The 72,089-nt window shown below is 35.6% G+C and overlaps 4 protein-coding genes across 6 annotated transcripts; 2 read left to right on the top strand and 2 right to left on the bottom strand.

Moving 5' to 3' along the window:
- Positions 1-2,531: 2,531 nt before the first annotated feature.
- Positions 2,532-15,793, bottom strand: LOC128231989 (vacuole membrane protein 1-like). Of its 2 annotated transcripts, none has more exons than XM_052945306.1 (11): positions 15,699-15,793; positions 10,219-10,472; positions 9,965-10,055; positions 9,492-9,602; positions 9,157-9,236; positions 8,235-8,460; positions 7,405-7,485; positions 6,915-7,031; positions 6,591-6,652; positions 6,239-6,341; positions 2,532-5,697 (listed from the first exon to the last, which is right to left on the bottom strand). In XM_052945306.1, exons 2-11 carry the CDS (start codon positions 10,458-10,460, stop codon positions 5,557-5,559), a joined length of 1,254 nt encoding a protein of 417 aa, XP_052801266.1. In that variant the 5' UTR covers positions 10,461-10,472; positions 15,699-15,793; the 3' UTR covers positions 2,532-5,556. The 2 variants fall into 2 exon arrangements, with proteins under 2 accessions (XP_052801266.1, XP_052801265.1); XM_052945305.1 differs by having other exon boundaries at positions 15,447-15,766.
- A 2,340-nt stretch (positions 15,794-18,133) lies between these two features.
- On the bottom strand, positions 18,134-28,681 carry LOC128230324 (tectonic-2-like). Its single transcript, XM_052942505.1, has 9 exons — positions 28,538-28,681; positions 23,768-23,871; positions 23,246-23,496; positions 22,141-23,060; positions 21,754-21,871; positions 20,444-20,548; positions 19,927-20,106; positions 19,544-19,684; positions 18,134-19,195 (listed from the first exon to the last, which is right to left on the bottom strand). Exons 1-9 carry the CDS (start codon positions 28,599-28,601, stop codon positions 19,012-19,014), a joined length of 2,067 nt encoding a protein of 688 aa, XP_052798465.1. The 5' UTR covers positions 28,602-28,681; the 3' UTR covers positions 18,134-19,011.
- Positions 28,682-28,969: 288 nt separating this feature from the next.
- LOC128232063 (poly(A)-specific ribonuclease PNLDC1-like) lies at positions 28,970-55,052 on the top strand. 2 transcript variants are annotated; one of them, XM_052945403.1, is made up of 20 exons: positions 28,970-29,132; positions 32,935-32,986; positions 38,085-38,158; positions 38,797-38,833; positions 38,979-39,057; positions 39,511-39,558; positions 39,737-39,831; positions 41,231-41,328; positions 44,693-44,784; positions 45,015-45,158; positions 46,360-46,515; positions 47,569-47,633; positions 50,327-50,394; positions 50,870-50,923; positions 51,334-51,376; positions 52,028-52,127; positions 52,758-52,847; positions 53,086-53,174; positions 53,666-53,764; positions 54,319-55,052. In XM_052945403.1, exons 1-20 carry the CDS (start codon positions 29,054-29,056, stop codon positions 54,389-54,391), a joined length of 1,635 nt encoding a protein of 544 aa, XP_052801363.1. In that variant the 5' UTR covers positions 28,970-29,053; the 3' UTR covers positions 54,392-55,052. The 2 variants fall into 2 exon arrangements, with proteins under 2 accessions (XP_052801363.1, XP_052801364.1); XM_052945404.1 differs by lacking the exon at positions 28,970-29,132 and adding an exon at positions 29,146-29,184.
- Positions 55,053-57,440: 2,388 nt separating this feature from the next.
- LOC128232142 (notchless protein homolog 1-like) lies at positions 57,441-68,805 on the top strand. Its single transcript, XM_052945529.1, has 13 exons — positions 57,441-57,466; positions 61,480-61,633; positions 61,846-62,066; positions 62,345-62,501; positions 62,878-62,975; positions 63,240-63,276; positions 64,270-64,425; positions 65,321-65,456; positions 65,654-65,700; positions 67,349-67,551; positions 67,899-68,058; positions 68,383-68,453; positions 68,725-68,805. The coding sequence occupies exons 1-13, from the start codon at positions 57,462-57,464 to the stop codon at positions 68,735-68,737; spliced, it is 1,458 nt and encodes a 485-aa protein (XP_052801489.1). The 5' UTR covers positions 57,441-57,461; the 3' UTR covers positions 68,738-68,805.
- The last annotated feature ends 3,284 nt before the right edge of the window (positions 68,806-72,089 follow it).

Raw genomic sequence — 72,089 nt, 5'->3', positions numbered from 1 at the left:
AACCGTTTTTCTATGTTGAGTAAAAGTGAACTTGACCCTAGGGGTCCTAAACGCAATCCCATGAAAAGTATCCATATAATTATTTTTATATACCAAGTCTGGACACAATATGCCAACCCAAACTTAAGATTTTCAGTTTTAGCCGGGGTTTTCTACTTCTAGTAACAACGACATTGACTTTACCCTGAAGGTCCAAAACGAAATCACATTATAGGCATCCATACACTCTTTCTATATACCAAGTTTGGTCACAATATGTCAACCCAGACTAAATATATTCAGTTTCAACCGTTTTTCTATTTAAAGGTACAGTGACAGTGACCTTGACGCAAAGGACCCACAACGACTTCCAATGAAAGGTCTCCATGAAAAGTTTGGTCAACCTTATGTACGTATGTAAGTAACTTGGCATGCAAATGTCATAATGATCGAAAAACACCGTCATTTCCATTTAGTATAATTAGTTACCAAAAAGTTGTGAAAACAAGATTTCATCGAGGCAAATATTCTGATAGGTTCCGGACATGATATTAATAGACTTCACTATGTGAACTTGTTTCTGTTATCCCAGTTCCAAACTATTTAATAACTTCATCAAGAAAAACATTCTGACTAAGTTTCATAAAAATTGGACCGGATTAACTGCGTCAAGTATGTTCCCAATACAAGATCAGATTTGACCTAAAGACCTAGGTTCAACCCATGTGACCCTCTTTAGATGTGCGGTGAGATTTCATCAAGGGTAACATTCTGTCTACGTGAAATCATTCTGACCAATCACAACAATGATATGGTTCCAGACAAAAAATCTAAGATTTGACCTAGTGACCCACATGTGCCCCAGTTTTAATTTCATCCAATATTTCATTAAGAGGAACATTCTAATCATGTTTGATGAACATTGGACCAGATATAATGCCCCTAGTGTTCCAAAGATTTTTCTAAGATTTGACCTTGTGACCTAGTTTTTGATCCTATGTGACCCACTTTTACAAGCGGTGAGAACTTGAACGAGGGAAGCATTCTGACCAAATTAGAACATTATAAAATCCTTTCAAGAACTTGTTCCAATGTTTTGATTCCAGACCTAGTTACCAAATTGTCCATGTGATCCAGTTTAAAATTTAATTTCAAGGAAATTTTCTGATGAATATTGTACCAAATATAATGTGTCTGTGTTCCAAATATTTTTAACAAGTCACCTTGTTTTTGACCCCATGAGGCCCACTTTTCCACGCAATCGAGAAATTCATCAAGGGGAACATTCTGACAAAGGTTTGAACATTATCTGACCAAATCCTACCAAGATATGTATACGGAATGATGGACGGGAAATCTAAGATTTGACTCTGAACTATCATATTTGACCCAGTTTTAAATTTGCCCGAGAACTAATTACGGAAAACATTCTGATTAAGTTTGAGAAATAATGGATCAAAAATAATGTCTGTGCTCCAAAGATTTTTCTAAGATTTCACCAAAAAACCTTGTTTTGACCCCCATTTGACCCACTTTTACAAGAAGTCGAGAACTCATCAGGGGGAACATTCTGACCAAATTTGAAAATTATCTGACCAATCCCTACTAGTATTTATAGGGCCGAATGGGATTCACTTTGTGTAAAATGTTTGTATCAAAGGAAGCCGACATGTAACACGGCCATTTAAATTTAAAAGCGCATTTCGCATTGACTCAGACCCTTGTGTGCTGGTACATGGACAAAGAAACATCTTTTTTAATAATGGAGAGAAAAAATTCACTTTTACAAGCCATCTGACTGGATGCTGCCATTTTTAGCGCATGCTTTCAAAGAAACTGACCATCACCTCAGGTATTGATTTCAAAAGTAATAGCCTCCTGGGGCAAAGTCGAATGGATTTTTCCAATAATATTTACTTTGAATTTAATTCGTGACATTCGCTCGATATTTAGCGGACTTCGGTAATCGTTCCATATTTTTCCAAACACTTATTGATTAAATAACCCTCAGTGTTAACGAAAATTCGACCTGACTTAGTATTTGACAAGATACCCATTATGAACTAATGTTCATAAAAACAGTATGAAGAGGAGTTTTATGAAGAAAGAAATACAAGCGTCTAACATACAATATAGCTTATGTTTTGACCAGACGGGTCCAAAACAATGACTGACAAATATCAAATTATCCTAAACGCTGAAAAGTCGAAGTTGAAGTAACATGTTCTGTTAGAATTGTTTTGACGGTTTAAAACGAATTATACCAAAATTGGAATTATGACGAATAAACTTTGAATCAGACAGACAAGTGCCAGTTTTTCGAATATTCGCTACATTTCTAACGAGTTGTTAAACTAACTATTGTTATTTGCCACTTGCTCTTACCTGGCGAGTCGTTAAATGTTCAGTCGTTTGCAACAATTTAACGATTTTCGTCACTGTGACAATGCTTTCATTGTTAAGTATTTAACAAAAGTACGAACAACCAGGTCAGTGTGACGAAAGCGTAAATCTGATGATTTCATGGTCAGTAATTCACGAAGAAAAAAAAATGCATCGCAGTATTTTATTATGTTATCCTTGACAAATCCATCAAATGATGAAACATTTAAGACATATCTGACAATATGCAGATTACATATATTACATTAACACAAAGGTAATTGCATTATGCTAACAATTTCATTTTAACTTGTACATAAATATATTGATAAGGTTAAACACTTTACTAGACTACATTGCGAAAAAAAGTAATTTTCATATAGTTGTAACCCAATCTTAGAAAGGAAACTTGAGGTAAAATAAAGGAAACAAATTCTGACTCGAGAGCTTGAGCAAAACAAAGAGGAATGTTGGTACACTAAAGGCATGAGGAAAAGCCAACAATAGTTCACATGTATAGCGATGAGGTTCAAGTTCAAATTACAGATAAAAACGATGATGTTACCTTTATAATTCACAATAATGATGAACACCATTTTGTGTATCATTTTTCCCAAAATATAAGAAGCAAGACTTGATCTAATGCATGAAGAATAAATAGTACGAACATGTATTTACAACCAATGTTTCAATAAGGTGTTGTCAGAGAAATATGAAATAGCTAAAGCGAGCAATAAATTGTCAGAGAAATATGAAATAGCTAAAGCGAGCAATAAATTATAACAATAAACCTTCTCTATATACAATTATAATAGGTAAATACAACATTTCTGCTTAAGTTTAAAACAAGCATATTTTTATGTGCACAACATACAGTTTAACAGGAAACCTTTTTTATGATTTTGCAATATTACAAGAATTTTCCATCTGTCCATGAATCTGAATATTAAGATCATAATTATATAGATATTAAAACCATAGAAGTGTAAGTATATCCCTGAATAACTTAATCTAATGCTAGTTTAACCAATGCTCAGCCTACATTGGTAATAATAGTACCTTTCATATCAAATGCAGCTTTTCCATAACACCAAAGAAATGTTATTATTTTCTCCTGGCCTGGATTTCTCAGACATTCTCAAGTCTCTTAAATATAATGGGATCAAGATAAGCTCACTATTTTGGTATGTATTGTGTGTATTTGTCATTTTTAAGAGTTTTTAGACATTTAATTATAAGGTGTTATTTATCAGATAGCACAATAAAGTATTTTCTTTGTTGACAAATCAACTGACTTGGATAAGTGTAATAAGACACTTAAGCCTGTTATGCTTTAATAAGAATTTTTGAGAAATTTGCGTCTGGTTTAGTAAATCATGTTGCTGATTTGGTGAAATATCAAACAGTATCAATTATTATAACACAAATGTTAATGACATGAATAGATAAATTAACGAAAATGGACAAAGTATTCTTGACTGAGGTCAAACTATGGTATTGCCTTCAAAAACGTGATCCTTACAATTGACTAACTTATCAGAAAGACCATACAACAAATGCATAAGTCTAGCATGCCCATACATACTATTGCACTGTTAACAGTGATATCCCTGTATATGGATACAAGCTTAGTGAAAAGTGATATTAAAGGCATAAAATGTATACAATATATACTATTCTGAATCAACATGATCCACTGATAAATTAGTAACCATCATACAGCAATCAATGTTTTAAAATCCCGACACAGTCAGATATTTTTCACAGCTGTATTCATTTAATAAATACATTTACATACACCTACATACAAACATGTACATACATCTACATATATAAATACATGTACAAAGGCTCACATACATACATGTACAAAAACACAAATGCATACATGTAAAAAAAAACATTTACATACTTTTACAAACACACACACATGTATACATGTTTAAAGACACACATACATACATGCACAAAGACACACATACATACATGCACAAAGACACACATACATACATTTGCACAGACACACATACATATGTGTACTAAGACACACATATATGTACAAAGACACACATACATATATGTATAAAACACATAAATATATGTTCAAAGAAGACACACATACATACATGTACAAAGACACACATACATACATGTACAAAGACACACATACATACATGTACAAAGACACACATACATACATGTACAAAGTCACACATACATACATGTACAAAGACACACATACATATACATACATGTACAAAGACACACATACATACATGCACAAAGACACACATACATACATGTACAAAGACACACATACATACATGTACAAAGACACACATACATACATGTTCAGAGACACACATACATACATGTACAAAGACACACATACATACATGCACAAAGACACACATACATACATGTTCAGAGACACACATACATACATGTACAAAGTCACACATACATACATGTTCAGAGACACACATACATACATGTACAAAGTCACACATGCAAACATGTATAAACACACACATACATACATGTTCAAAGTCACACATGCAAACATGTACAAACACCACTTACAAACATGTACATGTAATTAACCGTTTTCTCAAGAAGTTCTTTGAAAAGATTTTTGATTTTGTATAATTCAAACACTTTAGACAAAATCCAACTTCTTTATACAAAAACAATACTACTTTTTTTGACTTTCCAACTAAGCCAGTCAAATTCAGCAGACTTTGCAGGTGATCGACAATGATAAATACAAGGCTAACATAGCAATGGACCCATGTCATCATGAGGAATTATGTGTAAGCTGGTCCACTATATGCCTTCTTAAACAGGTCATTTTGTACAATGGCGGAAACGGATTTCAAGTATTTAAAATTAATTAAAATTTCAATACCATCTTCAATTTGTAGCTGTTTTCAAAAGAACTTTCTTCTTTGTGTTCTTTCTTGCAATATGAATAATCAAGGGCATTGTGTTCTGACAGCGAAGGAGAATGCCAAGACAAACAGAAGAGATTAATTATCAATGAATTCACATCCACACACTTGAAATTAAAATCAAATAAATTAAAAATAAAACAATTTAAAAAATTTAAAGATCTCTGTAAAATCCAAATATCAATTCTCATGTACAATGTTCTATTTATACAAATGGCAAATACAAGGCTATGATATGGTGTTCCTATCTGCTGAGTAGCCTCTTGGTTTTACACTGTCTCTTGTGGTAGTTCTGTGCCATGGAGTTGATGATGGAGAGAAGGAAGTAGGCCACCATCACTATCACAACCTTCTCAAATATCCATGCCAACACATTCCCAGATTCCTGCAACACAAATGATTCCTGTAAAACATCTTACTGCCAACAATATTAATGCAGGTTGATATCCGTTATTTTTCTCACTCAAACTCAGGGCTTAACTCAAAACAATTATTTAATCATGAGTTATGAACCTTACTACACATGCAGTCGAACCCGTTGGCTCGAAATCACTTGGCTCGAATTCCTCGTTGGCTTGAACTGAATGTAAAGGACCGATTTCATTTAACTGATTGTAAGCCTTCATGCTTGGCTCAAATTATTCGAGGCTCAAAGTTATTTTGCCGGTTCCTGCAAGTTCCGGCCAACGGGTTTCGACTGTATGTGTATTGGCACTGTTGACATGTTCTATAAGTTTCTTATCAATACAGTGAATGTTGTTGTTGTTTATTGCCGAATTTGTTAAAACATAATGGCATCAAGGCTTTGACAAAAGTACTTTGTATAATTCATTTACTTTGTTTAAAGGAACAACAAAGCAAGCATTGAAATAATTTAAGTCAAAATAAACATTCTTCTTGGATGGATATGATTAGTGGTGCCTTACCTTATGAGAGGAGGAGCCTGGTTTGTGATGGAGCTTCTCCTTCTGTACTCTGAGATACTCCTTAAATGGGGTTTGTAACACTGGACCATACTTCGGCAGCTTACTGCAAGCACAAATATTCATTTTTGTCAATATAGTGTCCACTTAAGTTTCTTTGTACTTGTAAATCAACATTAGGTTGTATGCATTTTATAAAGAGGCTATGGACATGAGATTTATACTTTGTTAAAAAAGTGTAATATACACAGGTAACTATAGAGGTCCTATTATAAGACTGTGTTCTTCACTTATCATACAGGCAGCATGTTAATACTGAAAATGTGATCTATAATATGAAAAATAAGATACTCACCCTATTAAGCTGACTACAGTCTCTACATGATGTTCACTAAACAGGAATATCACAAATAATTTCTGAAATAAATTCAATCATCAATGTTATTATACACTCATTATTATCATTGGAGAAGCAAATACATATATATGTATGCATCTTTTATTAACAAAATATCAAAATGATACAATAATCATTACCAGAACAAATGTTGCATAATCATTTATGTCTAAGAAAATTCCATTATCAGTCTGAATTACACACATGAGTATCAATATCTACTGCACGAGAATACAGACTTATAATATGAGAGTCGGACAATGATCAACTAGAATCTGGTACCTGTATATGCATTTTGATAATGGCCTTTCCAATGAGAGTGGCTCCAAAGAAAGTCCAGAATGGAATGAGGAAGTGCCCACAGGTGATGCCCGCCAGATCAAACAGTGGGTTGGGTATCTGAAAAATGAAAACACCTTAAGTTGTGTTCCTAAAGCATCTTAGTGAAACATTTTAACTTAATAACAAAAAAAATAATAGTTATCATTTTAAATATCCTCTATTTTTCATTGCATATATTCATACGCATTTATTGTTTTTCCATTTTGTTTTCATATTTTTGGTGTACAAACATTATTACTTTTCTTTAAATTCAACATGTTGAAAATGTTCACAAAGATGCTTTATAAAAATGGACTATGGTAAAAAAACTTTGAACTTACTTTAAATGCTTGTTGCAGGTTGTTTCTACTTATTTTTAAAAAATGCAATAATAGTGAGGTACATGTAGGTCACTAGTTATTAATATTTCTTTTTCATAAGGTGTACTTACAGATGCACATAGCAGAATACCAAAGAAGCCCACTCGCTGGACTAGATTGTGGATGGACAACTTTGCCTTCTCCAAAAAACTCTGCAAGGAGTCAAACAAGGGTTATCAGTCCTTCTCAGATAAAAATCATTGGTCTTTCTCTTTATTGATTTTGTACTGCTAACAAAAGAAGAAGAGAAAAGCATACATCCGGGTAAATATATTAAAAGCTAAAGACAAAAACATTAACAAGATATGTAAGCTTTTGCAGAAGTCATTGATTCGTTAAAAGAAAATTAAGTACATTTAAAATTGACTTGTATAATCCCCAGATAAGCATTGCAGGATAACAAAAGAAACAGAACCAGACATATGCATGCAATAGTTGATGCTAACATGAACCCTATTTGAACTGATATTCATTCATACACATACATGTAAGATGAAGCTACATCACAGTTTATCATACCACCACTTAATGTCATCAGTTCTATACCACCAATCAACTTTTACCTTCAAGCTATGGAAAAATATGGAAGCTGGTAATTTAGGGTTAAGTTGTTCATACATCCCTCTTAACTACAAGTATGTTAAAGGTCTCCACCAATGGTGCCATGGGTGATAAGCCCCTTACAAGCCTCTGTTTTGTTTACTTACAAATACATTCCTTTCAGTCTACAATCATAAGAAATGTTTGCAGTAAAAATATTTCTTTTAAATTTAAATAATCTACGATAGATAAACAACCAATATTTGTGATTCAGGGCTATTAAATTGAAATAACATGCTTTCACTTTCTATGAGAAAATAACTGCATAACACAAATATTCAAAGATCTCATATATCCCTACCATTTCTTCTGGGTGATCTTTCTTCTCATGAATAAGCTCTTCGAGTTCCTCAAAGTCATCATCATCAATGTCTGCCCCAGATAGACGGGCAGCGCGTGCCATGAAGTATGGGGGTAGCTCCCCAATGGCTGTGCCCGCCCCCCACATGAATGACTCCAGCCGAACCTTACTGATGATCTTCCACATGGAGATGTATTGATGGCCCTCATCATCCGGACACACAATTCTGAACGCAAAAGTAAAGTTATCATTCACTGGACCATCTTATTAGATTTATAATATAACCTATATTTTTATCCAATGAAATCGTTGATTGGCCGGTATTAAGCACTATGCAGCATTGCTTAATAGCTTAAAAATTCAACATTTAGCAGGGTTTTCAAGCTCTCCCTAGAGAATCAGTGGAAGCCATACAATATTTAAAAATGTACTCTACTTGTAAGTGACAGTTTCTACACTTTCTACCCTTTTTAAAATGTAACAAGTTAACATTGATTCCGATGATGGCGATGAATAAGATCTTTTTTTCTTCATTTCAGCCTCATTCAGATCAAAATTAAAAAAGTAACAATGAACAACGATAAGTGTTCTAATTGCACTGAGGGACCTGACACCTGTCAGAGACAATCATACATCCAAAAGACTAATTTTAAATATTATAGTAAAGCAACAAACAGAAAAAATTACTTCTGATTTTTTGAATTCTAATTTCAAATTCATGGAATCTGTTTGGCAAATGCTTAAATCACAGTGAAAATGTTAGATGAAAGTCCTAAATATCTGATGGAAATCTGTTTTATAAATCAAAATTAAATTGTAAAAAGAACCCAATGGAAAGAGAGCCAGCTACCCGGTATCTTGTTTTTTAATTTGAACACATCATTTTTTTTATTTCAGGTTTTAAGTATAAAAAAAGTCTTACTGTGTGGGGTATGGAGGTTCAGGGAAGTCTGTGGACATACATTCATACGCTGCCAATGTTACTGCTGCTATGTGAGGACCCTGAGTAATGTTTAATAAAATAAATATGGACATTCAGTCAAATTGATAATATACTTCTTATGACTATACATTTTAGAGACAAAAATAAACTGATAAGTGTTGTGAAAAAGCATGGGATTAATAATTATGATATAAATAAATCCATCTTAGATAAAAACAACAAAAGTATTCAAATGCTTAGAAATTTGTAAACAGCCATATTCAATGTCATGAGGGAATTCAACAGCTTCTCAGTGCCATGCCCTATAAGCTTACCAGGTAAAGTAGGAATGTATGGAGGCCAGTCCCAAGTCCGACGGAGGAGAGGATGCCCAGCCCGACCCAGTATGCGCACCACAGAAATGTCTTTTCCACACTCCCCACAGTCTGAAAAATTTCATTTACATATAAACATTTGATATATGTATGTAAAGTTCAACCCACTAAATGAAGGTGCACCACTGAACCGTCTTTAGTGTTTTGGGGAAACGACCTACAACCTTGGAATTGAGAATCTCTGTGTTTTTACACAATTGGGAATTTTTTATAAATAGTCATGAAGTTGAATATACTCATACACTCTCATATAAAGTGCATCTAACTAGGCTCCTTTGTATCCCCACATTACTAGATCAAGTTGTCTTGGAAGTCTCTTACATGGTGCAAACAAAGTGATAAATATACTATTTCAAAATAAGTAAGTTTAAACTAACAGCCTGTTATAGAAGTGTGTAAGTTAAGGCCATTACCTCCTGGTGGGCTCCCTCCACATGATATACTGCCAACAGTATCAGCGAAATCAACACACACAAGGCAACAGCCTTCTTTCTGTTGTACAATCTGAAAAGCAACAAACAATACTCTACAAGATATCCCATAAATTTCAAGTTGTTTGAGATCATATAGATACTTGTCAATATCATAGCAAAATAACACAAATAATTGGTAGAAATGTTATATACAAAGACCAAGGTCTTTCCTGAAAATAACTCTCAAGTCTCACCTTTTCCCTAACAAATACAGCAGTACACTGGCCTCCAGAAAGAAATATCTGATAGTCCTCACTGGGGACCGCCACAGGACTATAGACTCTCGCTCTTGTTTGTCCATCTCACGTTGTTTTTCGTCTTGTTTTTTGTCACTTACACTTCCATTTAGATCCCTATCACCTGAGCTAGCAGCATCATCATGTTTGCGCTGTCTTGCTTTTGTTTTTGATTTTTTCATTGTTTTCTCAGATTCCATTAATCTTGCCACCTATAATTGTATAATATTAACACAAATGTCAAATCTTACAATACCACAAAAACATATCACTTACATGTAGGTAAATGAAATACCACTAGAAAATACTTTTTTTTAAAAACAACAACAAAATATTGTCATTTTTCTAAATCATGTACACATAGCTTAAACTAGACAAAGACAATTATAATTTATGTAATAAGACAGACTCCCACAACAAATGTGCACCAAGTGAAAAGAACAACTATACTATCATCTATGTTATGAGAAAGGTTAGTCATGGTTAGTCATAATAGGGGATCCAACTGCTTTGTGCTATCACTACAGGGGTAGTTGATAACTTCAAAACATTGTCTTGAATTTTAAGTTGGAAGTTGGACAACTTTACAAAACTGTGAATTTCAGTGTCAACTTGTTCAACACTTCAATTAATTATAAATTGCTATGCTGATAAGCACATGTTTTTTCTGCACTATTTAAGTTAATTTTATCATTTTCGGTAATGTTTAAATATACCAAAAAGGGTGAATACCGGTAAATGTAAAAAACAATAGCTCTTATAAAGGATACTGAGTTTAATTTGAATGAAAGATGCTGAAAACACAGTATTTCTACCTTATGAGACTATAATCACAGTAAATCTTTTAGCACTCACCAATCATTTAATGTGTTTTGCTTTTACAGCCATTAAATACACAGTTATCAGTAAGTAATATTTTTCATAAATGTGTTATTTAGTAAGTAGTTAAAGGTTTATCACTCAAATTGTATTTTAATTATACATGTGTACAACTGTACATATTGATTTTGAATAAGAGTGTCTGTTTAAGATTCTCATTTGCTCTTTTTTTACATGGGGTCGCTGTGCACAAACAATCTTCGATCAGATATGTCTAAATTATGGGAACTACGGACATTACGGACCATGGCAATTTCAGACCAAACATATCGGACCATATTTGGGGACAGTACAGACCATATTTTGGGACAATACAGACCATATTTTGGGACATAACGGACTATATTGTATATTTCGAGACATTATGAACCATGATTTATAATTTTACTAACAGTTTGTTTTAACTCATTTCTCCACATCGTCTTCATATTACGCTTAAAAGTTTATTTTTAATTTATTAATAAATACTTGTATATGAATCCTCATTTTGATATGACACCTGCCAAATGCCTTCCAACTGAAATATTCCCATGAAATTCCAAACAGTCGATGTTTTATATGTGACTATTGTCAGATTCCTGTGAAATTCCATTAGGTATAAGAGACCAGTGTACACCTACAGTAAATAAGTATATAGTAAATAGAAATACATATTGAATTTATATCAAACATGTATAAAATAATATGTAAATAAATTATGTTCATCATGAATTAAGTTTTAAACTACGTCAACTAGAGCTGTCACAGGAGTGACGAATACCCCCAAATGCCGCCTGGACACAGGAATGGCAAACCATTCCTTTGAAAAGAGGCCATAACTCCAAGGTTACTGCACACTGCATCTTCTTTTATCATGCATGTATTGTTTTATTTAAATCTGTTGAGTAATTTAGAAGTTACACTGCTGACAAGAAAAACTAGCTGATGCTCTAGCTGATCTCTTCTGGAATAAGACATCTAGAGCATTCACGAGCTTTTCTTCCAACACGATCATCATCAAATTTTACAAGTACATAGTACAGGTCAATATTTGTAATAAGCACTACTGTGGCAAATAAGCCATACTTAAGTTCTGCTGGTATTCCACTGGCATCTGGTTCAAATGAAGCATGCTGGATTTGTTTTGTTTGTTCATCTTTCCAAGTGTCAATTACTTTTAAGGTAAATATTTGCTCATTTAGTTTTTGAAGGATCTATCAAACTTGACCTGTATCTTCTGATGTTATACCTGTGTACCAAAAAATGTTCAAATCTGTCAAGCCTTTCATGAGTTATCATCCGGAAACCATTTTTCTATTTTTAGTAACAGTGACCTTGACCCCACCAGCCCCAATATCGAACTTGATCTGTATCTTCTGATGTTACACCTGTGTACCAAAAATTGTTCAAATCCGTCATGCCTTTCATGAGTTATCGTCCGGAAACCGTTTTTCTTTTTTTAGTAACAGTGACCTTGACCTTGGCCTCACCAGCCCCAATATCGAACTTGACCTGTATCTTCTGATGTTACACCTGTGTACCAAATTTTTTTAAAATCTGTCAAGCCTTTCATGAGTTATCGTCCGGAAACCGTTTTTCTATTTTCCATAACAGTGACCTTGACCCCACCAGCCCCAATATCGAACTTGACCTGTATCTTCTGATGTTACACCTGTGTACCAAAAATTTTTCAAATCTGTCAAGCCTATCATGAGTTATCATCCGGAAACCGTTTTTCTATTTTAAGTAACAGTGACCTTGGCCCCACCAGCCCCAATATCGAACTTGACCTGTATCTTCTGATGTTACACCTGTGTACCAAAAATTGTTCAAATCCGTCTAGCCTAGAGTTATTGTCCGGAAACCATGAAAACCGACAGACCGACCGACAGACCGACCGACCGACAGACAGACCGACAAGCTCAATCCTATATACCCCCTCAAACTTCATTTGTGGGGGTATAATTAAATCAGATGAAAGAAAATAAACAAATATGACAATCTGAAGGTCATTTCAGAAAGCAATCAAGCAAATAAGAACATATAAATATACACATGATACACAAATATACATGGTCTGTAGTGTCCCCAAATTGGCAGGTGCGTAGGAGCCAATATTCTGGCTAGTAACGGCAATGGGGCAACGAATATTTGATACCAATTTTCTTAATAATAGTATTTTAAATTTAAAGCTACGCGCATGTAGATCAATACCAGTCTGACACGATATTGAATAAACAGGTCACAATGTCATAATTAAACCTGTGATAATCTAGCTAATTGATGTGAAAACAGGCAGCAGATTATCAAAGACGGGTAAGTGGAAGAAGAGGCAATAAGACAATAATTATTTGTGTCGTTTTTGATGTGTCAAAAACTGTAGTTGATTATGATAATTGCAATTAATCGTTAAAATAGAATTGTCATTAAATAGCCAGCAATATGCATTTGTTCAAACTGGTCACATTAAAGTTTGACTTTAAAATGGACGTTCCAAATCTGCCTAAAAGTTTTAAATTTCCAAAGAGATCTTTTGGTACTAAAAAAACTGAACACGGGGCATTCAACTCGCAATGGTTCCAAAGTCAGCTGTGGCTTCACTATGAAGAAGTAAACTGCGCTTATTTGTTATTTAAAAATACATTGAATGTTTAAAAGTAAATAAATACTGGCATTTATTATAATTTATGATTGCACAATAATCGATATGTCGCTGTTGCTCATAATGTTATTTTAAAGCGACAGTCCGCAAATCGGGCAAATTAGCCATGAAAAAAAAAAAAATTCATCTATGTGTTGATAAGCATTCCTGACTGACGAATCCAAAAAAAATTTGGTTCAAATCGACCTAGAAATGAGTTTTTCGTGTCATTTTCAATATCTCTTCTTAACTATCGGCCCCCGAGAGTTAACGGTTATATAAATAGAAAAAACAGTGGGATTCCAAAGTTCTTGCGCATGCGCAGGGCGATACTATTTCCCGGTCTCTCCTCGTAAAATCCGGTCTCATAATTCCCGGTTCATAACTTATGGCCCCAGGCAACGGATTGTGTTGCTGATGTTTATAACACGATTTTGACAATCTTATTTGTTTTTATATGTAACAAAATGGTATAAAATATATAAACATTATGTCTTAATTTATGCAATTTGTTATAGGTATACACTATTTATGCAATTCGTGTTAAAGGTGTAGAGAAAGATGCGATGCAGTACAAATGCTCATGTTTTTTGCATAAAAGATTGAGGACGGCTAGAGTATGAAGTAACTTAGAATTGCACCTTTTAAATTATGTTATGTTATGTTATTGTTCTTCCTTTTATGTTTACCACCCCCCCCCCCCGACATAAAAATTTTTAAGCATAAATGATTACAATTGAAAAATTCCATGTTTGCATATCCGACTCATATCGACTCATATCGATACGATACGATATGTTTATTGCGTAAAACATTATACAATGTTCATCGCATGTAAACAAGTAAATTTCATGTTTTTATCTTTGCCTAAATTTATTTTATGTTTTATTGATATAAAATTTGAAATAAATAGTGACATAATTATCATCAAATATCTAATGTTTTAATCAACTGTAATCTTTTGTAATCCTATTACCCCCCGCGGTCATTAACACCTTTTTGATCACGCCCGATAGCTACTATAAAACAGAGACCGGAGGAGACCGGGACCGGATGAGACCGGGACCGGGAAATAGTATCACCCCCAAGAGTAGTCGGAAAAACCGTAGACCTACTTTCTCTTTTGCCGTCTAAAAATAGCAACTTTCGGCAATTTTCAATTTGTTAAATCTAAGTTATTAAAGCGATTTTTTAAAAAATAATTGCGGTTCAGTCGGTCTGAAACAATGTGGAACTTATTAAAAACTTTTGAAATACGGTTACTTTTGCGGACTGTCGCTTTAACCGAAAAAAGGTTTAGACAATAACATGAAAAAAAAACCTGAGCTCACTGGAAATCGAGTCTTTCAATGCTTCAAATTTAAAAAAAACTCGACAGGAAGGGGACACACCTCCCCAGCCCACCCCTTCCGTGGCCCCAATGTCAATTTCCTTCTTACATGCCTGAATGGTACATTATGAAACACACTGTAAGTAATCTTAAATCATGGTCCATAATTTCCTGAAATATGGTCCGCTATGTCTGGTTCATAATGTCCATGGTCAGTAATGTCCTGACACCAATTATGAAGGTGTATTGCTTTTTGTCTACTACTTTTCCAATATGACTTATAGTGCATAAAGAGTTAATTTTATGAGCAGTATATTGATATGAAATAATACATGAAATGATAGACTTTCATCTTACCAATTCATTTTTCTTTCCATTTGTTCCTAGTTTACGCTTTTTTAATTGAGCACGTAACTGTGCGGCTGTCCAACTTTGTATTTCCTCTTGTGTCAACTTATTCAACATTGTACACTACAGTAAAGGGCAATTTCTGACTTTCTATTGGTTATAGATAACATTGGTTAAGAGGTTTAAGAGTGTTATGATATTTATAGGTTACTCTACATAACGAACGTATCATATCCTTTACAAATAAATAAGAAAACGGACTTTGATCGTATGTAATCAGTTTGTTGGCCACGGTGAGTTGTGAAAATAGCCGGTTCCCTTAAGCGTCGGTGAATATTGAAAAATAAGAAGGGAAGCTGGATACCAAACCAGTTTCCGGTGTTCGATATACAGTAAAAACGTCTCCACCCCAAACGGTTATTTGTTTAAGCTCCGTGTATAACCATTTATAATTAACATTATCAAATGATAAGCTGATGAATTGAGTGCGATGATTTTGAAAGAAATACCTTTAAATTTGAATCTAATAGTTATGAATTGGGGTGTAACTAAGAGACAAAACCTTTTGACATTCGCCCCTCCCTCAGAACCATAATTTAAATGGTTTAAAATGTTGGCAAGGGGGTTAATGAAAATTTAACACTTTTCAATCCGAAATGGTGCATTTTGATCATATGCTATATTTTCACCCATATGGTTTATAACTCTACTGTATTAATATTATCACTTACTCCATACCGTAGATTATATTCCTATTGTCTCTTTGGTAATGTAGAATAATTATACTTTGAACATAAATAAAATAGTCCATTTAAATTGATGAAAGCAAATGAAAATTGCCTTAACATGACATGACTCCGTGGGAAAATTTACTCAGCTTCTTATTGTACCACCTATCTTGAGAATCTCGGCATGCAAACGTATCAGGGATAAGGTAGACACACACTAAAAAGTATATGTAATTTCTTTACTGCTTTACGTACTTGTCCGGACTGTTAGCTTGATCACGCATAATTAACAAGGTCGATCAACACAAGGCTAAGTGTCGCCCACAAAAGTAAAGGTTACATTTACTTCATTTAAGTCAATAATACTTTTTTATATAGCTTGGCTTGTCTTGGCTTTATGCACAAGGTCGTGTATGGTAATTAGGTAATTCAAGTACATACACGCCTTTTTGTGTATATATTCTATAATTCGAGCACTTAAGAAATGGGTTTCCATTGATGCCATACACCTGAGCTCTCGGACTAATAAATCAAGATGGTCACTCTCAATGGGCATTTAATAATTAAAATTTCTTACTTGAAATAGCTTAAATATAAATTAGCAAACTAATATAATTAAGACACGTACGTGTTTGTAATTACGACATAGGTAAAGGTAATATTTAGAGGTCATGGTTAAAATTATATATTTATATAATCTCTATAGATATGCTTTTTTCATCACTTACTTGCATTACTGTTAAACAACACTGAAATGGAGTTAATGGTCCTAATAACTTATTCTCAAGATTTTTCTGGGCTATTTTCAGTCAATGTAACGTTTAATAATATACACCCTTAGCTGGCTCGATGTTGATGACGGGCGTTGTTTGATAATACATATTTATTAACTATTATCCTACTGAGGAAAACTATTTAAAAAATACACAAAATTTAAAAAGAAAAGAAAAAAATCTGAACTATAATCCAAGTTGGCATTTTTTCACACATATTCACCCTGCTGAGGCGGTGTCATGTACAAGGTCACACGAAGGAATGAATTGTCAAAAGCAATTATATTTTGGCTCAATTGTTGAACGAAAATGTGGCCTCAAATGTGTATTTTTAATACTTGATCCAATATAAACCATTCTTGACCCTGACCTAGATCAAGCAAACTTTGGCTTTAATAAGTGACAACACGGAAGTTTATATCAAAACTTGATATCAAATAAATTGCACTTAATTAAGTAAATATTCATGCTCAGACATACACACTTGCATATGAATTATTCTTAATTGGAAATGCCTCATTCATAAAACTCCAAAGGTCAGCGTCTAGTGATTCAATGGTATTTCGAAGCATATTTAATTTAGTTCGTTGAACATAATTTTATAGTAAATCATCGCCTGTGTGCCTTGCATTTGTGCCATGTTATTTTTATAATAACAGGATCAACTATACTGTATGTGCATATAATTAGGCGGCATTCCATAATGATTAACCTCTAAATGTGACCTTGACCTTTAAGGCAGTGACAGTTACAGCACGGGCACAACCACTAAAACTCTCGTGCATTTATGCAAAAACAAATTAAGATTAACCTCTTCACCATGACCTTCAAGCTTAGGGAATAGGGTCTTGCATGCGACACGTCGTCTTTATATGCCAATTATCTTTGCCAGGTTATATTAAAATTCCCTTCTGCATGACAAAGTTACAGCCTTGACATGACCATCTAATATCTTTCTATACATACACAGCATTCCATAATGATCAACATTTTAAGTGTGGCCTGGTGGCCACGTGGGGATGTGGGACTCTTCACAAGACACGTAGCCTCTGTGTGTTACATCTGTGCCAGGTTTTTATTCAAAATCACACTGTGGAGATTACAGCCCAAAAGGAAAAACAAACAGAAGGACGGATGCATGGACAGACGGACCGTGCGATTTGAAAATAGTTTCAAAAATTCACTGAAGAAGATACAGTTTCAAACATTTATTTGTATAAATTAGTCACTAATAAATAAATAAAATACATTTATATTTACAATGTTAACAACTTACACAAGAGTACCACAGAGCTGACATAAATAGTCTGTAGTTGTTTATTTCAAGAGAATGGGAATTATTTGACAATACTTAAAGCCAGAGTTACGGGCCCTGCTGTTCATGTGCGTTCTGTCTCAGGCAACATGGGATCCAACTTCCAAGTGTTGTTTCAATATTTAAAAAAAAAAAAAATCTGTAATGTCTATTTTCTTATATGACACATACGCAGACAGCAAGTGTATCACAATACAGTGACTTGTTTTCTTAAAAAAAACAGACAAGCTAAAAAGCACATTCTTTTATCTATTTAACTGCATTTTCATGATTACAATTTAACTTAATCATAAACCTTCAAATCAAAGCTTCATTTTGATTTTAAGGGTTAAAACAAATATGGAAGTATCCAACATTTATCTAAAAAATATACTGTACTTCACACTGATTTTCCAAAATCTCTAGCAGTGATTAATTAGCACACTCAGACACCCTAGTAATAGCGGTAATCTATTTATAAGATTTTTTTATCAATATAATTATGCACCATTCCCTGTCACAACCATGCCCGGGATTCCCTGTCACAACCATGCCCGGGATTCACCATTTTCCACCATCATACTTCATCCATTGAGTTCAGCTGTCATTCTCCCACACAATGGATAGCAGGATTAACTTTTCCAGGCAGTCAATGAACATTAAATCTCTTATGAATCTCTATCAATTACGAGTGAACATGTAGTTCTACCGGTACTAGTTTTACATAACTCTTCCTCCTATCACAGCTGAATTTAAAACTCCCCACTATTTGAGCAACATCACCAAAATGGCCTAGAGACAAGGCCGTATCCAATGAAGAATATGATTGACAATGAAACCATCCCAAACACGTATTCACGACTCTCAGAATTATACCGCCTGGTGAAGGGGTGCATGAGGTTGTCCCAGCATCGGTCACCAGGACATAGCTGCTTGTTATCTTCACGCGGTGACTCATAATACCTGCAAAATAATCGAATTCAATTATAATTAATTGTAACTGTAATACGGCTTTTTATTTAACAATAATAAAATACTGACTTGAGTTTAGACCAGTAAATAATTTTTTACATTCTTTATGACTGGAGTAGCTTGCCATCTACGCTCGCAAACTAATTACAGAAAGACATATTACACAAATAATGTAAATATAAATATTAAAAATGGAATCAGTTGAGAACTTATCCCAACAGCAAGGCACACCATAAAGGATGGGTTGTTAAATGAATCATTATATTTTGGTAATTACAAATTTAAAACTTTTATCACATCATGTACAACATTTAAAAAAACAACAACAGTGTCACATACTTGGAGACGGGCTTGGGTATCTGAGGTGGTATCTGTGTGAAGCGGACGCGGGAGGTGAGCAGGAAGGGTTGGCTCTCGGTCCCCTCACACACGCCCCCGGCCATATTCGAACAGCGTACAGACCAGCTGGTGTTCTGGTAGCTGTAAAGTTGCAACATACATGCAATTATTTTCTATTTAATTGTAACAACATGAGACAAGTCTGACAAAAAAGGAAGAATTTGTATTACTTATTTGTGTTATTGATTTCTTTTTTACAAATCAAAATTACAAGATGAAGTAATGCAACAAGTGTACAAATCACAACACAATCCTCAATTTATTGACAAGCATGAAATACAACATTAACAAACACATTTTGATGAGCAAAAAGAAAGCCTGACCTAACTTTACTACCAAGCACTTCATAGATTGGGTAGCTATTAGACTGTCCCGTTTCTGCGTAGAAGATGTCTAGTTGTATGGTGTTGGTCATGTTGAAGCAGATTCCGGCCCTCCGGTCCACCGGGCTGGAGCCCAGTGGGAAATACTCGCTCAGCGTGCAGCCCTGGGTCAGATCTTCCCTGAAGATGATGAGTTAGAGAACTAAGGTAAATTATTCATCTCAAAAGATAATCTTTCCACAAAAAGAGGGAACAACTGATTGCATCCATTGTAGTCTGGGTATTCTAGATTAGCTTTTCATTTTTTTAAAAAGTTTTTAACATGTGAGGAATAACCAATTTGTGAAATAAACATACCGATATTAATATCGACATCCAAAGCAAAAGTTTTAACAATATGTTTTCCAAAGAACCTTATGTAGCATGATGATGGCATGATTGTGATGATCATTGCAATAATACTTATATTTGTTTGCTTAAATCTATGAATGAAGTTCAAACAAAGCATGAATACTACCTGAGGACAGGGACCCAGAATGCGGAGTTTAGCTGATCATTGTATCCCCGTCTTCCCAACACATCTGCTGGCATCAGGGAGTTGAGGTAGTAGATCATGCGCTTCCTGTCATAAGGCAAATAAGTAAGTAACAGTGTTGTTGTTTTTCTCACCATTTTTGTGAATGGGGCCATTGCCCTTAGAATTGTGAAAATAGTGACAAAATGCCTTAAATTGTGAATTTATGATTCTATCGGTATATTTCAAATACTATATTTCAAACAATGAAACAAAGCAAAGGCACTTTAAGATACAGAAATTTAAGAGATAAGAAATGCATTTAATCATGACTGTTCTAGTTTACTTGTTAAGAGTTGAATTGTTTCTTAATATTTTTGGGGGGATTGTTTTAAAACCAACTTTTGTGAAAAAAGTATAATATACTTTGTGGCATTGTGAAAGGGGCCGATTTCGGCCCCATTTTCAGTCACAAGAAACACCGTTTTATGCTTTTAAATTGTGAAAACAAAATTATTGGTACCAACTAGACAAGCTGCAAACATTTTGAAAGCAACCATAATGTTCATCTGTTTTAACATTTATCTGCAAAAAGTTGGTTGATGCAATACATGTATGTATGATAAATCAGTGTGTGTTACATAGCCAAGTGTTTACTCCAATAAATGTGTGTGATACATAACCAAGAGTTCACTCCAATAAATGTGTGTGATACATAACCAACAGTTCACTCCAATCAATGTGTGTGATACATAACCAACAGTTCACTCCAATAAATGTGTGTGATACATAACCAACAGTTCACTCCAATAAATGTGTGTGATACATAACCAACAGTTCACTCCAATCAATGTAAGTGATATCATACATAGTCAATTGTTAACTCCAATAAATGTGTGTGATACATAACCAACAGTTCACTCCAATCAATGTGTGTGATACATAACCAACAGTTCACTCCAATAAATGTGTGTGATACATAACCAACAGTTCACTCCAATCAATGTGTGTGATACATAACCAACAGTTCACTCCAATAAATGTGTGTGATACATAACCAACAGTTCACTCCAATCAATGTAAGTGATATCATACATAGTCAATTGTTAACTCCAATAAATGTGTGTGATACATAACCAACTGTTCACTCCAATAAATGTGTGTGATGCATAACCAACTGTTCACTTCAATAAATGTGTGTGATACACAACCAACAGTTCACTCCAATCAATGTAAGTGATATCATACATAGTCAATTGTTCACTGCAATAAATGTGGGTGATACATAGTCAATTGTTCACTCCATCATATACCTGAGGGCTGTACAGTCAGTAAAGTTCGCCACGTTCAGCTGCAGAGTACAGGAAGTTGTGATGTCTTCTCCAAATTTTAGAACCCTCCTTCCCGACCCCTCACACAGGCCGTCAGGTCCTGGGAAAAAAACAAGTCTTCATTATTATTATTTTTATCTTATTGATTTAATCCTAATAAACAGCAAACAAAATTGATATTTTATGTTAAAAGAATACACTTGAATGCATTGAAATGGCATATAAGTACCAGTAGTTTATGTAAGCCCTATACTATAAAATGTCCTCAACATTTAAAATCAATGAACTAAATCTACTAGAAAGTACACTTTGACCAAGAAGTCAGTGACAACATCTTGTGGAGTTTGTTTTGTCATTATTAGTTCATACCTGGACTAAAGACTGCCATCTGCCTGGATGCATTACTGTTGACAAAGAGGAACTGCCGGGGATCAGTTGTGGTATTATACACTATGGATCCACTGAAGAATTCACTCCCTTTGTCATATCCAACCTTTCCTGACCTTGTGTATGGCTCACCAGTTATGTTGTTAAAATTATCTGTTGCTGCATCTGTTATGTTATTGTTGAGAAAGGTCATCTTGAAACGTTGTGAAAGGACATTGGGCACGTTATTGCTTCTTACCGGAATATCGCCAACAATTATCACAGCATCTACTCTAACAATAGTGCTGCCAGCCCACTGGGCAGTGTATTCAACATCTATTACAGCATTTGAGCAGATTTCAGACACACTATTATATGAAGGGGTAAAATTGACCAATACATTTTGAGATGTACAGTCATCCACAGTAGTAGATGGGGTTGTCGAATCAGGTGTATTTAGATCAACACAGAGATCTGTTCCACAGGTTCCTACACAATTTTCATCCAGTCGAAGATCTGAGGTGGCTGAGCTATCAACAGTTATTGGAGTTGTTGAACGTAAATATGTAGAAGCTTGGGCAGATGATGCACATTTATATATTACATTTGTAATTGCCACATTAATTCCATTGAATTCTTGTAAAACACTGAAGGAAGAGGTGAAACTGCTATTTTGGACATAGAAAAGTCGGCTAAGGATGGATGAAGATGAGCACAGATCAGTAGTGAGGGTAAATGTACATGAGTGGTCAAGATTCTTCAGGTACTGGACAGGGGCTGTGTCCAGGCACTGACCACTGAGGACAGGCTGGGGAAGAGTGAAGGTACCAAACCGACTAGGGGTTTCACTCTTTGTTTTCACTCTGGTTCCATACTTGTACGCCACAACACCCAGGTCGGCAACCTGCCTGGAGTCCTGTTCCCTAAAGTAATCAATCACAAGCAGATTTTAAACAGTTTTTCTCAATTAACCTATGCTACACCAAAACAACATTTGAAAAACCTCCAAAAAATCTTACCTGTTTTAAACAACAAAGACAAGTTTAATTTAGGGAAAAATAACATTTGCATTTAAAATTGTTTCTCTAAAAACTAACTCTATCCTTACCTGTACCAATAATAGGACACAGTGCTCAGCCTGTCAAGGAATGTCTGAGTATTGTTTGCAAGTTTTTTCTGCCAGTCATAAAAGTATCCGAGGAAGGCGTTATACTCAAACTGAACACAGAGCAGGGGAAACCAGTCCTCCTTGTTTTGGTGGGTGGAGGTGCATCGGTGATGCTGTGTCTCTGGATCCTGGCCCCCAGGCAGAAATGGTATACAGGCCTCAAAAGTCCTCTTCTGATCATCTGTGCAATCCTGAAATAGCAGTGGAATAGTTTAAGAAACATTTACACTTAAAAGTATTATTATAAAGCATGTCTTGCACTCTTTACAGTAGTCATATAAGTTACGATACATTCATGTTTTGCTTTTTACTCAATGCAGTATATATTAATGGTTGTTCTTAAAATCATATGATCAACAGTGACTTCAACAAAAAGAATCAAAAACTTAGTCATACATATAACACTAACAAATTTTACTGTTTTTAAACTTTCCAAATTTGTTTACAATTTGAAATGCTTACAGAATCACAGCAGCAGTTTGTATCACATGAACCACCAGTGAGATCACAGGGACAAGGGGCTATGTCCTCGAAGGCTGCATTGATAACTTCTGTCTCCTGGGCAACTACAACAAGACCAATCATAGAATTAATTTAGTTTTGAGTAATGAACTTCAAGCCTGGGTCAATATACAATGAAGTTCTGCTTCTTTGGACATGTTCAACTTCTTTGTGGCTTTAATCTTCAAAGTATTTCCCCAGTTTGAGTTGGTGATACCAATCATTCTTTTTCATCCTCATAAACCAATATTAAAGAATTTTGCCAAGGGTATCCTTTTAATAGGACTTTCCACTGTAATACTCAAGTCAAACAGTAAACCCTTTTGACCATGCTGTCAGATAAAAGCTTTAGCCCACCCACCACAATGGATTCCCTTGTCAATAAAAGAGGGAATTTCTACAAGCTAGGAAACAAGCTTCCAACAACTGCAATGCTGTCATTGACTGGTATGTATAAACAATAATGCAACTTTAACATTCACAGGATGTTGAGCCGAATGGGCCAAGTAAGATCCAATAAACACTTGGGTGTCTAAAGCTCTTAAATGGGGTTCTCCCTGTTGATTTTTTGGTCTGATTAAACAGTTCTCAATTTCACTTGTTTTAATGAACAAAAAAGTAATCTTGGGAGGAAAAGTGCGCCGTGTTGGGCTCGGACCCATGACCGCGTAACACTAGCAAGGCAATCTAACCAAATGAGCTAACCGGGCGGCTGGTTCTTACCCACACACACAACATTCCTCCCTATTAACCTTTTAGGTCGATCCAGTTTTGTGCTAAAACTGAGGACTGCTGGGACACTAGCATTGAGCTAACAGGGCAGATTCTATTGTTCAATGCCTATATAAATTTTAATATAATGTTTTCATGATACCGTTCCTAAACACATATTTTGAAATTTGAAACTGTTTGGTGATAGCTTTTCATATTTCGATATTTAATAAATTTTGAATAATAATTTAACACTTTTTCCACAGTAACCACAGATATATTGTATAGTATGGTGATAACTATTTATTATGTATTTGGCATTGAACGGGTTTATGTAGTTGAATTTGGTAGAGACCGGAATAAATGTGTACATTGACCATAGTTATGCAATACAAGGTGTTTCACCCATACCAAATTAATGTTTAGCTTCTGCAGATGGATAGGTTTTGGGCTTCCTGATCAAGAAAAACAACAACATTTTTTATGATCAACAATCTTTTACTATAATTCCAACTCCAGAACACCAGTGCAAAGAACATGCTTCATACTTTGCACTAGTATTCTTCGCATTTGATATCAGAAAAGGCTCCTGTGATTATGTGTAATTCCTCTGCAGGCACAGGCACCGCCGCCCCAATATTTTGAGATGTTGAAACTGCGCACTAATACATTTATTGTAGCCCAAGTCTTGTGGCTCCAATATATTTAAGAGTCTGACCTATTATTGTCATGCATACTTTCACAACAGCAGCAGACGGGCCAATTAAAAAATGTGTCACCAGTGTAACCACTGATACTTGAAAATGTATAAGTGCATTAATTAATAAATTTGCAAATTATTAACTGCATGAAAAACTTAAACAGTACACGAGATAGAACAAAGATATCGAATTCTATGTGTTCAGAAAACACAAACAAACAAAAGGACCAATTAATGGAAATTCATTTTTTTATAATAAACTTAAGCTTGTATTCTGTTGAAATAATGCAAAATCAAGTGAAATTAAACAACTTAACTCTATTTTCATAGGTTATGTCAGAGGAATTCAGAAGAGTTTAAATTTTAGTTTGACAGTAGTAGTTCTGGAAAGCTTCCTAAAACTAACAACATAACTTGGAATCCTGCCCTGATATTATGCTTTGCTTTTTTGCGCATTCACACTTAAATTGTGATTTCAGCGGAAGTGAGATGTGATTATGTCAACAAATGGAGACTTTTGAAATTTAACTTCTCATAATCCTTACCTGATGAAACCAGTGTTACTTGCTAAGATGTTTCTAGCGCCTGATTGATAATAACCTGGCGCTTGATATGTAACATCCAATATGAAGGGAAAATGTCATTGAAATGTCTGAGAACTACTGCTGTCCGAAAACTACTGCTGTCCGAGAACCACTTGCCTGCTAGCTTATATGTATAATGAGTTATTCATATTGAACTGTATTCATTCTATGTTTATTATGTGCTATTTATATTGTTCTATATTTAAGACAGTCTATATAAAAGTCTATATCTGTTGGCTTGATATTTCAGGGACCGGCCAAAATACTTTGAGCCTTGCGAATATCAAGCCAAGCAGGAATTTTTACTGAATGTGTATTTTTCTTTGATACATTAAATAAAGTAATGTTTATCTGCATACTTATCCGATATTTAGGCATTTGGACATTTTATGACACTGTCAAACTGCAGTAATTCATAGATATTTTAAGCTAGATAGTTGGTAGGAGTGACCTCTTTGATAAATTTGAAGAAAAAAAAAATCTGTTCAATGTCACTTAAATTTATACAGGTCATATGACACCAAAGCAGGAGTTCATCAAACCACTGTGGTCCAAGATGGACTAAGGAGGCTCTGGTTTCTATATTCTACATGGGATATGCTTTCGAGATAAGCGCTCATGCGAAACTCAACTTATTGAGCTGACCGACTATCTTGTAAGAATCACTTCATCAGGTAATCAAACTGACTTAATTCTTTTGGACTTCAGCAAAGCTTTTGATAAGGTAAATCATCTCAAACTTCTATTCAAACTACAGGATTATGGTGTTTGTCCACAGGTTCTCAAGTGGTCTGAGGCATTTCTCCTTCATAGAAGTCAGACAGTAGTCTTGGATGGCGATCATTCTGAAGAAGTACCCGTAACATCTGGTGTACCTCAGGGCTCTGTACTGGGTCCCTTGTTTTTCTTGATTTACATAAATAACCTCCCTTCGAGTATCAAATCACAAGTTCGACTTTTTGCAGATGATACTGCTGTTTACCTTACCATCAATTCTCCCTCTAACTGTGCTATCCTTCAAAATGATCTCAAACAACTGGAATTATGGGAAAATGATTGGGATATGGAGTTTAATCCCTCCAAGTGTCAAGTTTTGCACATAACAAAGAATAAGCATATCATCAGAAATCGATACATTCTCCATGGCCAGATCTTAGAGCCAGTCAGAAGTGCTAAATATCTTGGTGTTGACATATTAGCAGACCTCACCTGGAACACTCATATCTCGAGAATTACCACCAATGGAAATAATACTCTCAACTTCATTAAAAGAAATATAAAAACAAAAACAGAAAGTGTCAGGACTTTAGCTTACAAAACCCTTGTCCGTCCACAGTTAGAATATGCAGGCACAATTTGGCACCCACACACAGAATCAAACACCAATAAAATTGAAATGGTTCAATGTCGGGCTATCCGTTGGGTTAAACATGACTTCTCTCCTCTCTCCAGTGTAACAAACATGCAGGAAAGTCTTGGTTGGCGCTCACTTGAACAACGTAGACTGGATTCCCGACTTGTAATGTTTTACAACGCTGCCATCTTATAGTCAAACACCAATAAGATTTACCAGACTAATGCACCCACTATGTTTCAGACAAATTCAAGTAAAAACTGACTATCACAAATTTTCATTCTATCCTCACTCGGTTGTACTTTGGAACAGTTTGCCAAATCATATTGTCACTATCCCCACCCCTGACACATTCAAGGTGGCTGTGGCAACCATTAAGCATAAGATAAGTGAGCAGTGTTTTTATCCTTTTACCAGTTCACCAATCTCTTTTTATCTAGTCCAAATAATTGTACGTTGACGGATTTTTTTAGATTTTTGATATGGCAAATCCTTCATGTACAAATTGTTTAGTATCAAAAGTGGGTAGTTGTTCCGATCAGGATTTCGGGTTAAAGCATATAACGTCTATAAAATATCATGAGAACAAGAAATATTACCAGATAATGTTATTTTATATTAGTTCCGTACACAAAAAATAAATATTCAACTTAAAATTATGAGTTTGACGGCTTTTCTTCATTTCATTCTGTCAAAACATAACGATATATACATGATGGGCATCTGCAAGGCTTCAGAGCACAGTTTTAAATCACTCGGAACATTTCGGCCATGGCCGAGTTTTTATGATTGAATAACGAGGTCTATCTCGAAGCTTTGTCGGAGGAGGCCAAGTTATTACGTAATGATTGTCTCGAGTTGTTCCCCTTCGCATAATTGTTTTCTGTGTCAGTCAACTTTCGTTTTATTGGAAAGGTAAACAACTTGTTTTAATGCATTAAATGCTTGTTTAGTGCCAAATAACATTTCACTTACATGGATAAATATGAATATAACTCTTTATGATCAATTTCAACCATAAAATACTTCATTTAAAACAATTTCAATATTTTTAAAACACCCCCGTTTTTTGCACATTCCCGTTTAGACGTTAGGGATTGGAAGAATCCCGTATAACATGTCTATTATTTTAGACTACTTTTTATCATGTTACCTAAATTGTGTTCTCTTTTATACCCTAGTACTCACTTTTCTGATGTGATTTGCCTCATCAGTGTTTTATTTTTTTCACTAACAAGCCGGCGCGCACCGTTCATGTCATTAACACTCGGATGAGGAGTTGACATTAAACAGAGATAGATAGATAGATAGATAGGGATGTCACTTATTAGACTAAAGGCTAAACTGTTAACATTTTACAGATTTTGGTTTATATTACGAACTTTGGGCTGAAGCTGATGAAACAGCCAGTAGGAACAACGCTGCAAAGGTATGCATGTTGATCATTCAGCATCCATAATGAATAGAGTACACGCGTTGAATTGAGATTTGACTTTGATGAAACAAGAATGTGCAGATCTTTTCCTTCCCACCATTTGTTTACATGTCTCTACGTCAATGTGTTACGCCGGATTTCATTGGACGAGAGCGTAAGAGGTGAAAGTCGTAAAATATACAGACAGGTTTAAATGATTTAAACTACAATAGAAATGTATAATTTTTTACTGAAACCATTATACCATATTTTATCATACACTTTATGTACTTTTCTTTTAAGTATCAAAGGGTTAAAATAAGAAGCATGATGTCGTAAATAGTATGCACTAATCAAATCTTCACAAAAGGTCAAGGTGAAGAGTGCCATGCTACTTTTACTTTCGCTTTGTTGCAACTTAGTAAATTGTTGTTCAAGATTTTTATTGTATTTCAATACATTGCCGCTACATTAGCAAACAAAGATGGTTGAAATCCTAAGTAGTTCTTTCGATGAAAAGTTTGCTGAAATAGAACAAGCAATCAGAAGCTGTGATTATATTGGTGATTATTTTTACACTAAATACATACATGGAACTGAAAGTTGTTTTTTATGGTATACATACTGTATTTGTATTTGTAAATTAATTCTTTTTTTTATTTTACAACAACTCAAATTTGCAAGTGTCCTATTAGTTTGCTGATGTTTTAAAAGTTTTAGTGACTATCGTTTTCTGGCTTTTGTTTATTTAGGTAGATATCTGTGAGTGTCATTAATAATAATTTAGCTAGGACTATAATTTAGCATGCCATTATTTGACAACAATCACTTACATGTAACTTCCTAAGACTAGTACGACACTCTGAATTGATAGTCAGATACTGAACTCCTGTTTATATGTTTGGGATTCTATGATTCATTTTGCACCAGAATGGTTAAAAGAAATATTTTATTTTTGGTAAGCACATGTATGTATGCGTAAGATGAATAAATGTTTCTCACTTCCAAGGAGAAATGAAATGCTTAAAGACCCAACTGGGGTATAAAAGGGAGGTAATGGCGGGTGGGTGTTTTCCCCTGTTTTTTGAAAGCATTTCAAATCAGGAAAGCATTTTTCAAAATTTTAACCTTAAATAAAATTATTACAACCCATAAAAATTTAGGCATGTAGTTTGAAAGTGTGTCCATCAATATGTATACATATATCATAGTTTAATGTTAAAACATGGTCTTGATAATAAGAAATGCATATCTTCAATTTCAAATTTTGAATATTGTAGGAGGAGCTAACAATCTGGCTTGATCATGTGATCTTCTGTTTGTAAACATGAGCACATGTTAGACAGGTCTATCTAGAATCAGATTTTCAATCATGTAAATGGCATGCATATAAACTTACTGAGTTCAGCTGCATTTTTTCTCACAACAGGGACAATAAAATTCCAGTGAATATAACACAGTGATATCATTATGGTAATGCCAGCTGTATTTGGGTATTTTGATCAGACCAATTCAAGCACACATCTTGGCATTATTTCTCTTTGTATTCTGAATACTGTCACATCAACATTGTCCCTTACATTAGTCTAGCTTTCTGTTTTAAATACTTTTGATTGTTTCATGCACTGTGATCTAACATTGACCAGAACTTTTTATATCTCACTCTGCAAACTCTTTTATTTTGTTCATGTGTTGACTCTACACCGAGCCTTGCCTGTTCATGTGTAATATGTCACACATAATGAACATAAACACTCTGTAAGTGTTCCATCTTAAACATCATTTTCATTAGTTTCTCATTTTCCTGTATATTATAATATTATTTTCCAAAATGCTCCTTCTGATGTCGAAGGCAATCTCAGCTGATGTTCATATTCTAAGTTATTATGTAACACATCCTGTTGTTTTGACTGTTCATTCATATCCATTTATTTGTAAATTTTAACAAAATCCCAATTATTGTGATTGAATAATGCTTTAATGGTTAATTTTTGCTCCTCGTTTAATAATATTGATAGATAAATTAAAACTGCTTATTTTCATCCATACTCAATGTGATGATTTCCAAAAGAATGACTGTGAGAGCAATAAAATGGAGCCAAAATCATCCTGCCAGAAATAAACTTTCCTATTGAAATATAATAGGGTAGGTCGCTTATACACTTATACAATTATTTTTAGAGTAATTATGAAAAGTTGTGTTGATATAAATTAACCATTCTTTGAAAATGTTCAAGAACATAGATTGTAGATTTGAGTGTTACGTTTTAAAGCAATAAAAACACTTAATATTAAAATGCAATTTTACTTCAAAAGTAATACCCATTCAGTATATGAACTGTTCCAATTTGCATGGGTCAGTTGGTCAGGGCTAAAGACTTCACATTTTGGAACATTTCTAGGCCAAAGTTGTAAACATTTTCTTATAGAAATAATCTGTTAATTGAGCCTTACAACATCTGAAAGCATTCCAACAAAGTAGCTACTCACTCAGATATGGGTTGTTTGTTTACATTCTTGGGCTATAAATGCTTCCCAGGTACTGACCCTAACTGATAAGCCACTCCTCTTCTATAGCTATTTACATCCGATAGTCTGATCGGATGTTGGGTCTTTAAGAAATTGTACTGAAAAAATATTTGAAAAGAACTTAATTTTTAGCTTGACTTTTCGAAGAATATAGACGGACTGAACAGTACTAAATTACGGTCTTTACAGCGGACGTTATAGAAAGCGTTGAATAGTGCAGACGACATAAACAAAGAAGGGTTTTGAAAACTGCGGCCAATATAGACAAAGAAGGAAATCTAATTTTGTGTTTTCCTTGATTCGCGTAAGCTGAATGATGCAATTGTTATTGTTATTTTATTAGAATTGATAGATAACATGTTATAAGAGCTTGTATTTGTTTATTATTATTGTTTTTATGAATGAAAATCCGGCTTTTTGTGGTGAAAATAAGATAATATTGGCAAAAATAAGCACATATAAACATAATATTATTGTATTTAATAAAATTTAAATATATTGTTAGAGCGCTTACGGTAGTTGTAGATGGATTACTTTTCTAATCATAAGCAATAGAAAGTATCTATCTACATCCAGGCCACACCAAGTGGGGGCGATCTTGCAATGGCCCGTGTGTTGTTGAATACATGAATTAGTTAGTGAGTTCGTAAATAATAAATGAAAGAATTAAGAAATAAGAATATAAGTAAATATATAAGTAAATAAATTTGTTTGAATAGTGCGGGCGACATAGAAATAGAACAAACAGAGGTAATGAGACTTGTTCTTATTCAATATTGTCCGCACTATTGATACAGAGGTATTACAAAAAATGACCAAAATTTAAGCTTTCTTAGATTTATTCTACTCCTATATTGTCCACATTATTCCAATAAATGATATGATGAAATTTGTTCTTTTTCTATGTCGTCCGCACTATTCAAACACATGTATATATTGAGATTTTTCTATTTCTAAGATTTGTTCTTATTCTAAATCGTCTGCACTATATTAACAGATGTATTACAAAAAAAGACCAAAATTTAAGCCTTGTGAGATTTATTCAACTCCTTTATCGTCCGCAGTAATCCAATAAATGATATGTTGAGATTTGTTCTATTTCTATGTCGTCCGCACTATTCAAACAAATGTACATATTGAGATTTGTTCTATTTCTATGTCGTCCGCACTATTGAAACAGAGGTTATGAGATCTGTTCCTATTCAATATCGTCCGCACTATTGAAACAGATTTATTACGAAAAATGATCAAAATTTTAGTTTTATGAGATTTATTCTACTTCAATATCGTCCGCAGTATTCCAACAAATGCTATGTTGAGATTTTTTCTATATCTATGTCGTCCGCACTATTCAACGCTTTCTATTAAGTCCGCTGTAAAGACTGCATTTTAGTGCGACCCAATATAGAGAGCTGTACTACTAACCCACGCGTCAGTGTCACATCTTTGCAAATTGGAGGTTTTTAGAAGCCCTGGTTTATATTATTAATTGGTGGAATAAATTTGCTTCTGTCCAGAAACTTAAAGAATAGCCCTAAAACATAGTCATTAATTTATGTCTCTGATTTGAACTGTTGAAATTAAAAATCAATAAACAATTATACTGTTATTTTTGTGTAGAAATGAATTTTTAATGATATCAATTTAGCTAAACGTCATTAAATGAGTGCTAGAAAAAGTATTCTTATGTTCTGCTGTACATACTGCCATTATGTAATTATTTAAAAGTATCACAATTTTAAATGATCTATTTTCCAAAGTGCATGATCATTGTTTCAGCTGTATTCCAAATGTATGCTCATGTATATTTTTATATTTTAACTTATATCTTTACAGCTATTGACACTGAGTTCACAGGCCTGAGATTGAATGAGCAAGTCAAATCAAGGTAGTTCATGCCAAAAAATTAAATCATCATCTTCATAATATATATATATACATATATCATATTTTTTTGATCTTGACTACATGTATCTGAAGAATAAGGATGGTTATACTAGTTGCCCCGATTGTACTTCTCAACGTTGTTCAGGACCATTACACAATTTAGTTACTTAACTCTGTATCATCCTAAATACGAATTATGGCCCCTGTTTGACTAAGGATCTTAGCTTGAAGGTAAATTGGGAGTTTCACTAATAACTTCTATACACTTCATTTAGTTGACTTCATACTTTTCAATGTTGTTGACTACCATCATACAATTAGGTTAGATAACCATATTATCATAAAGACAAATTATGGCTCTTGATTGACTTTAAATGTTTGGTCCAAGTTTAAGGGCAGCTTTGGGTTTTAACTCAGACCTCAAATACTGTTCATTCAATGGACTTCATACTTCACACAGATGTTTATGGCTATCACACAATCAGGTTACATAACTCCACAGATGATGGCCCTTGATTTTTATGCCCCCGAAGGTGGGCATATTAAGATCGCACTGTCCGTCCGTCTGTCCGTCCGTCCGTGTGTCCGGCTCAATAACTCGTGTCCGGGCTGTAACTTTCCCTTGTATGGACAGATTTTAAAATAACTTGCCACATGTGTTCCACATACCAAGTCGACGTGTCGCGTGCAAGACCCGTGTCCCTACCTCTAAGGTCAAGGTCAAACTTAGTGTTTATTCACAATGGAGTGCTGCATATAAGGACATAGAGTATAGGTTGTCGTGTCCGGGCTGTAACTTTCTCTTATATGGACAGATTTTTAAATAACCTGCCACATATGTTCCACATACCAAGGCGACGTGTCGCGTGCAAGACCCGTGTCCCTACCTCTAAGGTCAAGGTCACACTTAGTGTTTATTCACAATGGAGTGCTGCATATAAGGACATAGAGTATAGGTTGTCGTGTCCCGGCTGTAACTTTCCCTTGTATGGACAGATTTTAAAATAACTTGCCACATGTGTTCCACATACCAAGACAACGTGTCGCGTGCAAGACCCGTGTCCCTAGCTCTTAGGTCAAGGTCACACTTAGTGTTTATTCTCAATGGAGTGCTGCATATAAGGACATAGAGTATAGGTTGTCGTGTCCGGGCTGTAACTTTCCCTTGTATGGACAGATTTTAAAATAACTTACCACAAGTGTTCCACATACCAAGCGACGTGTCACGTGCAAGACCCGTGTCCCTACCTCTAAGGTCAATGTCATACTTAGTGTTTATTCACAATGGAGTGCTGCATATAGGACATAGAGTATAGGTTGTCGTGTCCGGGCTGTAACTTTCCCTTGTATGGACAGATTTTAAAATAACTTGCCACATGTGTTCCACATACCAAGTCGACGTGTCGCGTGCAAGACCTGTGTCCCTACCTCTAAGGTCAAGGTCAAACTTAGTGTTTATTCACAATGGAGTGCTGCATATAGGACATAGAGTATAGGATGTCGTGTCCGGGCTGTAACTTTCTCTTGTATGGACAGATTTTTAAATAACCTGCCACATATGTTCCATATACCAAGGCGACGTGTCGCGTGCAAGACCCGTGTCCCTACCTCTAAGGTCAAGGTCACACTTAGTGTTTATTCACAATGGAGTTCTGCATATAAGGACATAGAGTATAGGTTGTCGTGTCCCGGCTGTAACTTTCCCTTGTATGGACAGTTTTTAAAATAACTTGCCACATGTGTTCCACATACCAAGACAACGTGTCGCGTGCAAGACCCATGTCCCTAGCTCTAAGGTCAAGGTCACACTTAGTGTTTATTCTCAATGGAGTGCTGCATATAAGGACATAGAGTATAGGTTGTCGTGTCCGGGCTGTAACTTTCCCTTGTATGGACAGATTTTAAAATAACTTGCCACAAGTGTTCCACATACCAAGGCGACATGTCACATGCAAGACCCGTGTCCCTACCTCTAAGGTCAAGGTCAAACTTAGTGTTTATTCACAATGGAGTGCTGCATATAGGACATAGAGTATAGGTTGTCGTGTCCGGGCTGAAACTTTCCCTTGTATGGACAGATTTTAAAATAACTTGCCACATGTGTTCCACATACCTAGATGACATGTCGATTGCAAGACCCGTGTCCCTACCTCTAAGGTCAAGGTCACACTTAGTGTTTATTCACAATGGAGTGCTGCATATAGGACATAGAGTATAGGTTGTCGTGTCCCGGCTGTAACTTTCCCTTGTATGGACAGATTTTAAAATAACTTGCCACATGTGTTCCACATACCAAGTCGACGTGTCGCGTGCAAGACCCGTGTCCCTACCTCTAAGGTCAAGGTCAAACTTAGTGTTTATTCACAATGAAGTGCTGCATATAAGGACAATGCAACATAGAGTATAAGTTGTCATGTCTGGGCTGTAACTTTCCCTTGTATGGACGGATTTTAAAATGACTTGCCACATGTGTTCGATTTACCAAGACGACCTGTCGCGTGCAAGACCCGTGTCCCTACCTCTTAGGTCAAGGTCACACTTAAGTGTTTATTCACAATGAAGTGCTGCATATAAGGACAATCCGACATAGAGTATAGGTTGTCGTGTCTGGGCTGTAACTTTCCCTTGTATGGACAGATTTTAAAATAACTTGCCACATGTGATCACATAACAAGATGATGTGTCGCATGCACCCGTGTCCCTACCTCTAAGGTCAAGGTCACACTTAGGTGTTTATTCACAATGGAATGCTGCATATATAAGAACATAGAGTATAGGTTGTCGTGTCCGGGCTGTAACTTTCTCTTGTAGGGACAGATTTTAAAATGACTTGCCACATGTGTCCGACATACCAAGACGACATGTCACGTGCAAGACCCATGTCCCTACCTCTAAGTTTAAGGTCACACTTAGAGTTAATTCACAATGGAATGCTGCTTATAAGGACATAACAGTATAGGTTGTCAAGTATGGGTGGTATTTTTTTATGTTTAGAGGCAATTTTAAATAACTTGTCATATGTATTTGACACGTAAAGGCAAGATCAACTTTTCATGTACTGACCTTGTTCATAGGTCAATGTCACATTCGGGGGCATTTGTCACATACTGTGACAGCTCTTGTTTATGATTTTTATACCCCCACAAACGAAGTTTGAGAGGGTATATAGGAGTGAGCTTGTCGGTCAGTCCGTCGGTCTGTCACAAAAAATTTTGGTACACAGGTGTAACATCAGAAGATACAGGTCAAGTTCGATATTGTGGCTGGTGGGGCCAAGGTTTAGGTCACTGTTACTAAAAATAGAAAAACGGTTTCCGGACGATAACTCATGAAAGGCTTGACAGATTTGGAAAAAATTTGGTACACAGGTGTAACATCAGAAGATACAGGTCAAGTTCGATATTGGGGCTGATGGGGCCAAGGTCAAGGTCACTGTTACTAAAAAAAAGAAAAACGTTTTCCGGACAATAACTCATGAAAGGCTATACGGATTTGAACAATTTTTGGTTCACAGGTGTAACATCAGAAGATACAGATCAAGTTAGTGAGCTTGTCGGTCGGTCAGTCGATCTGTCGGTCGGTCGGTTTTCATGGTTTCCGGACGATAACTCATGAAAGGCTAGACAGATTAAAAAAAAATTGGTACACAGGTGTAACATCAGAAGATACAGGTCAAGTTTGATATTGGGGCTGGTGGGGCCAAGGTCAAGGTCACTGTTACTAAAAATAGAAAAACGGTTTCCGGACGATAACTCATAAAAGGCTTGACAGATTTGAAAATTTTTTGATACACAGGTGTAACATCAGAAGATACAGGTCAAGTTCGATATTGGGGCTGGTGGGGCTAAGGTCAAGGTCACTGTTACTAAAAAAGAAAAACAGTTTCCGGACGATAACTCATGAAAGGCTAAACGGATTTAAACAATTTTTGGTACACAGGTGTAACATCAGAAGATACAGATCAAATTTGATATTGGGGCTGGTGGGGTCAAGGTCACTGTTACTAAAAATGGAAAAATGGTTTCCGGATGATAACTCATGAAAGGCTTGACAGATTTGAAAAAATTTTGGTACACAGGTGTAACATCAGAATATACAGGTCAAGTTTGATAGAACCTTCAAAAACTAAATGAGCAAATATTTACCTTTAAAGTAATTGACACTTGGAAAGGTGAACAAACAAAACAAATCCAGCATGCTTCATTTGAACCAGGTGCCAGTGGAATACCAGCAGAACATAAGTATGGCATATTTGCCACAGTAGTGCTTACTACAAATATTGACCTGTCAGATGGACTTGTTAATTCGGCTACAGGAACAGTCCCGGGATTTATTCCCAGGTGGATAAGGATGCATTCAAGCCCAAATATGTACTTGTAAAATTTGATGATGATCGTGTTGGAAGAAAAGCTCGTGAATGCTCTAGATGTCTTATTCCAGAAGAGATCAGCTAGAGCATCAGCTAGTTTTTCTTGTCAGCAGTGTAACTTCTAAATTACTCAACAGATTTAAATAAAACAATACATGCATGATAAAAGAAGATGCAGTGTGCAGTAACCTTGGAGTTATGGCCTCTTTTCAAAGGAATGGTTTGCCATTCCTGTGTCCAGGCGGCATTTGGGGGTATTCGTCACTCCTGTGACAGCTCTAGTTTTTATTGTTTTTGACAGGAACATTTAACATCATTAATGCATTCATTTTAAAGAAAAATGCAACATATAGTTTTGTTAGCTGTCCTATAACAGCTATTGTTAGGTTTATTCTCATGGTAGATTACATAAAAGCAACATACCGGTATTATTTTGCTGGCTGTCCTATGACAGCTATTGTTAGGTCTATTCTCATGGTAGATTACATGTACAATTGTTAATAAAATAGCTTGGTTTACTTGTATTATAAAAATTGCAAGATTGGTAATGAGAATGTTGAAAAAGGTCCTTTTTTACTACATAACTGTTATGTAACATCTGAAATGGCCTAGATATTATAGATATTGCTCTGTCAAGTTAACATTTAATGTACACTAGAGCCAACTGGTCCCAGATGTACATAGATCTTCTATGATCATTTAGATATTCTTACATCTACATATTTTTCAGTCTATTTGACGATGGTGCAGAGCGCTATAGGAAGCTGAGAAAAACAGTGTCCCAAATTACAATGTGCCAGATAGGTTAGTTTAGACTAGGTTGTATCATGCCAAAGTTCAGTTATGAGTTTTTTCTTCTCTTCGTTTAAAGAAACATTTATTTAGGTGTAAATCATTCTATTTATGAGATATTTGGTCAAAATTGAAGGTAATAATGATTAACTAAACTTTGTAAATCACATTGATTCTATGGCATAAAGATTCACTCCCACAGATATACCATTTTTGCAATTTTTTTTATTTTTTGAATTGGAAAGAGCAATTTTTTGCTTAAATATCCGCAAACAAATGATAAATGATTGCGGACAAAAGATCAGATCGCAGATTTTCTTATTTCCGTTCAAAAATTAATGTTTTATGGCTACTAACGATTTAAGAAAAATGCATAAAACATCAACTTTTTAACTTAAATTTAAAAATCTGCGATCTAAGTTTTTGTCAGCAGTCTTATATAACTGGTTTCCATGAATTTTTCGCAAAAATTGGCTCATTCCAAGACAAAAATAAAACAAAAATGTCAAAACGTTCAACCTGTGAGAGTGCAGCTTTAACCTTAAATTTAAAAAATAATATTTTATACAATAAATATAAAATAACTTCTTGATTTTAAAGAGTTATATACTAGTAGTAGTCACATGTTACCATGCTACATGATTTTTCAGGGATATCAACATTTACAAGAGACCGAAAACAGAACAGGTACTAACATTTTTGAAGATGCTTTTTCTGTTATTAAGTTATGAGAATAAAATATGCATGAATATCAAACTCTTAATGTGTTTGCTGAACTAACAAGTCACATGACAGTGTTACTATATAAATGATATTTTACTGCACATTTCAGCCTGTATACTGCAAAGACTTTCAACATACCAATATACCCCCGCTCGTTTGGTCCGATTGATGAAAAGTTTGTGTGCCAGGTAAAATATATGTGGAATAACCTCTTGAGAAAAGTATTGTGTACTATTCCTTTGTTTTTAGCTCAAATAAAAAGAAAGCTGATGGGTCATAGAAAAATAAGTATCTTTAAAAAACTACATGTTTATTGAATTTTGTCAAAACCATCCATCAACCATCCATAATCCTTAACTTATCAAGTTAGATAACTATATTTTGCATAATCATATAACCCCGGTAATGAAAATTATGGCTGTTTATTAATCACCTTAGAAACTGTGGTAAAGGTTTTGCGTGTAATCTAACTTTATAGCATGCTTTACCAGAACTTTGCAATCATTAAACTATATAGTGATAGAATAGTCGAGTGTTTAGTTTTAAGGGCTGCTCTGAATGAACCATGAAAAGAAATTTGACTTGCAGAATACATGTATTAATTTTACTTGGTATCATTTGAAAAACTTTGTTTTCTTCAGGCATCCAGTTTTCAGTTTTTGACCCGCTACAAGTTTGATTTCAACAAGGTATGTTTGCATATAAAAATATATATAGTAAACTCTCACATTATTACAGGTTATTTCTTATTTCTATGTTTTAAATGGTGAGATGAGAATCTGTTTGTTTAGAGTTGGCAAACCAAAAAAAACAATGTAACATCAGATTTATGATGATAAATACTGATGAATTTGATTATAATTGTAGTTTGTGTATGAGGGAGTGTCATTTCTCAATGAAGTCCAGGAGCGAGAGGTCCGGGAGCATATTGCCAGTAAGGCCATGTTTACAGGGCTGGAAAGGTGAGCATCTGCAGTAGTGTGGCTTTTACTTAAGTTACAGAATGTTGTTGTCACCCCTGTGTGTGGTGAGCGAGACATAGTTGTCACAATGGCAGTACAGTGTATGTGCGTGCGTCAGTTTGTCTGTCCGTACTGAACCTTGTCCGGGCTGTATCTTGACGATGCATTGCAGTATTTTAAAAAAATACTTGCCATAAAAGTTTACCATGATAAGGTGGCTTTTCACACTCAAGAGCCAGGTCAAGCTTAGAGGTCAAAGGTTGAAATGATACTTTTTTGAGCTGTATCTTGACCATGCATTATAGGATTTTCTAAAAACATGCCATGAATGTTCCCCATAATGCAGTGGCTTGTCACACACAAGACCAAGGTCTGTATCTCAAAGATCAAGGTCATGCTTAGAGGTCAAAGGTTGATAAGATTCTGGTACTGGCTGTATCAAGACCATGCATTATAGGATTTCGAAGAACTTGCCATGAAGGTTCACAGTCATGCTTAGAGGTCATAGGCTGAAATGATAAATATTGATAGACCTGTATCTTGTCCGGGCCACCTCTTTACCAATCATTGTAGGATTTCCGTGAAACCTGACATGAATGTACATTAATATTAGGGGTTGTCATGTACTAGTCTCAGGTCTGTACTTCAAAGGTCAAGGTCTCACTTTGAGGCTAAATGTCTAAATGAGTACTGCTGATAGGACAGTACCTACTCCGGGCCTTATTTTTACCATGCATTATAGCATTTTCAACTTAGTTGAAAGGAATGGGCATCATGACGGGCAGCATGTCACGCACAAGTTTAGTCTGCATCTTAACCATGTATCATAGGAATCCCAAGTAACTTGACACATATGTTCTCTATTATGTGGAATGGGTTAGTTAAAGACTCAGGCCTGTATTGCAAAGGTCACTGTCAAACTTACATGTCAAAATGAGCTGTGTTCATAGGCCACTTACTTGTCCAAGCCACATATTTATGTATTATTAGATTGGCAAGTAACCAAGCACACATAGTCATCATTATGAGATTGTGTGTCTCATGCACGACCCAGGGTCACATAAATTGTTGTTATTTTGAAATATTACTTTTATTTTTTAGGGTGGTCATATAAACATCATAATTATGGTGTCTGATATCTATTCTGTGATTATGTGTTGCTTTTGCATGGAAGAGCACTATGTCTGTGTCAAAGGCTCCTTCAACAGGCTCGACATGTCTCCTGTTGGCATCTGGTATTGAAGTAGTTGTCATATATTTGTATTGGAATATTAATATATAATGATTTTTGAATAAATAATAGGTTAACCTGGAATAGTTTAGCTAAATGTTTCTAAACATAGTTTTAGTAACACATACAAAAAAAATGAAAATAAGAATGTTGTTTTCATGGAAAAAGAGATCTGGATGAGTTTGCTATACAGAAGATCTGTTCTCGTGTGGCAGATTGGCTGGTCAGTAAAGAAGAGGAGAAGACTTTTACCCTTAAGCAGACAGGTATGTCTTATCCTGTGTCTACCTTTAAATAGACAGGTATGTTCTAATCTGTATCTACCCTCTAGCAGACAGGTATGTCCTATCCTGTATCTACCCTCTAGCAGACAGGTATGTCCCATCCTGTATCTACCCTCTAGCAGGAAGGTATGTCCTATCCTGTATCTACCCTAGAGCAGACAGGTATGTCCTATCCTGTATCTACCCTCTAGCAGACAGGTATGTCCTATCCTGTATCTACCCTCTAGCAGACAGGTATGTCCCATCCTGTATCTACCCTCTAGCAGACAGGTATGTTCTAATCTGTATCTACCCTCTAGCAGACATGTATGTCCTATCCTGTATCTACCCTCTAGCAGGAAGGTATGTCCTATCCTGTATCTACCCTAGAGCAGACAGGTATGTCCTATCCTGTATCTACCCTCTAGCAGGAAGGTATGTCCTATCTGGTATATACCCTAGAGCAGACAGGTATGTCCTATCCTGTATCTACCCTCTAGCAGACATGTATGTCCCATCCTGTATCTACCCTCTAGCAGACAGGTATGTCCTATCCTGTATCTACCCTCTAGCAGACAGGTATGTCATATCTGGTATATACCCTAGAGTAGACAGGTATGTCCTATCCTGTATCTACCCTAGAGTAGACAGGTATGTCATATCTGGTATATACCCTAGAGTAGACAGGTATGTCCTATCCTGTATCTACCCTAGAGTAGACAGGTATGTCCTATCCTGTATCTACCCTTGAGTAGATAGGTATGTCCTATCCTGTATCTACCCTTGAGTAGATAGGTATGTCCGATCCTATGTCTACCTTGAAGTAGTCAGGTATTTCCTAATCTGTATATACCCTCGAGCAGACAGGTATGTCCTATCCTATCCTGTATCTACCCTTGAGTGGACAGGTATGTCCTATCCTGTATATACCCTTGAGTGGACAGGTATGTCCTATTCTATGTCTTCCTTGAAGCAGACAGGTATGTCCTATCCTGTGTCTACCCTTGAGTGGACAGGTATGTCCTATTCTATGTCTTCCTTGAAGCAGACAGGTATGTCCTATCCTGTATCTACCCTTGAGTGGACAGGTATGTCCTATCCTGTATATACCCTTGAGTGGACAGGTATGTCCTATCCTGTATCAACCCTTGAGTGGACAGGTATGTCCTATTCTATGTCTTCCTTGAAGCAGACAGGTATGTCCTATCCTGTATATACCCTTGAGTGGACAGGTATGTCCTATTCTGTATCTACCCTAGAGTAGACAGGTATGTCCTATCCTGTATATACCCTTGAGTGGACAGGTATGTCCTATCCTGTATATACCCTTGAGTGGACAGGTATGTCCTATTCTGTATCTACCCTAGAGTAGACAGGTATGTCCTATCCTGTATATACCCTTGAGTGGACAGGTATGTCCTATCCTGTATATACCCTTGATTGGACAGGTATGTCCTATTCTGTATCTACCCTAGAGTAGACAGGTATGTCCTATCCTGTATATACCCTTGAGTGGACAGGTATGTCCTATCCTGTATATACCCTTGAGTGGACTGGTATGTCCTATTCTATGTCTTCCTTGAAGCAGACAGGTATGTCCTATCCTGTATCTACCCTTGAGTGGACAGGTATGTCCTATCCTGTATATACCCTTGAGTGGACAGGTATGTCCTATCCTGTATATACCCTTGAGTGGACAGGTATGTCCTATCCTGTATATACCCTTGAGTGGACAGGTATGTCCTATTCTATGTCTTCCTTGAAGCAGACAGGTATGTCCTATCCTGTGTCTACTTTAAAGTAGACAGATATGTCTTATCCTGTGTCTACCTTAAAGTAGACTGGTATGTCCTACCCTGTGGGTACCTTGAAGTATACAGGTATGTCCTATCCTGTGTCTACCTTGAAGTAGACAGGTATGTCCTACCCTGTGGGTACCTTGAAGTATACAGGTATGTCCTATCCTGTGTCTACCTTGAAGTAGACAGGTATGTCCTACCCTGTGGGTACCTGAAGGAGACAGGTATGTCCTATCCTGTGGGTACCTTGAAGTAGACAGGTATGTCCTACCCTGTGGGTACCTGAAGTAGACAGGTATGTCCTACCCTGTGGGTACCTTGAAGTAGACAGGTATGTCCTACCCTGTGGGTACCTTGAAGTAGACAGGTATGTCCTACCCTGTGGGTACCTTGAAGTAGACAGGTATGTCCTACCCTGTGGGTACCTTGAAGTAGACAGGTATGTCCTACCCTGTGGGTACCTGAAGGAGACAGGTATGTCCTATCCTGTGGGTACCTTGAAGTAGACAGGTATGTCCTACCCTGTGGGTACCTGAAGTAGACAGGTATGTCCTACCCTGTGGGTACCTTGAAGTAGACAGGTATGTCTTATCCTGTGGGTACCTTGAAGTAGACAGGTATGTCCTACCCTGTGGGTACCTTGAAGTAGACAGGTATGTCTTATCCTGTGGGTACCTTGAAGTAGACAGGTATGTCCTACCCTGTGGGTACCTTGAAGTAGACAGGTATGTCCTACCCTGTGGGTACCTTGAAGTATACAGGTATGTCCTACCCTGTGGGTACCTTGAAGTATACAGGTATGTCCTACCCTGTGGGTACCTTGAAGTATACAGGTATGTCCTACCCTGTGGGTACCTTGAAGTAGACAGGTATGTCCTACCCTGTGGGTACCTTGAAGTAGACAGGTATGTCCTACCCTGTGGGTACCTTGAAGTATACAGGTATGTCCTACCCTGTGGGTACCTTGAAGTAGACAGGTATGTCCTACCCTGTGGGTACCTTGAAGTAGACAGGTATGTCCTACCCTGTGGGTACCTTGAAGTAGACAGGTATGTCCTACCCTGTGGGTACCTTGAAGTAGACAGGTATGTCCTACCCTGTGGGTACCTGAAGGAGACAGGTATGTCCTATCCTGTGGGTACCTTGAAGTAGACAGGTATGTCCTACCCTGTGGGTACCTTGAAGTAGACAGATATGTCCTATCCAGTGTCACAGCAGTGTGCAGGTGGAGACAACACTCCTGGGATATTTGTATTGCTCTGATAAAAATTGTTTTCAAAAAAAGTTCCCCCACCTTGATGAACCAGTATAATCATTTCACAAAGGTATCCAGTAGAGTATGTCTGGGAGCATCCATCAATTACATCAATAGTTTTGTTCATTTATTGTTTTGATTTGATGATTGAATTGTAAAATCTTCAAATTATTTTCTCATTAAGTTCATCAGGTCTAGGACAATTATAAATCTATGCAGATGGTTTAAAAGGACATAGATTCTCTAATATCCATACTTTAGCTGAAGGGCAATTAAACTTTCGTTTTGCTATTTGACAGATTTTCTTTTTCAGAAACAGAGGGTATGCCAATGTATGTGTTGAGTATGGAGCTGAGAGGGAGATTTCCCTCCATTTGGACAACCATTGATAATGATGGCAAACTGGTATGGTGTGTGTTTTTAAAATACACATCTTGTATTTCTAGTTCATACAACATTAAAAATAAATAGCTCATTTATTTAAAACCAGTTTAAACAAATTATTTTCGAAAGATGGCTTAGTAATATTTAATTTTTAAACACACAGTAGGAAATAAGGGAAGCTACTGTACTGTTGTTGAATTTCAAATAATTATAATCTTTTAATTGTCAAAATATATTCCTGCTCACCCAAGATCAGTATTGAGCGTATAGGGTTGGAGGAGCGTCAACGTTTCGAGGAGGCAGAGAAGGCGTTACAATGGAAACAAGAGGAGCAACTCGTACTCAAAATGCTTGGCTTTACACGAGTCTTCCGGGTCATGAAGCAATGCAAGAAGGTATGACTTACTATCATCATTTACAGTATACAGTATTGATGAGTTAAAATAAGGGATGCAAACGAATATTCGATCAAACGTTAGGTATTCGAATGTCAAAATCGGTATTCGAATATTCGATTTTTTGATGTTGAATAAATAGAATAATACATATTTTGCGTACAACTTATTTTTACAGCATTGACCCATAACGCCAGAGGTGTGAAATAGGATGACAATACACTAAACACGTGTCATATGTCATTAAGGGACTTACCGTCTGGTACAATTAAAAGTTCCCGTAATTTTACAATAACTGGCTAAAAGACAAGAGACATCCAAAATTTCAATTATTTTCAGTAAATTAAAATGCCTTTGCCAATTAAGGATTTAAAGAATCGGCCTTCTCACCAATGTGTTGTCTTGACTGCAAATTAAGCTGTGTAACATTGCTGAAATCGCCGTGATGATATGAATGACATGTGCTACAGTAATGTAGTTACATGTATGTGCTTTATACTGTTTTCCATGTTTTCGATATAATCTTCATGCTTTGAAATGAAACTGTATATTACAGCGGTTTACGATATATTTATTTTTCTCTATTGATGTACAGTGAGACAAAATGTGTGGCTGCTCTATCTATGGAAAGACCTTCCATAGACGCATAACATCATTTGACCAGGAATCCATCTTATTTCACATTGTGTATAAATATGAAAGCAGTGGAATTGAAATTATTCGATTTTGGTAATTGTTTATTCATAATGTATTGCGTTTTTTCTTTCTGAAAATATGAAAATTCAGAGGATCATTTGGGGAAAACCAGGGTCTGCCGAGCATACTTGCTATGGCAAAGTAGGGTTAAAATACCCCGGTTATTACTTTAGTGAATTATAATAATAGTTTACTTCAACTTCTAAAAGACGTATTTTGATAATCGAATATTCGAATATTCAATAGAAAGAATTACCGAATATTCGAATATTCATTTTGCCATTCGATTGCATCCCTACCCGGTAATAAAAATTGAGATTTCATTTCGATTTTCTTGCTAGCAAAGATTTGCACTGCATCAAAGTTCTGAACAGTAAACCTTTCAAACTTATTTGAAATTTGTAATTGTAATGGAAGTTAATGACTTAATCAAGTAATTTTGTGAAACTGGGCCCAGGCTTAAAAAATAATAATCATTGTCTTTAAAGAATGAACCCATTTACAGCCTCTGCTGGGTCACAACATGTTGATGGACCTGATGCTGATGTATGACAAATTCCACCGCCCACTACCCGTGTCGTATTCTGAGTTCAAGGCAACCCTACATGCCTTCTTTCCCTGGATATACGACACTAAACATGTTGCTCTTAGGCTCAGAGGGGTATGCCAAAGATGCTTTATTGATTTTCCAGTTATATCTATTTTACATTGAATTTTCATGTAATATAGTAATTGTATCATCCATCTGTCCATGTGCTCTGTTGTTTGCTTTTTTATCTCCAGGCTCTATCTTTCTTATGCATGGGATGAACTGGCACACATTTACCCCACACTACAGGCACCCAATATAGTTTGATGTGAAAATATTTTTTTTTAATTTTTATACATTTTCATGTTTGACTCATTTGAACCTAATGATCAAAACAAACAAAAAGCATATGATTAAGGTACATAAAATAATAGTAGTGATATTTTGCGGCTTTTTAACTGGGGATTTATGGCCATATAGCTATTAATTAAAAAAAACACCATTTATAAAGATTAATATATTATTATCTGTACCTAAATTATATGCTTGTTTTTGTTTTTATTTGGTGAATATACAATCATATTACATATGGTCATGTCCTTCTTGTAGTTTTCTCACACATTGGAGTAATTTTACATAACTATAAGCAAATGTTCAGCACATGAAGATGATATGTCTGACACAAGTCCCAAGTTCCTACCTTAAAGGTCAAGATCTTACTTGCAGGTTATATGAGAAAATTCAGCTAGTACATTACATATGATTGAGTCCGTGCTGTAACTTCCTCATGCAAATTTGGTACAAATTTAAAATAACTAGGCACAAATATTCAACACATAGAGACATTGTGTCAGCTCCAGCCTCTAGATCAATATTGTACTTTGTGGCTATTGAGTATTCATTGAAATTTTGCAATTACATTTCAGGTGCTAGGGACTTCGGTTCATTCCTTCAGGGGCATTTGTCACTTATGATTGAATGCTCTTTTTTAATCAGTCTGATTTACAGGAAATATGCCATCAAAAAAGTTAGTTTTAAATTAAAACTAACTTTTTTGATGGCATATTTCCTGTAAAACTTTTAATAAACAATGATACATGCTTCTTTTCTGAGTTGCCTTAAAGAGCTCTATTATTTTGGAATAATTTTATAATACTAAGTAAACATTTGTTGATTTCATTCAAGAAACTGGAGGAGTCGGGATTGTTGCAGAACACCAGTCTGTCGGAACTGTATACGGATATTGAAAGGTATGGAAAGTTTACTTCAAGAACATGATGAATTTATTAGATTTTCTTGAATGATAACACAAAATCATTTGAATTTATACTGCACTTTATCATCTTCCAACAGTAACGCAGTGTAAATGCATGTATGTGGAATTTCTTAAAGTTTGTGGACAAGTTCATTTTGCAAATTAATAATGTAAACAATATATTAAGATATTTAAAGCTGCACTCTCACAGATATACCGTTTTTACAACTTTTTTATTTTTATGCCCCCGAAGGTGGGCATATTAAAATCGCACCGTCCGTCCGTCCGTCCATCCATCCGGCTCTGTAACTTTCCCTTGTATGGACGGATTTTAAAATAACTTGCCACATGTGTTCCACATACCAAGACAAGGTGTGGCGTGCAAGACTCGTGTCCCTTCCTCAAAGGTCAAGGTCACACTTAGTGTTTATTCACAATAGAGTGCTGCATATAAGGACATAGAGTACAGGTTGTCGTGTCCGGGCTGTAACTTTCCCTTGTATGGACAGATTTTAAAATAACTTGCCACATGTGTTCCACATACCAAGACGACGTGTCGCGTGCAAGACCCGTGTCCCTACCTCAAAGGTCAAGGTCACACTTAGTGTTTATTCACAATGGAGTGCTGCATATAAGGACATAGAGTATAGGTTGTCGTGTCCGGGCTGTAACTTTCTCTTGTATGGACAGATTTTAAAATAACTTGCCACATGTGTTCCACATACCAAGACGACGTGTCATGTGCAAGACCCGTGTCCCTACCTTAAAGGTCAAGGTCACACTTAGTGTTTATTTACAATGGAGTGCTGCATATAAGGACATAGAGTATAGGTTGTCGTGTCCGGGCTGTAACTTTCCCTTGTATTGACAGATTTTAAAATAACTTGCCACATGTGTTCCACATACCAAGACGATGTGTCGCCTGCAAGACCCGTGTCCCTACCTCAAAGGTCAAGGTCACACTTAGTTTTTATTCACAATGGAGTGCTGCATATAACGACATAGAGTATAGGTTGTCGTGTCCGGGCTGTAACTTTCCCTTGTATGGACAGATTTTAAAATAACTTGCCACATGTGTTCCACATACCAAGACGACGTGTCGCGTGCAAGACCCGTGTCCCTACCTCAAAGGTCAAGGTCACACTTAGTGTTTATTCACAATGGAGTGCTGCATATAAGGACATAGAGTATAGGTTGTCGTGTCCGGGCTGTAACTTTCTCTTGTATGGACAGATTTTAAAATAACTTGCCACATGTGTTCCACATACCAAGACGACGTGTCGCCTGCAAGACCCGTGTCCCTACCTCAAAGGTCAAGGTCACACTTAGTGTTTATTCGCAATGGAGTGCTGCATATAAGGACATAGAGTATAGGTTGTCGTGTCAGGGCTGTTACTTTCCCTTGTATGGACAGATTTTAAAATCACTTGCTACATGTGTTCCACATACGAAGACAACGTGTCGTGTGCAAGACCCATGTCCCTACCTCTAAGGTGAAAGATACACTAAGTGTTTATTCACAAGGAAATTCTGAATATAAGGACATAACAGTGTAGGTTTTCAAGTATGGGTGGTATTTTTTTATGTTCAGAGGCAATTTAAAATAACTTGCCATATGTATTTGACACGTAAAGGCAAGATAAACTTTTCTTGTACTGACCTTGTTCGTAGGTCCATGTCACATTAGGGGGCATTCGTCACATACTGTGACAGCTCTTGTTGTCTTATAAAGTGCAATTTTTTGCGTAAATAACTGCAAGCCAATGATAGAAGATTGCTGACAAAAAATCAGATCCTAGATTTTCATATTTCCGATCAAAAATTAATGTTTTATGGCTTAAATCGTTTCTAACAGTTTATGAAAAATGCATAAAACATTAATTTTTAAACTTAGATATAAAATTCCGCAATCTAATGTTTTGTCAACAGTCTTATATAACTGGTTTCCATACCGGTATATTTTCACAACAATTGGCTTGTTCCAAGACAAAATATAAAAAAGTTGTCAAAACGTTCAACCTGTGAGAGTGCAGCTTTAACTTGCAATTCAATACATTGGGAACAAATATTGAAGATTTCATTCACAAATAATGATGGGAAAAGTTTTCTATGTACAATTATTAGCAACCCTTCGTTAAGGCACCGAGAACTTTTACATGCCAAGGACGTCGTGAAATAAAACAAAGCTTTTTTTCCAAAGACTGTTATCTGTCCATATTTCTGCTATACAATGGTGTGTTTTTCATTCTTTTTTATTTTGAATATATAAATATCACTAAATTGTCATATAGACCTACTATTTAGATGTTTTCTTTCTCTTTTTTTCCTCATTTTTCATTATGTAAGTTAAAATGTGGTTTAGCAATGATCATAAAACCCCTCAATACACATTTGTAAACAGTGTCAAGGACAAAAACCTTTTGTTTCTATAATGGACAAATTGTATACCTTATGTTGATAAAACATAGGAACATTAAATAAGTTATTAAATATAAAAAAACTCAGTTTTTTTGGTTTATGTTACAAAACCCCCAAAGACATGGCTTCGCTTCTTGCATAATGTCAGTTTCACGAGTTTTAATGTTGCTATTTTCACCATTGATTTTTCAAATCAAATACAAAATGATTCTTATTGATCAAAATCTTGACCAAAGTATGTAGTCTCTGACCTATGGCTTGTATTTCCAGTGAGAAAGGTCGAGACTTGGTCATACATCCCCCAGCTGTAGTTCATGCTGAAGGGTTTGACAGATATCGTAAGTCATTTCTGTGTATTTCTGTTGACTTGTATCAATTAAGTATTAAGCTTCATGACACACCTTTGGAGAGAACTTTGGGTAAAATCAGAAGCTCTTTCATATTTTTTTTTTACAATTTATAATATCTTAAAAAAGTATTTGGTGTACTCTAAAACACAGAAATTACAGCTACAACCTGTGTAGTTATTATGTTGGATACTTAATTAACTTACTCATGGAGAGCTTTTGTCTTGACTGTTGTCTTATTCAGTCCTGCATATATTTTACCTGTAGACACTCAAGCAGCCACATTGCTACCAAATCTTCATGAAACTTGTTTCAATTTTTTGTGTTTAAAGAATCTATGCCAATTAACTTTTATGTTATAACATGTTTTTGCATAGTGACATGACCATGAAGTAAAATGCACTATGTATTTAATTATTTGTCTTAATCACTGGCCATAGTCTACAGGTCAATTTTTCATTCACAGGGGATGGTTTCCTACCTCATGAAGCTGGTTTTGATGCTTATATGTGTGGTTTTGGTAAGATGTTATAAACTTTAACAATAAAACACATCTTGATTCATTCACTAAGTTATTCTGCTTAAATATACACTGAAAATTTGATATAGTCATTAATGTGGCTGTAGTCTATTTCTTTAACATGACTGTACTTTAGCAGTTATAAATCCATGTCAGTTGAAATTTCTAAGGATACTGTATTTGTAAGCCCATGTCCAGTTGACAATCATAAGGATATTGATAAATAAGCTGGTGTGTTCATTGACATTGGAAAGGCATTTTATACAGTAAGTTCTTGTCCATTTAACATTTTTCAAAGCAAAAGCTGTAACCCTAGACCATACAATTTAAACTTTTGATAATTTTAAAACTAATAACTAAACAAATGAATTTGGATTTTTCCACAATTTCATGATTTTCTTGTTTTACAGTGTTCCTGAGATATGCACACATCATAACCTTCATGGATGTTAAGTACGTGAATTGACTTGTAAAGACTGTTCTTATGAAATATATCTTCATCTTTATCTAAAAAAAACACATTTTCTTGTTTTCTTGTTCTTTTTTACCCCCCTGAAAATTGGCATAATGTTATGGTAAATATCCCTTCCGTGAGCGTATGTAGGTCCATGTTGAGTTGAATGTTGAAGTCTGTTGTCCCATTGTCTCCTCAACGAAATAGGCCATTGGCTTCAGACTTTCAGCAACTATTTTTGGCTCCATAATAAGCAGAGCATGTCCAGAAGTAAACATAACTGGAAACAATATTTCTACGGCTTTATGGCTCAAGAAAGTTTGCCTCAACTATATGTATAAAAATATTTCCTTCAAATTTTAAAAACTACATAGTTAAAACACTTCTTTTGCACCCTGTCACTAAGCTGAGAGTGTTCTGCAAGATGCAATGAACATTAAACTTTACTTTTATGGCCCTTTCGGAACAAACAGTGTTCAAGTTTGAATGGCTATTTAAGCATTTAGAAATTATATGGATGGCAATCTTGTGTTACAAGATCTGTTTGGAAGCATTTTTTCTACTCTTTAAAAATGAATGTATATGAATGAACTGAAATGCTTTCCATACACACTTGACTTTGTACTAAATTGCCCTCATGTGCGTTGTAGATCCTCCGATGTGATACCGTGCATGTTCCGGCGTTACCTCCAGGCGATGGAAGACTACTGCAACAGAATCAACATCATACGAGCCAGAGTCAACAATATAGTAAGTTTCTATAGCATTTGAATATCTCACAAATTTCTATGAATCAATATGTTTTACCAATTTAATTAATATTATATTTCTTTTTTTAGCCAATAATAGTTGAGGATTTCCCAACATCAACTTTTGTAATGATCGCTTGTGTTGATGGAGTTGAGATTACCTCGATAGTAGGATGACCTTATTTGCATTTAAGGTATCTGAAACACAAACACTGGAATTTTGAATGCCTTTTGAGTTCTAATACCATATTATTTTTGAATCATTTCAAAGGGGTTTTGGTGTAGGAAAAAAACTGTAGAAGTTAGACATTAAGTAGTGTTATAAACAATTTTTTTTGTCCTTGAAAAAAAAGAAGTCTTCACTTTTGATTTCAGTTGAAACAAAATTACAAAGTACAATAGCTTTAAATATATACAAAATACTTCTGGTCATTTAGTTAACATTTTGGTAATCAGCAAGAAGAACTCTTTCGAAAGATGCTTAAAATTACATGGGGTCACAACTTGCATCAACATTTAACATAATGGTAAACATAACTAGCTTATATGTGGGTCAGATTCCTTAATCTCAAAAACTAAATGTTGTTTTATTACAGTTTCAATAATTTTTCAAATAAATAATTTGTATTAGAATCTAGATGGGGCTGACTACAAATCTCAAAAGCCAGAGTTCTTGTTTGTGAAGAGCAGATTTATGAAGAAAAGACTCAATATTGATCAGGTGAGAATAGCATGGGTTTGTAAAGTATGGTGGCCGTATTTGCATATAAGTGTCCTCAAATGATTAATAATATCAAAATATGAAACTTCTTTGAAAATAGTTTCCACTTTTATAACTTCATTTAGGAATGTTATCTACACACTTGTACATTATGTAATCATTTAAAACAATGTAAAAAAAATCTGTCAATATGATGTTTATTGACAAATATTAAAATTGATAATGTTTATGGTTGCAGCTGGCAAAGTGGTTTTCTCCGTATGGCAATGTAGACTTAAAGCTGTATGGCAAGAACCAAGCACTGGCAGCCACCAACAGTTTCAAATGGTAAATTAACATCATTCCTTGATAACTCACCCTACAAAACAAAAACAAAATAGTAAAAAAAAAGTAATCTGTACTAATTATAATTTATATATGTTACAATATATGATTTGCAAAGTTTGGACAGTCGGATTTAAACATATGCAAATTCATTGACATTTAATGGCAAATTGTCAAAATGTCTACTTGTACATTAATACATGCCTGTGTATGTTAGGCCAAAAAAATGAAAAAGTTTGGTTAAGGTTACATACTTTAAAAACTAGGTAGGGTAGGTAGGCTTTTTCTATTAGGCTTTATATAAGAACATAATTGTCATCATTGGAGAATGAGGTTAAAGCAATTTTCTAAATAAAGCTTTAAAGGTTTTAAATCACGTATTGAAACATAAAAAATAAATAATTATTAGGGTATTTCGATGAGTCGGGTTACCCAAACCAAATATATTTTGTAAGGCCTTATCCTTTTGCTTACCGTATGTTTTTTTTTTCAAGTTCCAAGGACATTCTGAAGGCCTTTAAACAGCACAACAGCATCTTTGTGACCAAGTACAGTGTGTGGAGACATTCACCTGTGGTCCGTGGAATACTTTGGTATGTTTTGTCTTAGGGTGACAAGAAAAATGGAATATCCAATTTTCTCCTTATCTGTAGATGTATAAGTAAAATAATGCTTTTATCTCTGCCAAAATTGCTTATATTTACAGCGCTGTAATGTAAACTTGGTGTACAATATATGTGCATGTAAAGCAGCTACATAAACAGTAGAAAAATTAATTAGCTGGCCTGGGGGAGGGAGAAAGGGGTAAGAAAACAATGATATAAGTATTGTCATAGCCTTTGGTGTTTTTGGCTGGATCATGCAAAAGTTAGGCCTTTTAGTGATTTGGTCTGGGTCATGCAAAACTTAGGCCTTAGCCAGGCTTATTTCACATTTTTTTTAGCATGTAACTAGTAAAATGCTATCAATGCCCAGGGTGTAACAATGACTATAATAAGTAATAATATTATTATGGAAAATAAATAACTGTTGAGTTGTGCCCCTCGACCAGCTGGAAAATATAGATGAAAGTTTGCATTGGCTATTAAAAAGTGTGCTCGTTTGTATATGTTGAAATTATATCATCTGTTTTAATTGCATTTTTCAGGTCAGGGGTGTTGATCTCTGGAGGACTGTGTATATGGGCATTACTGGGCACAACAGACAACAAAAAGCCTTGAGGTCTGGCAGATTTTCGAAACCGTGCTTTATACAATGTATATGTACCGGTACCTGTTGTACATGTGTATGAGGGCTTTCAGGATTGGTCTAGTTTACTAGAAACCACGTGAATGTTTAAAGCAGACAGTCAACCAAATATTTGGTGATAACAATATTCTTTTTGATTTAGATAAGCCAAATTCTGCAGTGTATTGCAGTGTATCAATACAACGTAATCTTGTGTTCTCTCACTACCTGCTTGGGAAAAGGTACTTGTGTATAGAATGCTATTCTCAACAATTTAGTGTCAGTAAGCATTTTTACTCATTTCAAACTGAAATTCATCGTGAAAAAAGATGATGAAATTGAATAATATGTAACAGTATAATTTTACATTTCCAATACATGTAGTCATTATCAATTACAGACACGTACCTGTGTATGTCAAAACAACTTTGTTAACTTATCATGTGTATAGATATGCACTTTTGGTTTTACATACAATGTCATGTAATGTATTCTTTTTTGTTAATGTTCTTTTGGTGTTAACCTTTTTTTTTAAATGATGAACAAAACCGTGATGTAGTAAAACAGATAAAACTTTTGTTCCTCTGCTTTATTGTGGATAGGTTTGAAGCTTGTGTGTGTTTTGAAGAAAGGGCAACAGTATTGTCATAGCTTTTGTGTTAACATCAACTTGCTACATTGTTTAATAGCCATAAAACATTTATATTATTTACATCAAATTTAGCATTAATGTTTCAATTTAAAGCTGCACTCTCACAGATTTACCATTTTTACACCTTTTTTTTTTTTTTGGAAAGAGCAAACTTTTGCGTAAATATCTGTAAACCATTGATTTAAGGCTGCTGACAAAAATTCAGATCGTTGATTTTTATAATTCCGTTCGAAAATTAATGTTTTATGGCTTAAACCGTTAGTAACAGTTTATGAAAAATGCTTAAAAATCAATGTTTGAACTTAAATATAAAAATCTGCGATCTAATTTTTTGTCAGCTGTCTTATCTTACTGGTTGCCATGGATTTTTGCAAAAATTGGCTAGTTCCAAGACAAAAAATAAAAAAGTTGTCAAAACGTTCAATCTGTGAGAGTGCAGCTTTAAAATGGGATACATGCATGTAGCAAATGCCATAACTCTGTTTAACATATTGGTCAAGTTCTATTGGAAAATATGGACGAAGGTTGGCACCTGCCAGTGCGGGGTCTTTGATTAAATCAAGCATCATCAGTGTTGTAGGGAAGTCCAGAGAACATGAACATGTATCTTTTAAACGAAGAAAATAGGTCAAACAGTCTTGGATAATGTCATATCAAAATGTGTTTGCAAAACCACTAATATGTCTAATTCCAAAATTTGGCATAAAAAATGGTCAAGGTCATACAAGGTTAGAAATATAATTTTTTCGCAAGACTGTAGACATATTAAGAATTTCATTACTGTTGTTTGAAAAACAAGAAAGGAAGTCCGAGGTCATGATCATAATGGAATGTGTTTGCAAAACTGAACTTAATGCATACATTTCATTGCTATCACTTCCAAAATAAGGTCATCCAGGGACACTATCAATTTGGTTTGCGCAAAATATGTCATTGGAAAAATATGTTTTCGAGACAATTAAATTAAATTTACCTTCCTCCAAAGCCTTTTAGAAAATTGTGCTTAATTCTATCAGCTTTGATGACTTTCAGACAATAAGAAAATAGAATTAATATTATTAATTTTTTCCTTCCAAAATAGTAATATTTCTTTGCCTTTGATAATTACTACAAAGTAATTGATCACTTGTTGTAAAAGTTTCCTTTTGGCATTTCACCCTTGTGGATTTGTACAATTAGTTACACTCACATACTGTGGTTTCACTTTGTCATTATTGCCTGATGTAAAATTTCTAAAAAAAAAAAAAAAAAAAATTAATTCCGGGGGATTTTTATCTCCCGCCGGGAGACCGGGGGATGGATCGAAATTTCGGGGGATTCCCCCCCCCCCCGCCGGGGGATATGGCATGTATGTGGAAGACAAATTTTAAAATGGTGAGTGAAGTGTAATTGGGTTTTTATATATGTATAGAGCAGCACGTATTCTGTCTCACTTTTCAGCTAGCTTTTATATTGATGCCTGCAGATTGAGAGGTCATTGGTTCAACACCACCAGATGCGTCACGATTTGTGAAGTATTGTTATATTGATAAGATAAAAGCAAAGACATACTAGAAATAAACGCCATGCCATGCTTAAATAAAATAGCATGTTGAAAAAAATAATATCAAATTATTTTTGCCTCAGTTTCTCGAAATTAAGTACATTATTTAATTCTGTGTATATTGCCAATGGAAAGGAAACATATTCTGCATCTTTCATATTTTGGTAATGTTCATTGCTTCCTAATATTTTAACCAAATTGTGTGTGTTAACATCCTATAAATATAAGGCCATTGAATTAAAAAAAAAACTTAAGTACACTTTTTCAAATCTTGAACAATCATGTTTGAATTTTTACCAAAAATCTGTATCAATATAATTTTTGATAGTATATAATTCTAACAGAGTTAAGACACCTTTTTTTTTTTTGGAAAGAGCAAACTTTTTTCTAATATTTTGAATCATGCTAGACCTTAAAGACACTGGCAGATACCCCCCTTAAATTGTCTCAGTGTACCATTTATTTAATTATTGGAGAAAAAAGTGATAAAATATGCCCAATATGTACAATTTCGGACTAGAAACTGTAGAAAGTTATTGCATAAGTACCTCCAAAGACCCCTTGCCGACAATTTAATTTTGAGTTCAGTGGGAGGTGACCCGGAGGGGTGCAAGTCAAGTTACGCCCACTTTAACACCAAATCCTGGATCCGCCCAAGGAAGAGGTAAAATGAGTTGAGTAATTACAGAAGTATTTTCGAGAAGCAAAGCCAAAGGCCTGGTGTTCGTATATAACGCAAAATTTCTTTAAAATGTTAACTTGACGTTTGTTGCGGGTTCATGTAAAGGGAAGTTAATGCGTAGGAGTTTTTAAGAGCGATGGGTTTTGAAAACTGTTGTGTGCTACATATAAACAGGAAACACGTGAAATGAGGTAAACAAAGTTATGTCAAACATTATCTGGGCTTTATCCTATTTGACAAGAGGGAAAATATAATACATAGTTTGTATCAAAACACATTCTGTTGATTTGTCCAAAATATTTTACATTTTATATGAAGACTGTGGTAAAACTACATTTGTTTTTGTCAAGCATATCAGTATTTCGGATGGAAAGTTCGGACATTGAGATCATCAGAAGTCGTTTCGGTGTTTAACTTTTACTGTGTCGGACCGAAAACGGGTTGAAGCCATGCTCGATTACTTTGACTATCAACTTCCATTCCATTCGGTTTTCCTGCGCTGACATTTTAGGCACTTACTAAAATGCATGTTGCTTTTTTTTATAAACTTGTAAAGTTTTATGATTTAGTAAACGATTTTCTTTCAACTTTCTATATTCCTTAATGTCAAACCCTTTAAAATGATGTTGATTTTGAGATATTTGCTGAAGCCTACTTAAAAGAAACAAGACACCTGATTAGTCTAAAATTATAGACATGATATACGGGATTCTTCCACTCCCTAAAGTCTAAACGGGTTTGTGCAAAAACCTGGGGTGTTTTGAAAAATATTGAAATTGTATTAAGTGAAGTATTTTATGGTTTAAATTGATCATTAAGGTTTATATTCATATTTGATCATGTAAGTGAAAAGTTATTTTGCACAAAACAAGCATTTAATGTATTAAAACACATTATTTACCTTTCCAACAAAATGAAAGTTGACTGACACAGACAACAATTATGCCAAGTGGAACAACTCGACCCAATGGTAATAACTCGGCCACCTCAGACAAGCTTCGAGATAGACCTCGTAAATACTATCGTAACCACTCGGCCATGGCCAAAATGTTCCAATTGATTAAAAATTGTGTCCTGAAGCCTTGCAGGTGCCCTTCATGTATATATCGCTATGTTTTGACAGCAAGAAATGAAAAAAACACGTCATACTCATAATTATTCGTAGGATATGACATTTTTATGTATCGAACTGATATAAAATAACATAATCTGGTTATATTTCTTGTTTTTATGATATTTTTTAGATGTTAAATGCTTTAACCCTGAATCCCAACGGAATAACTACCCACTTTTGATACTAAACAATTTGTACGTGAAGGATTTGCCATATCAAAAAACGTAAAAAAATTCCGTAAATGTACAATTATTTGGACTAGACACCTGATATGGTCCAAAAATTGGCAAATACAGGGTTCGAATTTAGACTCGCATACTCGCAAAATGCGAGCGACATTTGCAAATTGCGAGTAACTTTTATTCAAGCTTATAAAATTCTGCGAGTTGCCTTTTCTAGACCACAAAATGTTAAAAGGAGGGTGGAATGAACATGAACTTAATTTCTCTACATAGTCTAGTGTAAACAGCCTATTAGTGGCATGTTTACACTACCAGTATAAAGAAGACAGTACGGAGTCAATCTAGTAAGTTTTCAAAAAAAGAACAAATACAGAAAAGGCGGAGATTTATCTCGTATCTTTCCGGGATGCTCCGAGGCGTGCATAATACAAAGTGAATACAAATGACATAATCACCGAGCTCAATCATTGGCTAAATTTAGCGCTTTCTCGCACAATATGAAAACCCCATCAACCTTTGAATATATTTCCGCCCAACTGTCAAAGTGAATAGACTTCGTCGATCGATATATTTCATGGTCCAAAGCATCCACGCTACTTTTACTGTTACTTTTATTTATTTGAAATTTATAATGTTATATTGTTTTTAATACTTGTAGACTGAATTAAATCTGTAGCGTGCTTGTGTAATGGGTATTACCCGATGGCGAGGGTAAATATACAAAGTGAACAATGTCAAATTATTGGACAGCTTTGTTACCAAAAAGCGGCCAGCATCTGATGAGTCTTTCAGTACCCCCCAAAAAGAATTAGCCATCAACAAGTTCTAGTAGCCGAGTTACTCAAGATTGATACTTTTTAATATTCATAATATGTCTTAAGTGTAAATTTCTACTTTAATTAGACAATATTATAAGGGAATAAAGCAAATAATAAAATTGCAAGTTGATTTTTCATTTTGCGAGTGCTCCTCAAAGTTAAATTCGAACCCTGAAATACAGTATTTCCCCGCATCAAGCCTAGTATTGTCAATGCAAGCTAGTATGAGGCTGTTAATACATAATTTTACATAATTGAAACAATAAACGCAACAATCATGCTGCTGTCTCAACTGAGTTTCCCCATTAAGAAAAAGCACATAATGGTTTCCCAGTTTAAAATAGCGCAGAATGTGTTTTAACACCTTGCAAGTCATGTTATCGTTTCAGACACTTTACTGTCAATGAGCGTTTACCAGCTCGATATCATTTTCAGCAGAGTTAACATCTTTCAAAAGTTTTCATCCATCATTTCATCACCAATGTTGATCTGTCAGGCTCTGTGTCTATGTTGTTTCACAGTAGTCTTCCTCTTCATAGCATCTTCAGTTCTTCTGCAAAGCCATGAAGCATGTGAAAGTCACGTGTTGAGTACAGATAAATATACCGACGTTGTTTTTAAACTTACTTGACTTTATGTGGTAAACAATCCTAGCAAATTTAGAATTAGAACAATGCCCAAAAGCTGGGAAAGATACATGTGTAAGTAAGTAAGTAAGATTCAATGCATTGTACACAATGGTATCAATTTTATGAAGGTTTTGGACAATTTTCTTTGTATTCTTGCAATTTTGACATGTGGTGTCTAGTCCTTTTAAGGGGTTTTATTACACGTGGTATTAGATTTACCAAGAAAATACATGAATGACAGTTACAGAAAAAGCAGAGCATCAACACTGACGATTTTAAACATGATGCTGACAATATATAACTTATGTTCATAGTTAAAGCAGCACTTAAATTGTGGAAATAAACAGAGTGCATGTCTATATAAGAACATTCAAACTTGATGTTTAATGAAGTGTTCTTAAAATGGTTACACATATATAAACTGCAAATGCCAAAGAATCTTGTCCAGGCAAAGTTTCTCTACAAAAGTACAGATGCTCAATAAAAGGTAACTGTTTCTCACTGTCTGTTTACATAGAGATCAATGACAAACATGGCATCAACATGTACATAAGTGGTCATTTGGAGTTTATTTTCATGTATTGCATTATGACTAGGATGAAATTCTATTGGACACCATTCTTTGGTAAGTGCTTTTAAGATATGTATAACCAATTTTAAAAATAATGACACAGATTATGAGTTTGAATGTGTCTTGGGAAAAAGGCAGTTTTTCTGGTAATGAAATGGACATTTTTTGGAACATCCTATTTTTCAGTAAAACATTTTGCCAATTAAACTTATTATAAAAAAGAATGTTGTCCTAATTAGTGCAACCATACTGTATAGTAAGTTATTTGACTTATATGTAAAACAACACAACATTGATAACCCGAAGTGGACATTTAGGGTTTCCATACATTCTATATTTGAAAAAAGCGCACAGGGATTTTCATATCCTATCACATAATTGAAAATCAATACAACTCCTAAAGAATAGTGTATAGCATATGGTCATGGAAGATAGTTAACTTTCCTAGGGTTTAACCAGTACTAGAACTCCAAATTTCCCAGTAATGCCCTTAATGCCTATCACTATGTAAGGGAGAACCAATTTTTAACGTCTTTGGTATGACACGCCTACTTCCTGCTTTGAAGCAAACGCTCTACCACTAGGCTTTCTTGGCATGCATGCATGTTATCAATTCTGAAAAGAAGAGTTTCTTAAAACCATTTTATGAAATCACTTGAATTCTTTAACCCAACATATAGTTTATTAACAATAACTGCTCATTTCTGAAATTATATTTTGATAGAGGAGTCTAAGATATGGAACACTTGCTAAACAGAAAATGAAGTTGTTCATGACATACACATCATTTAAATAGTTACCACATATTGAAGAAGTAAGGAAATGACAATCACAATAATTTTCAAATTAAATAAAAAAATAAATATTTATGTCGTTTCCATTTGTTTTAGTTCACAAGGGGATGAAGACAAGGACCAGACTGGTCGCAGACTATTAGCGCAGTTTAAGAGTGAAAATGGTGAAGTGACAGGCAGTGCATTCGATCTGCCAGTGGACATCACAGTTGACAAATTACAGCTCATCTGCAATGCCCTCCTGCAAAAGGTACTTCTAGTATTCTGTGATTGCCCTCATATCCCCCAAAAAGAAGGAAAAAACTTGTCTTTGTTGATGCATTAATATATACAATTTGCTTTTACAAAATTAATGTCACATATATTTTAGAGCGATACTAATATTTGTTCTTTTAAGGTTATTTTCTGAAACTGTTCATGTATATTATTATATATAAGATGGCAAATATTATTGTATGGCAGGAAGAAAAGGTTCCATATTCCTTCTTTGTGGAAGACAAGGAAATAACCGAAAGCCTTGAGAAGACATTGGACGAGAAGAGACTTGAGAGTTCAGAGGATGTGTTGGACATCGTCTACCAACCACAGGCTGTGTTCCGGGTGAGGGCAGTGACCAGATGTACTAGTTCCATACCAGGCCACGCTGAGGCTGTCATCGCTGCACAGTTTAGTCCTGATGGCAGGTTAGTGAATTTTTGAGTGAGCTGATATTCTGATGCATTGTAACAAACATAATATGCTACATCATTTCATTATTTAGGTGTGGATATATAGAATAGACACAAAAAATACAAGGCTGAATCTCTGGACCATATATTTTGACCTTGACCTTAAGTTGGTGTGATACAAACATTGGGACGAGTGTCCTGGAGAAATAAATGTATAAATACACTATCTTACAAAAATTAGAACAATGAATGTTTTCAATGAAAAACTGACATGAACCAATGTTTTATTTCAGGTATTTAGCAAGTGGTTCAGGTGATACAACAGTTCGGTTCTGGGATGTGAACACAGAGACCCCTCAGTACACATGTACCACACATAAACACTGGGTGCTGGCTATTGCATGGTCACCAGATGGGAAAAAATTGGCGTCAGGATGTAAAAATAGCCAGGTAATTTGTTGAACCTTGATAAAAAACCCACATGATATCGACATCAAAGATTTGTTCATATCATTTATTAGCTTCTTTACAGCATTTTAAAACATTTAAAATTTATTATTGCATTAGACTATATTAAGGATGTATACACATACAGTCAAAATCAATTATACATTTATTAAGAGTACACTAAATGGACAATAATAAAGCATGGTAATTTGGCATTTATTGTCTGATATACAGAGGATTATGTTTCATTAGTATATAAGCTTCCAATAATGGTTCTTTAATTACCGGTAGTGTCATTGATATCTCTGATACACTACAATTTTGAAAACAATTATCATTCACATTTTTTCTATGATAAAAAGTTCTTTTCAACATGTAGGTATGTGTGTGGGAGCCGTCCACAGGGAAACAGATAGGGAAGACCATGGTACAACACAAACAGTGGATCACCTGGTTGGCATGGAAACCACTGCATCTGTGAGATTCATATTCAGCACTAAATCCTTGCAATCCTTTGCTTATTTGTTCCATTGCTATTTAGAGAAATTGTTCAGGTAATTTATAAAGCTTGTGAAATGCATAATTATGATGACCATTATCAGTGTGTAATGGAACTCTTAAAAATAATGGCACATATCAAGCTAAGTTTATTTGTTGAGTTGATTGTTAAGTATATTCCCGAGTATTTGGAACCCTGATCATGTCACGCTCAGATTATTCATGCCTTGTGTTTATTTTCAGAGATCCAGAGTGTAGATATTTAGCCAGTTCATCAAAAGTAAGTGCTTCACACTGATGATTATATTGCATATGATTGTTTGCCTTTATAAAATAGGTTACAGATTTTTAGCTCAAAGAATAAGGAGAGCTCTACTTCTCACCCTAGTGTCGACGTCTAACCTTGGTTAACATTTTGCATGTAAGCACGTTCAAGTCATTATCTTAGCAAATAAATAATGCAGTGCATTAAAACTTTAGATATGTGTTCTTAACTATTCAACCCACTCATTTAATAAAGTTAGATAACACTAATTTGAAAATAATGCCTTCATTATTTAACTTTGCTGGTTAAGGTTTCGCATGTAAGCACACATAGGTTAATATCTCAGTAACTACTGGATGTATTGCAATGATACTTAATAGAATGGTAATCAACAGTCCAACCTACTTGAATAACCAAGTAAGATAGCTCAATTGTGCATTAAATGCAAATTATGGCCCTTTATTATTCGACTCAGAAATTCTGGTTAAGGTTTTGCATTTAACCACATGTAAGTCAATATCTCTGCAAATACATCATGTATTGCATTGAAACTTTCTACAAGGGCTCCTAACTATCCAACCTTCTTAATTGATAAAGTAAGATAGCTCTATATTGCATATAATTTAATTTTGCCTCTATCTTATTTGACTTAGAAATTCTGGTAAAGGTTTTGTACGTAAACACATATAAGTCAATAACTCATGTATTGCATTGAAACTTTATACAATCATGTATGATAACTCTATCTTGCATATAATGCAAATTTTGCACCTTAATTTTTAACTGGTTATGGTTTTGCATGTAATCTAATTTTATAGTGATCCATGTGCATGTTTCACCAAAACTTTGCAATCCTTAAATTTAAAGCGGAGGAAAAGTTGAGCACACGTGACAGCTCTTGTTTATAGATGTTTTTTGTGATATTTTTTTCATTAATATTCTATAAATTATATGATTGAATAATTATGAAAATAAAATGGATTAAAAATATGAAATAACTTTTCCCAGGATGCTACAGTGCGTATATGGGATACGACATTATCGCAGTGTATGGTGTGTATATCGGGACACCTACAGAGTGTGACATGCGTGAAATGGGGAGGTACAGACCTGATCTACACCGCATCACAGGACAGAACCGTCAAAGTCTGGAAGGGAGACAATGTGAGTGCATCTGGTGAAACATTCCAGAAACTTGTCTGGTATAGGTGTCAACCTCTCAACCAAGAGGTTCTGGGTTAAAGCCCAACCAGGGTTTGAGTGGTCTAGTGATATAGGTGACTGCCTCTCAACCAAGAGGTTGTGAGTTCAATCCCCACCTGGGTGGGAGTTGGTTTTAGTGGTATAGGTGCCCCACAATTCACCCAAGAGCTTGTGGGTTCTAGCCCCACAAGGGTGAGAGTGGTCTTGTGGTATTAGTACTGCAATATGGTGAAAAATTGTGCAAATCATGGGAAAAGCATGAAACTTTGCAGATAGGTTCTATTTACCATACAGAATTCAAAATGTATGAGACCCCGGAAGTATCGGACAATATGGCCGCCAAAATGCGATAAAGTCGTACGAAGTCTTTGATTTATTTGGTCTGTATAGTATTTTATTTCTTTTTCCCATTTTTTGCACAATTTTAGCTATATTTGCACCAAAGTGCAGGACTATGTAGGTGTCTGCCTCGAGAGGTTATGGGTTTCCGCCACCAGCAAGGTGAGAGTGATCTGGTTGTATATGTATCCACACCTCACCTACGAGATTGTGGTTGAAGCCTCATCCGGATGTAAGTGGTCTTGTGATATAGATGTCTACCTCTCACCCAAGAGGTTGTGGGTTCAAAGCCCACCTGGTTGAGAGTGGTATAGATTTCCACCTTTCAGGTAAGATGTTGTGGGTTTACACCAAACAAGGATGAGAGTGATTTAGTGGCATAGGTGTCCACACCTCATCTTAGAGGTTGTGGGATCAAGCCCCACCAGGTTGAGAGTGGTCTTGTGATATAGGGTTACAAGTAGAATTTTAATATGCTTTCTCTTATGACTTTAGAAATATTGCCAACGTGTTACAGGGCATGTTGTGTAGAACACTGCAGGGCCATGGACACTGGGTGAACATTCTGGCCTTGAGCACAGACTACGTGATGAGAACAGGAGCCTTCGATCCTCGCAAGGCAGAGATTGTGTACAGAGAACAAACACTCTCAGGTAATAACAGGTTTTATTTACACAGTAAAGGGTGATGGTGATTTCTGAAATTGAAGTCTGTGTTGAAGGTGTCACTGCAGTAAAACATTTAGCTGTACTTTCATGTTGCAATTTCATGTACTGGTATTCTGTACCAGTTGGGGTTCAAGATTGTTGTTGTTGTTGTCTGAATGATAATATTATATTTTTTTCTTTAGGACCTGAACTACAACAAAAAGCAAAAGAGAGATATGATGAAGCAGTTGTAAGTAAAATGGTTCAAAGCATTTAAGATTTGCACATGTTGCCATGGTACATGTGAATGAGCTGTAGTCAGTGAAGTGGAATGTAGCCTATGCTGTCATGGTATATGCGTATGTACTGTAGTCAGTGAAGTGGAATGTAGCCTATGCTGTCATGGTACATGCGTATGTACTGTAGTCAGTGAAGTGGAATGTAGCCTATGCTGTCATGGTATATGCGTATGTACTGTAGTCAGTGAAGTGGAATGTAGCCTATGCTGTCATGGTACATGCGTATGTACTGTAGTCAGTGAAGTGGAATGTAGCCTATGCTGTCATGGTACATGCGTATGCACTGTAGTCAGTGAAGTGGAATGTAGCCTATGCTCTCATGTTACATGCCTATGTACTGTAGTCAGTGAAGTGTTATGTAGCCTATGCTGTCATGGTACATGCGTATGTACTGTAGTCAGTGAAGTGGAATGTAGCCTATGCTGTCATGGTACATGCGTATGTACTGTAGTCAGTGAAGTGGAATGTAGCCTATGCTGTCATGGTACATGCCTATGTACTGTAGTCAGTGAAGTGTTATGTAGCCTATGCTGTCATGGTACATGCGTATGTACTGTAGTCAATGAAGTGGAATGTAGCCCATGTTGTCATGGTACATGCGTATGTACTGAAGTCAGTGAAGTGTTATGTAGCCTATGCTGTCATGGTACATGCATATGTACTGTAGTCAGTGAAGTGTTATGTAGCCCATGTAGTCATATGTACTGTAGTCAGTGAAGTGGTATGTAGCCCATCTAGTCATATGTACTGTAGTCAGTGAAGTGGTATGTAGCCCATCTAGTCATATGTACTGTAGTCAGTGAAGTGGTATGTAGCCCATGTAGTCATATGTACTGTAGTCAGTGAAGTGGTATGTAGCCCATCTAGTCATATGTACTGTAGTCAGTGAAGTGGTATGTAGCCCATGTAGTCATATGTACTGTAGTCAGTGAAGTGGTATGTAGCCCATTTAGTCATATGTACTGTAGTCAGTGAAGTGGTATGTAGCCCATGTAGTCATATGTACTGTAGTCAGTGAAGTGGTATGTAGCCCATCTAGTCATATGTACTGTAGTCAGTGAAGTGGTATGTAGCCCATCTAGTCATATGTACTGTAGTCAGTGAAGTGGTATGTAGCCCATCTAGTCATATGTACTGTAGTCAGTGAAGTGGTATGTAGCCCATGTAGTCATATGTACTGTAGTCAGTGAAGTGGTATGTAGCCCATCTAGTCATATGTACTGTAGTCAGTGAAGTGGAATGAAGCCCATGTTGTCATATGTACTGTAGTCATATGTACTGTAGTCAGTGAAGTGGTATGTAGCCCATGTTGTCATGTTACATGTATAATTTATGTACTGTGTAGTGGAATGCAGCCCATGTTGTCATGTAACTTGTATATGTACTGTAATCTGTATAGTGGTATATAGCTCATGCTGAGGTCTAGTTTTATCTTTGGTGTTGTCACCTTTATTTTGATTGCATTAACAATTCTGAGATGATTAAAAACTATAAAAATGGAATACATTCCATGCAACTTTAAGTCTGATGAACATAGTGCATTGTTATACCTTTGACTTAGTCAATAATTGTATTATTCCTTATCACTTTCTTACTCAGAGTATAGGTGGTGAGAAGCTGGTTTCTGGCTCGGATGACTTCACTCTGTACATGTGGACTCCAGAGACAGAGACGAAGCCGTTGGCCCGCCTTACAGGGCACATGCAACTCATCAATGATGTCCGCTTCTCTCCAGACACAAGACTTCTTGCTAGCGCATCATTTGACAAGTCTGTGAAGCTCTGGGATGGTAAAACTGGCAAGTAAGAGAGATTTAGCTTTATCAGAAATCTTGCATTATTTAGGGTAAAAAAAATATAGATTCTGAAATACCATGATATGTATCTTTATCAGCAAACATAACCTCTTCAGGACTTCTAAATGGTTATAGTATGTTAATGTCTATATTATAGCATCCATTAATCTATATGTACAAACACTATGGCATGCTAATGCCTGCACATCCAAACCCTAATCTGCATATAAGGCTAACCTTCATTTCTTCTTGATCAATGTAGTTGGAATGATAATAAACAAACTTGTAATATAACGTTTATTTAGCGCGAAAGGTAATCAATGTTTCTCACTACATCATTCACATTTCTGCCAGATTCATCACCACCCTACGAGGCCATGTGAGTCGTGTGTACCAGGTTTCCTGGTCTGCAGACAGTCGCCTGCTTTGTAGCGGGAGTTCTGACTCCACACTCAAGGTCTGGGACTTGAAGACAAAAAAACTCCTGCACGACCTCCCAGGGCACGCAGATGAGGTGGGTTTTTAAGTTTGTATTCCTTAATGCAATTATCGTGGAATACACAATTAACATGATGTGTGTTCACTAAGTGGTCAACATATGAACAGTAGGTGGTCAATAAATTTCCTAATTTATAGAAAATAAATTCCTCACACGTGAGTGAAATATTTAAAAAATGACATACACTTATTATTTAAAGGGAAATCACTTTAACTCTTATTTCATGAGTTTTAAATCTGTAAGAATATTTTTTTCTCTGAAAATTATAATATATTTGGGATCTCTGAAAATGATTAATGTGAAGGTTGACTCATGGTTTTTAAACCGTTGAAATTGTAGGTGTACACGGTTGATTGGAGTCCAGATGGTCAGCGAGTGGTCAGCGGGGGCAAGGACAAGGTCCTCAAAATGTGAGTACAGTGTCCTCGACTCACCTGCTGGGGTGTTGTCTATCATATGAGTATTCTGGTGAAATATGTTCGACTTCGGTGATGGAGATACCATAATGATACATTCGTTTTGCTAATGCCCAAGTTGAAATCACTACAATACTTAATATTTACTGCACTTAATTTGATAAAAGCCCTCTTTTCTAAGTTCTTTCTAAGATTTAGTTTAATTTACTATTAAAGAAAATGCCAATACGTTTTAATATATTTTTTTGCTTTTTTCTATTTTCAGTTGGAGAAAATAAGAGTAGCTTGCAGCTTGACTTGTTGAAGATTGTTGTGTATTATTTTGAATAAAACAATCAATGCAATGCTCTTATGTCCGTACTGTATGTGAAATAAATGTGTTAAACATGAACCTTCTGTACATAATACATGGCGAGATATGTAGTTCTATTACTACTAAATACAACATTTTTGTATGTGTTTAAGCTGTGATTTGAAATATGACAGGTAATGTGTTATTCTGTGGCAAAGTTTTGCAAATGATGGAAGTTATAGATTGTTTGGTGTATTCGTTGAATTTTACAAATCTTTGCGTCATCTGCATGTCTTTATAATGTGTTAGTTGCGTTCGTGTTGTCGCCATAGCTGTCGTCTGCCCAAACTGGAGCCCGTTAAATACAATAGTCAGTAGCTCGCCGTAAACTTAGTCGTTAAATCATTTTTTTTAAATTGCCAATGCAATCATGTAGTTTTCCGTCTTTTCTTAGATTTTACCATTGTAATACGTCAAGTTCCGGTACCATGCATGACTGGTTTGAAGTTGTATTTACTGGTTTGTTGTATGAGTAAATCAATTCCTTGTCGTCATATTATACAACAACCATCTTTTTGCCTGTCAAAATCGCTGAGTAAGCTAGTCATGGTCGGTGGAAACTTCATTACGGGTGAAATGACATCTACTCACTGTCCACTGCCCCGGGGCTACATTCGGTCAGCTCTGATTGGTGAACGTATTTCTTGACGTATTTTACAATTTTTTATCATGACAATTCAATATATATACCACAACCAGCCCCCTTACCCACCATTTAAGAGGGATAACTACACTTTAATAGGTATGTTTTGTTATAATTTTCTATTTTGCTAATTGCTTTTATAAGAATTTCATATGGAACGTGATTTTTGCTCCAAGGTTTATTGGCGTATGTTGCTTTCTAAGATTGTTTCAGTAAAATTAATTTCCAAACATCAGATTTTACAAGGTACTTCTGTTTTAGACGATGCGTAGCGCCAAACAGGTTCTGCTGCACGTGTCGCTGTTGATTGGCAGCCTCCTACCCTCAATCCACTGTCAGGTGCCTGCTACCGGTAAGGCTGATTTCTTACGGTCACACTGATTTCTTGGATTAATGTCTGTGTATTTTTTTCGAATTTGGATTGACTCCGCACAGTATTGTAACAGTCCAAGGCGCTCATGAAATTATCTCATTCTTAGCAGCTATGCAATTGCGTTAAACGTTTTAAATATTAGTGATTACTGGTGGGAGTGCAGAAGATTTGACGAGTGTCGTGTTTGTTAATTCATCAATTCATTGTGATATTTCATTACTTGCTTTATTTTAAGCCGAAAAAAATGAACAAAATGGTTTCAATTAATATGTAAACAGCATTAGAAACGTGACTTGCGAACCTTATTGTTGAACATGTCTAGTTCATTACGAACCACGAAGTTCTCCATCATTTCGATTAAATATCTAGTATTTGACATAAAGTGCATAAAACGCTATTGAAATTTTACATACATTCGCTAGGACTTAACCCGTTCAGACCATTGTCACTCACCAGAGGTTTGATAATGGTAAATCTACGCATAACATCATCGCTCTTGATGTACGAGAAAGATTTAGACAATCATATCGGCGGTGATAATAACTAGTTGCACTGTCATATTCTGTTGTCAATGCCTCACTACACTTAAGGCTACCACTTTTATTTCATTTTAATCCGGAAAATACTGCAATTATTATTCGTTAAAGAAATACATCATAATTCATGCACTTTACGAGGATCTGATACTAGGTAAAACTGGTCACACAATACAAATGATAGCATCTTGTTTTATTGTATTACACAGGCGGCGGATATTACCCAGTTAACGCGTACGCGCCTGTAGGGACAGGTGTGCGGGGCTACGCGAGCGGTGCCGTCTACCAACCGGCCGTTCAGCCCCTGCAGTCCCAGTACTGGACAGGCCAACAGTCCTCGCAGTACGCACAGCCACAGTATTCGGCCGGATACACACCGACCAACGGTTATTATCAACAGTATGGCCAGCAGGCCTATTCTCAGTACGGCCAGCAATACTATCCACAAACGACCGGGCAACAGTCTTATCCACAGTCGTATGGTCAACAGTATTACCCTCAGTCTTACGGTCAGCAGAACTATCACCCAGGATACTGGACGGGAGCCAGCCAAGGATACTACCCCCGGCAGCAAGTTCCTAACTACCCTGGCCATTATCCTGCCCACCCAGTCCACTACCCCACACATCGCGGCTACTATCCCACGCACCGGAAGCCGTATAAAAAATCGAAAGATTTGACTAAGACTCTCTTAGGAGCGGTTGTCGTTGGGGCGGTGGCTGGCGCTGTAGCGCGCGGTTAAACGTTCCAAACATTGGTGAATTACCGGGACGAAAACTGCAGCTTTCTATCAAAGTCTAATTTATAAAATAAACGATTAGCACGCATGAAAGCATTGATTCCGTTACACAACTGCTATATCTACATTGATAAACAATGCATTTTGTGGCCTTATCACTTTTATTTTACAAGATTCGTACTGTTTACAGAGCTTTTTTATATTATGCATATATGCTTGTCTTCATTTCTTTAAAATAATAAATATTCTTAAATGTTCTCGTCTTTCTTTTTTTCAAATCGTATTTGACAACTTTATCCACTGTTTGTGCAGTGTAAAATGTTTCATATCGAAAACAAACGAAATAGTCTTGGACCAGTCCTAATTTCGTTAACTACTCAAAGTCAGAAATATCAAATGAACTCGGTGAATTAAATGTAATAATTACTATCGCCTTAACTCACATTTGTTAACAATGCCTACACTATGTGAACCTGCTTTTATAATATAGTATCTCCGTTAATCTCTATTGTCCAATATGAAACATTTTAATTGAATTTTAAGAAAAGATTGAAGTCAATTGTTAAGATATCTACCTCCGTACACACTTCATGACGCAGTTCACCACCAACTCGGTGATCTCGAATATATGTTAAAAGTTCACCAGTACTGTTCAAGTTGATAGTGTGTGACTGGCCATGAGCTCTGACGTCGTCATAGTCCGAGTGTCATCGATGTTGTCCATCACCCAAACACCTATTTACTTTTAACTTAAAAAACAGAGTCATAAATGTCGTAAAGCTGGCTCCATGGACTGAAAAACAGAACAGCGTTGCCCCCCCCCCCCCCCACAGACACACATTAGAAGTGTTTTGTTTTCTCTTGCACGTTGCATCTGAAAGATTTTAAGAGTAAATCAACTTAAAACTTCCCGCGAGTGCCAGTGTTAAGTTGCGTATGAGCCAGGATATTTTTCACACGAGCAGGGGCAGCGGATAGGAACTACGG

Source organism: Mya arenaria, chromosome 4 (assembly GCF_026914265.1).
Source record: "Mya arenaria isolate MELC-2E11 chromosome 4, ASM2691426v1".
NCBI lineage: Eukaryota > Metazoa > Mollusca > Bivalvia > Myida > Myidae > Mya > Mya arenaria.
The sequence above is the reverse complement of the archived record's forward strand: the minus strand, read 5'-3'. Positions and strand labels throughout refer to the sequence as shown.

Excerpts from the sequence above, each read along its gene's own strand:
- LOC128232063 (XM_052945403.1), top strand. The coding sequence starts at position 29,054 with ATGGTTGAAATCCTAAGTAGTTCTTTCGATGAAAAGTTTGCTGAAATA. Across the intron at positions 39,058-39,510 it reads ATGAAAAGTTTGTGTGCCAG|GCATCCAGTTTTCAGTTTTT; the intron begins GTAAAATATATG and ends TGTTTTCTTCAG. Across the intron at positions 50,924-51,333 it reads TGCTTATATGTGTGGTTTTG|TGTTCCTGAGATATGCACAC; the intron begins GTAAGATGTTAT and ends CTTGTTTTACAG.
- LOC128231989 (XM_052945305.1), bottom strand. The coding sequence starts at position 15,554 with ATGTTGAATAAGTTGACACAAGAGGAAATACAAAGTTGGACAGCCGCA. Across the intron at positions 7,486-8,234 it reads AAGATCACCCAGAAGAAATG|AGTTTTTTGGAGAAGGCAAA; the intron begins GTAGGGATATAT and ends GACTCCTTGCAG. Across the intron at positions 7,032-7,404 it reads GTATTCTGCTATGTGCATCT|ATACCCAACCCACTGTTTGA; the intron begins GTAAGTACACCT and ends TTCATTTTTCAG.
- LOC128232142 (XM_052945529.1), top strand. Across the intron at positions 62,067-62,344 it reads CAGTTTAGTCCTGATGGCAG|GTATTTAGCAAGTGGTTCAG; the intron begins GTTAGTGAATTT and ends GTTTTATTTCAG. Across the intron at positions 62,502-62,877 it reads CAGGATGTAAAAATAGCCAG|GTATGTGTGTGGGAGCCGTC; the intron begins GTAATTTGTTGA and ends TTCAACATGTAG.
- LOC128230324 (XM_052942505.1), bottom strand. The coding sequence starts at position 28,601 with ATGATCAACATGCATACCTTTGCAGCGTTGTTCCTACTGGCTGTTTCA. Across the intron at positions 23,872-28,537 it reads TTCATCAGCTTCAGCCCAAA|TTGCCCAGGAGACAGAAGTT; the intron begins GTTCGTAATATA and ends GTCTTGTTGTAG. Across the intron at positions 20,549-21,753 it reads ACTGACTGTACAGCCCTCAG|GAAGCGCATGATCTACTACC; the intron begins GTATATGATGGA and ends GCCTTATGACAG.